Genomic DNA, 72,089 nt, shown 5'->3' with positions numbered 1-72,089 from the left:
CGGACTCACGCCGGGAGCTAGTCACGGGTGGGCCTTTCGGCCGCACCACGATCGTGCCAATCGGCCTCCCGCGTGGGATAGGGTTGTTCGCCAAATTCGAACTACCTAAGTACCCACGCGGAGGGTAGACCGGGCGATCGCACCTCGCCGCAGGTCGACTTCGGACACGGGCCACTTAAGCGACCCATTCCGTACTATCGGGATAACCGAGCGGTGTTATCGTCGGCCTCGACGGTTCCGATTAATTATCGGGCGTATTAAGCCCACGACCAACCCTTTACGTGAAGCAAGATGGAGATTCAATTACAGAAAAGACGAAGCGAAACGGGAAAAACAGTTCAACATAATGCACATTTATTCCGCGGCAAACGGAAAGCACACATATACAATTACAACAATTATGCACATATATCAAATGCTACAAAAGAAACGCAACAATGCAGAGATACTACCGACTACGCGAGCACACGGCAACACTTAAACAGTTTTACTTTACAGACGGCGCCGACAACACATTTACTCAAAAGCAAAAGAAAAGGGCCACCCTCAAAGACAAGGGGACAGACGGGGCCTGTGGGCCGCGAGACGGGGTGGATCCTACCCGTGTCTTGTGATGAGCCACAAATGTGGTGGCGCGGCGGTGCCCCGACTCCGCGCTCCTTCGCGGGTTTCGTTGGCACTGCTTGGAGTGGGGTGGGAACGGGGCCCCCCCTTTTCGCACTATCTCAGCGTGGGGGGGGGAAGGGGGAATTGTTGATGCTATGGGGAAAGAGGATAGCTGGCTTGCTTGGGTCCCGCGACGAGCGACTCCACTGCGAGCTTGTCGCCGACCGCCGTCTTCCTTGCCTCGGACCCGAGCTATCCGGTCTCCTCCGCAATTCTCCTCAGCCGACTGCAGCAAACCACCTGTACGCCCTCGCCTCCCGACTCACTCCGCCCTCCAACCCGACTCGACCGCACTCCAAGCTCCAGGCTTCCCCTCTCTGCAGCTCCCCGACAGACTCCGAACCCCGGACAGACTGCGAGCTCCACTCGGCTCTCCTCTCCAGACCCGACTTGACTCTTCTCAAACTTGCCTTGACTCTTCTCAAAACTGACTCGCTGCTGCCACACTCTGCCGCTGCCACACTCTGCTCTCCAAAACTGACTAAATTCGCCCCGCGCTCAGCGCTTTATAGTCCGCAGGAGAACCCATATGCAAATTTCTGGATCAGAACGAGCTCGGGGGTGGAGCCACGCTCGCCCATTGGACGGAGGAAAAAGGGGCGTGAGTCTCCCCTGATCCAAGAATTTGCATATCCCGATTCTACACCGACGCGCCTGGAGGCGGGGCCAAACCGCCCCGCGCTTGCTGATTGGACGGATCAGAAGTGGGCGTGTATCATTCCTGATCCGACTTCTCCTCGGAAAGGCCGCACTTTGCACCCGTGGCTCGGCGCGCGTCCCGCACGAGGCCAGGACAGCCTGACGCTCGGTGCCCACAAGCGGTGCGGGAATGGCCGCAGAAGGAGAGGCGAAGGTGGTGGAGGGTTTAAAGTGCTGGTCCATGGCCATGGTGACGTTTGGAATGGCGGTGATGCGATGTTTGCGGGAGCGAGTTGTGAAGGTAAAGGTCGTGGCTGTTGGCGTTGTTGTTGTTGTGAAGCGGCGTTGCGGTTGGTGGTTGTTGTGTGATGGCGGTTGAGACGTGGTTGGTTCAAAATAAAGATAGAACAGAAAAACGGCTATCGTAAAGGGTCGCAGCCCGAATGAATCAGATTTATTCCCTCTAAACAACAGGTTTGGGGCTAACTACACATGTACTTACAGAGATATCTCACCTACAGGACCTGAATGGTGGTTTGCGAATTTTCTCAACCGCAACAATATTCCTGAAAGATTTCTGTCAAATGTTCTGTGATTGCATTTGAAAAAAGAAAAAATTGGGAGCCCAGGTTCAAATCCTCTACACCACATGTTTGTCCAAATTGTTTAATATTGTTGTTGTAATTTGTGTAAAAATACATTGATGCTTACTCATTTGGAGGGATAGTTGGAGACTAATAAGGAAACTTTGTGTCATTGACCGGTTCTGCGATTCATGAACCAGTCTTTTGTGCTGCTTTTCAGGCTACATGAGAACATGAGGGTGTGCGTGGCAGATTTTGGCCTTTCCAAGAAGATCTACAGTGGTGATTATTACAGGCAAGGCCGCATTTCTAAGATGCCAGTGAAGTGGATTGCCATCGAAAGTCTGGCTGATCGGCTTTACACGACCAAGAGTGATGTGGTGAGTCTCCTGGTGTGAAGGGACTCCTTTGAAACGAGGAATTGAACCAGAAATGTACAGAACAGCCAGATTTTGATTTCGAAACTGAAATCCTTATTCATTTTATTTATCCTTTCCTCTCTTGGCTTCCACTTTTCCTGCTTCTGCCGCTATTATTGTCGTTCCGGCCATTTTCCGTGCGTCTGATCGAGCCCAAGAGCACGACTTGTTGCACAATTACAACCGGCACAAAAGTTTGGTAATCGTGATTGCGATTGCAATTCTCATCCACCCACAACTGGAAAGTACACTTTAATTTGCAGACCGGTTTTGGGTAATTAACCACAAATATGCATTTCATCAGACTTGAGAGCAATTTGTGCTTTTCCACATTTTGCCTTTTATAAAGCCTGTGAAAGCAAACGGCCAAACCAAATTAATTCCAGGCTGTATTGGAGAGCCGAAGGTCTGAAATGAAAAATTAACCAGGTTAAGTGATTGTCCATACATTTCATTTGATCAAAACGAACCCTTTGAACCCTGAGCTCCTTGGGCTTTCGACTCCCCCACCCTGGGCTCCCTGGAGAAAAATCTGGCCACCTGGGCATATGGAGGCTTGAATATCAGCCGGTAAAACGGCCGCTAGTGTTCAAAGGGTTAAAGTCAAACGGACCGAATACAGCATTGGAGCCATCAGGAGGAACCAAGCTGTTAGGGTTGGTGAAGGAACTAGGAGGAACTAGGTGAAGATGGAGTCACAAGGAGGAAACTGGAAAAGATTCGGGTTTTGGCTGCTCCTCCTCTGCCCTCAAACCCATGCAGGCGCAGCCAAGTGAACCTCACAAAAATAATCTGCGAGAGTTCACCTCTCCATAGATGCGTACACAAAGAAGGAAATTGAGAATGAAAGACCAAAACGCATAACAAAAACGCATGGATTTGTTTGTAAAAGTTTTGATTGTACACATCACTTGTTCCTCTCGTTCACTTACTGTACTTTGTTCCTTCTTTTCTGGCTGGCACCTTGGAGGTTGGCCATCTGCTGTTTGTTGAGCTACTGACAAGTTAAAAGTTTGTGAAAAGTTGGTGATTCTCACTCTTTCATGATTTAATTTTTATATTCATTTTATAACCTTTTGTTTGAATGCTAAGTTAGACACTTTCAATGGAGATATATTAAATGTTGAACACTCATCACTTTACCGTCATTCAACAATTTTCATGTTGTAATTCAGACCTAAATTCACTACGACTACTACTATGACTACGACGACTGTCCTTTAATGGCAACAATATACTCCCACCGTCTTTGTGGGGTCAGATAAGGAGGAGGTTTAGCCAAAGTCTTTCCAGATTGGGCAGGAATTTGTAATTTGTTCAGGTTGCCGGTGATAACTCATCTACTCTTCATGAAAGACGGTGATCTCCAACATCGACGAGCTAATGCCAGCAGATGGGTCACCCAGCTTAATGTCCATCACAAGGACAGTACACCTTGTGATTCAACACCCTCACCAATCCAACAGCTGTCATGTCAGGAATTGAACCCGCATTGAACAGCTCAAAAGTTAGTGTGGTACTTCTATCCCATCCTGTCGGACTACTCAGGCCAAAGTATACTTGCGTTAAATGGAGCACCATTTGATGTGATTCCATCCGAATGTAACCTGAAAACTGAACATCCAGTGGTTTTCTAGTTTAAAATCGATTGCAGTTATTATTTTGCTTATTGAAGCAAAACCTTTGGCATATAATTTTGATGAAAATATAATTTCCCAAAAACCACTTGGCGAGCTGCAGCGTCACCTACTGGTGTATTCGAGCAACGCAAGTTCAAATTTGAAGTTGTTTAAGTTCATGAGGATATTTTGTTGCAAGATATTTCTTATTAATGCAAGATCACAGTCTTTGCTTGTTTTTAGGAGCAAAAAGTGAAAACTCTTGCTGTTGGTTATGCTGTTTTGGAAAACAAAATGTAACACACAGTTCCCATTGATGGTGAACTATTTCAAATGTTGTGCATTGGACACGCATCTTCCTTCTCATTCACATGATTCCCGTTTGTGTCCTTTCGTTTAGTGCTCTGTGAGCAACTGCGTTTTACACCACGCTCGCACACCACTCCACTCCACGCCTTTGTCTTTGCATTCTCTCGGTAAATCCACATCACACACATCTGATATTCATACTGCAAGAGTATAAGCATTGCTCACTAATATATCTGCACCATTTATATCGTGCATGATCTCGTGATCCCATTGCATTCCCTGGTGGCACAATCGCATGCCCCCCCCCTGCAGTCCCTTTGCATGCCCCCCGCAGTCCCTTTGCACTACCCCCCTCCCCGGTCCCTTTGCACTCCCCCCTTCCACGGTCCCTTTGCACTCCCCCCTCCATGGTCCCTTTGCACTCCCCCGCCCTCCACGGTCCCATTGCACCCCCCGCGGTCTCGTTGCACCCCCCGCAGTCCCGTTGCACCCCCCGCGGTCCCGTTGCACCCCCCGCGGTCCCGTTGCACCCCCCCCGCGGTCCCGTTGCACCCTCCCCCACGGTCCCGTTGCACTCCCCCCACGGTCCCGTTGCACTCCCCCCACGGTCCCGTTGCACTCCCCCCACGGTCCCGTTGCACTCCCCCCACGGTCCCGTTGCACTCCCCCCACGGTCCCGTTGCACTCCCCCCACGGTCCCGTTGCACTCCCCCCCCCCCCACGGTCCCGTTGCACTCCCCCACGGTCCCTTTGCACTCCCCCGTGGTCCTGTTGCACTCCCCCCGCCGTCCCTTTGCACTCCCCCCTCCCGGTCCCTTTGCACTCCCCCCTCCCCGGTCCCTTTGCACTCCCCCTCCCCGGTCCCTTTGCACTCCCCCTCCCCGGTCCCTTTGCACTCCCCCTTCCACGGTCCCTTTGCACTCCCCCCTCCACGGTCCCTTTGCACTTCCCCCCTCCACGGTCCCTTTGCACCCCTCCCATGGTCGCTTTGCACTCCCCCGTGGTCCCGTTGCACTCCCCCCGCGGTCCCTTTGTACTCCCCTCACCCCCACGGTCCCTTTGCACTTCCCCCCCCCACCCCCACGGTCCCTTTGCACTCTCCTCGCGGTCCCTTTGCACTCTCCCCGCGGTCCCTTTGCACCCTCTTGTGGTGGATATGTATAACACAAATGGCCATGACATACATGTCGGTGTTCAATGTGTGCACTATTTGTCTGCATTTCTACACCGTGTTCATCTTTCGACATTTTGTTTTTCAGTCTGCACTATTTGGGGTTGTTAATCCGACTATTTTCTCGCACTTATTGGTGTTTTTTTATTTGCTCCCCTCTTTTGCACGATGCAAATCTCTCCCTGAAAGTATATCCTGATCTTGTGTACTCGCTCACTTCTTCCTTTTTCCATTTTTCCTTTCACACGTGAAGTTGTTTATCATTGTCTGTTAGTTTTTGCTTCACTTGTATGTGACACGGGTACATTTTTACTTCCTGCTTCAGAATGATTTGTGCACTTGATAAAGATAAGTTAAATTATTGGGGTTCCTCAAAGCTGCTTCACGGACCGCTTCAACGTTTTCTCATGATCTTACGCATCCTCGGACAACCAGGCTTTGAACAATTAAGATTTTGTATTGTCCTGTGAGACTTAAATGTCTTCATCAATCGAAAAAGAGCACACTTATCTGGGGCTTATCTGGTCTCAAACTTTTTTGTGAATCATGTTTGAGTCTGTTTGAATGACTTTGCGGCAAAGTAAGACACCACAATAAAGATCCTTTGTTCAATTGTCTGCCATCTTCAAAATTAAAAGTTTGACGCTGACGTTTGCAGTTTGTTTTTTTTCTGCCGCACGATGCTTCATCCAAACCTGCAAAAGAAAAATAATTGCATTAAAACATCAAAATTTCACATACGTAACTCTAATAGGGTTGCGTGTTGTTTTGAAACACCCCATACCTTGTTTAGAATCTGAGCTTTTGATTGATTCCATTATGTTGGTTACTATTTTATTCTCCATGTCCTCAATTTCTATGAAAATCGAACTGTATTTGCTGATTATTATCTATGGTGACCGTACCTTTTCAGTGGTCATTTGGTGTAACCATGTGGGAGATCGTGACGCGAGGTCAGATGCCCTATCCGGGAATCCAAAATCACGAGATCTACGATTACTTGCAGCAGGGTTACCGTCTCAAACAGCCATCTGATTGCCTCGATGACCTGTAAGCCGGCTTTTGCTACTGAGCGACATTTGTGCTCTGCACCTGTGAGATTGATCATAATCAGGATTGTTTTATTTTTATAAACTGGAAATCATATTTGGCCTCAATTGTAAATTTAAACCAGGGATCTGGATTGTAAGTTGGGATTTGGAGAAAGTGTCCCCACGTTGTGAGGCATGTTCAATTCCATCCATCCATTGGGACTATACTCTGCGCAGAGCGTTGGTGCTCCCAAAGCGGTCTCCTGGGCTATTGGGCACAATCCTGGACGGGTCGCCACTCCGACACACGATACCAGCAAGCTGGCACTCATTTTGCCGACCTCGGAAGGATGACAGGCTAAGTCAACCCCACCTGGTATTAATTCAACAGCCGAGTAGGATTTGAACTCAGGATCCTTGGATCCCAAGCCCACCACCATAACCATTAACCAATACCAGGCATATGTTCAATTGCCATGAAATTTCACCACCAGCAACATTTTAAAAACTAAATAATAAGGTTGTCTTCACTGTGCTGTTTTGAGATAAAAACGAAGATAATCCAGCTGACAACATGGAAGCCACCAAACATTGTTTGCTTGTTCATGATAAACGTGGCTAATGAGTTACAAAAGTACAAAGTTTGTCCAAACTTATGCCAAAGTTTCTTCGTTTTTTTTTTTTGCAAAGAAAAGACATATCTTTTGACAAATTATTTTTGTTCAACCGAATGATCATACAAAGATCATCATAATTTAAAATTTAAAATCTGATGATCGATCAATGGAGAGATCTCAAAAAGCCAAAATTATCTATTTTGCTCTATTACCCCGTGTGGGCGAATCAAAAAGTGGGGTTAATCAATTGATTCATTTTGTCTGTCTGTCTCTGCAATCGTCAGTTTACGATCGAGGAACAGCTACATTTCAATTGAATGTTATATTTTGAGCACTAATCACAACATTAATCAGAAAACGAACCTGAAGTTTAGCACTATATTGGCTCTGAATTTGGCAAATTGTACAGAATCTTGTCCTGAAAGTGCACCCGCACAGAGGAGGAAAGTGATTGTTTTTTTTTGTTGTTTTTTAAGTCTCTGTCTTGTATTCAAACCAAATTGGAAATCATTCCAAACAGGAAACTCAGTTTTTTAGGCATATCATAAACAACAAACAGGCAAGAATTATGTAACACGTTTTATTTATTTATTTATTTATTTGTATACCATGTCAAGGCTCATGTGAGAGCTAACACACAGAACATATCACAAGAGGGGTGGGAGAGAGGAGCACAAAATATTGGGGAACAAAGACATTCGGATATCTGTGGAAGGGTGACATGTGGCGGGGTACACGGGGGTAAACAAGATGGTACGACAGGGACTTTCAGGAAGGAACACAGGGAACTTGAATGAGGTGGGTTTGGGGTGGATTAACGGGGGTAGATGATATCAAGATTTTGGATGCGGAAAACTATGGGATGGTGGTGAACAGTTGTTTTGAAGACCTGGAGGGAAAAGTGGGATTGAAGAGAGTGTGGGAGTTTGTTCCTGAGGTGGGAATAAAGAGGAATGAAAGAGTGAAGGTGAGCAGTGATTCTTGATTTTGTCAGTTTCACCAGAAGGGGGGTTTTGGAACCAGAGGAACCTTGAGTGCCCTGTGGAAATATAGGGGGACAGAGTGGGGGGGGGGGCAAGGCCGGAGAGGAGAGACGGTCGAAGACAGAAAGACCACCGACCTGTCTCCGGTGAGAGAGTGAGAGACCTAAAGACTCGGCTTCATCGTGGGAGATACCAATGATCCTAAAAGCCTTGGTTTCCACAGCGTGAAGTTGAGCTAGTTGTGAGGCAGGAGCACCAGCCCAGAGGGGAGAGCAGTACTCAATCAGGCTGTGGCGGAAAGCTTTGTAAGTGGTTAGAAACTCATGTGTGCCAAGGAAGGACTTTGCACGACGTAAGATGCCCAGTCAGCGACTGGCTTTGGAGGCCAGCTTGGGGATGTGGCTTTCCCAGGAAAGATCGTGGAAGATGGAGAGACTCAAAAGTTATGCTAAAACTAGGTGGATGAGTTGGTTAGGTGGTGAGAACCAGCTGATTCGATTTAAATTCAGGTCCGCATCTAGATGCGGCCTATCGGTGGGACACAAAACGTAAAATGTTCAACCTGGCAGAGGTATGCGCTCTATCAAGTTTGTTTCACAGAATAACCATATTTTGCATTCATTCAGTGGCATTGATGTAAAAGTCCATCACATAATTTATATCATTTAGAGTTCTCTGAATTTTTATTGTGTTTATGAAATGCTCAAAAGACACCCAACTTTTGATGTTTCATATATATATATGTGTACACACACACACACACACACACACACACACACACACACACACACACACACACACACACACACACACACACACACACACACACACACACACACACACACACACACACACACACACACACACACACACACACACACACACACACACACACACACACACACACACACACACACACACACACACACACACCACAAAGATCCCGATTTTTTAACACTGTCATTCTTTGCGAAAACCCTCTTTAGATACGCCATTATGAGCAGCTGCTGGCACGTCAATCCCAGTGAGCGATCCTCGTTTGACAAGCTACGGCGACAGCTGGAAGACCTCCTGAAGTCGTTGCCTGAGATTATCTATGTCAACACCGAAGATATGCCTCCTGGAGCTGCCGGAGGGTTGCTGGACCCTTCAAAAGAAGCTGATCATGGATTAGAGAACGGGGCAAAACTTCCTGAAGATTGGATGGTCTTCGCTGATGTGCACTGTGGGGTAGACGAGCCTGAGAAGCGCTATGTTGTGCCACCATCTTCAGAGTTGCAGCACAACAAACGAGCCATCACATCTGATGAAGAATTTGTGTGAACGTTACCGAAGAGTTAAAAAGTTTGTTTTTCTTCCACTCGTGCTATTTCTCTTTCGTTCGGTGTCCTCTTCCCAAGTATTTGCTCGTGTTTCCACTGCACAGACTGTGCTAAAGAACCCATCAAATTGCAGCTCCTTTGTGTTATTTTGCACTTCGTCTCTTGTACTGTCACCCGCTTTTGGCGAGTCTTTATTTTGTGGACATTTGATATCGTCGAACTTCATGTTGATGTTGAGGCACAATATTGTCACTGTCTGTGGGATTTGGTCGAACATTCTCTTTTCTGAAGCCAGGATGGGCGTATGAAGTAAATCATCACTTCAAAGTGAAGGAACCACCAACTCGTATACCTGCCCATCAGGCGAGGCTCAGGTCCGACCTTTCGATCACCGAGTGGTCTTTGTTCGGGACTATGCAGGTATCATGTCGGGTGTTAGCTAACCCAAAAAGGGTTTGCACGCCTTACTGTGATTATGCAGATGGTGAGATATTTCCCCCTCCCTCATTTCCTTTTCGGAGGGTGCTTAATGTCTGGTGCACGGTTTCTGTGCAATCCCATGTCAAGACCACTTGGTCGAAACGCCTGACTTGAGCTTTGCCCTGCTGGGCAATGATGCATATTGTTAGTGGTGCCTTCATTTTTAAGCATGGATCTTTCGAATTACAACCATTTTTTTTTGATGTAAATAATTAAGTTTGAGTTCAAGGAAAAAGACGACTTTATTCCAACATCCAAACACAGTGACCTTCCTTCTGTTTAAAAAGAGAGCAAAAGCACAATTGTCAACTATTTATGTTGGTGTTGCAGATAACGACGAAGAGTACCAGTCCACTGTCACAACAGAGGTCATTGGTTCAAATTCAGCTGAATGCAGCAATAGCAAGAATTTAGATTCTGAGCTTCTGAAAAGTGAACTCGTTTCAGGAGAATTGCCATGTAGATATGAGATTATGAGTAAAACCCCAATCGGCTTGTGATTGGCCTTCACCAATGCTAATCTGCCTGCTCTGCCTTTTCTGATATACTTGTGGTGCTAATCCACATACTATGGTTTGCCTTTTCATTTCCTCGGGTTATCTGGGGGTCGGCACAAAAATGCTCCCCAAAAAATCAGTGCTGCCCAACGTCCCCCTTACAAACAAGGAAAACTGAATAAATGAATAAATAAAAAAGTTTGAACACTAGTGTAAATGCCGACATAATTTGGAGCTCAAATCAGGTCGCGTCATGACTCATTTTGGTAGTTAATGAGCCGTTTTTAAAATTGCTAATCTTCATTGCATTTTGATGCCTTTCTTAATAAGCCAGGTACTTGTAATATAATATATATATTCTCCTAGCAGCAAAAAGCTTCACTGTGCGAAAAGCAGACAGATTGTGCATCGCCTCCAGCCATGCTACGGTCTTGGGACCAATCTGCACGCGCGGCACCCTAAATCCAGATGAAGTGCCTTTTTCAGCACTTCCCCATAAACTCGTGTGCAGGGTTTTTCGTAATTCTGTATATATTTCTTACAATTACCGATCGTTTGGTCTTGCACCCAGGAAGTTTCCCCAGCACGTGCTGGTTGCGGCTTTAACCACTTGAATAGACTACATGTCAAAGTTTGTTCCTTTGAAACTTTCAACGCATGAAACCCCCGTCCCATGAATTTACAGCATTTCAAAAAAACCAGCATATTGTGTTCTCTTGTAAAAGTCGTTACATTACTGCGTGCACATTTACTTTTTAAACTTTCATTCCGCTGGATTTACTTGTACATGAGATTAAATGACGTATGTATTTTGTATATTTCGTCACGGTAACTGCCCATCCTATATGAATGTATTTTTGAAGGGATTTAAAATAAATAGATAAAAACACATAGATTGTACTAAAAACCAACTCCTGCTAAGGTTTTGTGAATAAAAGTTCGAAATTGAAATAAAATATTGATTATTCATTTGGTCTTCCAATGGTTTTGTCTGAATGGGACACGATGTATGAGAAAGGATCAGTAAGTTTGTGGCCGAATATTTTTTGAATAACATTTATAATATGGACTTTATATTTACCTCCGCTACTGAAAGTGGACGGAGGTTGTTTTCACAGCCCTGTCTGTGTCTGTTTGTCTGTGAACAGGATATCTCAAAAGGTTATCGACGGATTCGGGTGAAACTTGGTGGACAGGTTGGGTGTGTGACGAGGACGAAGTGATTCGATTTTGATGAAGATCCGAATCCAGATATGAGAATTTTGTTAAATGATTAAATTGAATTTTCACAATTGAGAGATGCAGCCAAATATGATTATATATAAACGATATCTCAAAAATTTAAGGACATATTAGAACAAAACGAGGTGGATGAGTGAGTTAAGTGACGTGAAGGAGCCGATTAGATGTTGGTTCAGGTCCGGATTCAAATCTGGATTATCAGTAGGATCCAAAGCGTAAACTGTTCAGCCGAGCAGAGGTAGGGTATGAGCTCTCGTGTGTCATTCGAGGTTTAATATCATTGTCTCACAGCAATTTTAACAGAATCGAATGTGTATTCACTGATTGATCCAGTGTGCGATGTAAACCATCAGAATAACATAAAACTGGATTCATATTGGGGATGGTTCGACTCAAATACTCAATTGGTCAAAGGTACCCCATACCCTGACCGTCAGTTTGTTACTATGCTGGGGGATTATTTATTAATTTATTTTTGGCTGAGGGGTGGTGGGTTGGCTTCCGTTCAAGGTCAAAGTTTGTGGAAGAGCAAGCAAGTGCACTGAACAGATCAAGAGAGAGAGAGAACGAGAGAACGAGAGAACGAGAGAACGAACAGTGGGGTTGAAGGATAAAATAGAGGGAGACTTGGACAAAGAATGGGTGTGGGGAGGAATGAGGGGTAGGGCAAGACTCATGGGGTGGATAAGATGGATCCAGAAGCAAATTCTCAGGAAGGAAAACCTGGAAATTTGGGAGGAGGAGGGGGAGGGGTTAACGGGGTTAAAAAAAATCATTATTTTGGTTGAGGAGGTGATCTGAGATGGTGGTGAACAGTTGTCATGAGGACTTGGAGGGAAGAATGTGATGGAAGAAAATGTTAAAGTTGATTCCACAGGCAGGAAAAAAAGATGAATGAATGAGTGGAGGTGAGCAGTGATTGGGAATTTTGGGAATTTCACCAGAAGGGAGTACATGACGGCCCAAGTGCACCCTGCGGACACCTGGGGGCGGAGGGGGAGATAAAGCACAGGAAAACCACTGACCTGTCTGTGATGGGAAAGGCCTTGGCTTCCATGGTGGGGGGTCGGGAGTGGGGCACAAGATTTGGAAGCAAACGCAGAATTGAGACATCTGGCCTTCTCATGAATGGAGTCGTCGGCTGTGGTGACGTGTGAAAAGAGAAGGGATGGAAGGGGAGCATACTCCAGTGGCAGACTTAACAAGGCATCACCAGGTTTTAGAGGAGGAGGCAAGTTTGAAGGTTCATTCTTGAGGTTGGGCAGATGTTGTTTTCTGAATATCCCGAGAGTGGACATACACTTGTTGTGGACTCTTTCAAATGCACTGAGATTGCCTATGATTTGAGTTTGCTTTGCAGAAAGAGAAGGCAAGTTGTTTCAGAGCAACTGCTTCACCACAAGGCTCAGTGCACCGTGGGTGGGAAGAAGGGAAGGATAATTGAGATGAAATGGGATGAATCTGTGCATGAGAGAGAGAGAGAGAGAGAGCAGCTTTCTGTGGAAGAATTCCCAGGCCGAGTTAACATCACGGAGCAGTAGATATGGAGACCATTCCTGAAGAGAGATGGCTGCTCAAGTGAACTGCCACACTCGCCACCATTATAGCAGTTCTCGGAAAATAGCCCGAGAGATGACTTTTACAAGCGCAAGATCAGACGAACCAATTGGAGCATAGGAAGAGCAGGAGACATTTGCAGGAAAGCGAGTTATCACCAAGTCCAGAAGGGAGTATTTGCCATTTGGAGAAATCTGGGTGGGAAAGTTCACAGATTGAGTCAATCCTGTGGAGTCAAAGATGTCCTTTGCTGAAGTGCCAAGGTGAGTGAGAGAGAGGTACCAACACCCAGCCAAGTTTCATGGTGACAATTGAAGTCACCAATTGTCCAGCTGAATGAAATAGTCTGATTGAGGAAGATGGAGTTGGGATGAGTGGTTAAAAGTTTGTCAATGTTGTCTGAGTGTAATGTAAATGGAGTCATCACTGTTAGGAGGACGGTACAACACAGTCAAACAAGAGGTGGGAGTGTAGGGGATGTCAAAGCCAGAAGTTCTCCTGGGGGATGGGAGGTGAAAGGTCAGTACAAGGACAGTGAGAAAATGGGTTATTGATGTAAAGTGCAACTTTGCCACTGTGGTGTGGTTCAGGCCTATCAAATCGGAGGACACAATAATTTGGGAGAGACACTAAGGAGTCAGGGATGTCCTGTGGGAGGAAGGATTTTGTTAAACAGATGTCTGGTTTGTCAGCAGCATCCTGGATTGAGAGATATCAGTTTGGAGCAGAGACCTTGGATGTTTAAGGTCCACACAGATGGAGATGGGGGTGTGGGAAAAGGATTGAGTGTGTGGGGTGAGGTGGAAGCATGGAGAGCATGGGGTGAGAAGGGATGCAGAAAGAGACATGAAGCTTTGAGGGGTGGGGTGGATGCTTATTCTGATTCCAAATTCCCAACTTTGACAGAGATAAGCACAATGGGAAGGGAGATGAGGTATTTTGTTGAAAGCATGGAGAAATGTGGAGCGATACGTGTCGGAGGACGGTTGGTGAACCTTGTGGAGCGAGCGCTGAGCTGACAAATAGTTTTGGAAAAGCTTTGTGAAGAAGAAGAAGAGCACTGTAGCATTTATAAAGAAGATATCAGGGTTGAAAGGCATTTAAAAAAAAGCTTTTAAAGGAAGAAAGGCAGTTATATTTAATGAAGATTCAGGTTGGAGATGTTGAGAAAAGAGGGTGGGAGGGAAATGTAGAACCAGGAGAACGGGAAGAAATAAATTGAAGTAGAATATTGAGATTGTGTGATGTTTTAAGATAGTAGTTATTTGTTGTTGTTTGTTTTGATTATTTATTATTATTTTTTTTTTTGAAGTGAGGATGGGAAATAGGATGAGGTTGAGGTGGTAGAAGCAAGAATAGTGTGAAGAAAGAAACAAAACAAGCCAGTAGGCGACGTGGGTGGTCGCTACATAATTGCATACTAGTCATACAGTTTTGACGGATCGGGCTGAAAATTTTTTGACAGAGGTTGATTGTAGTGCGCATAAAAGCGCAGAAGCCGATTTTTGATTTTCGAATTTTTTGTTTTTTAGGACTTTTCAAAAATTTCAAAGTCCCGTTGCCAGGCAATGGTGTCGTCCATAGCAACGGTGCTCAAAAGCATAGAACTCGATCCTGGTATGAACCTACCTGTCAAGTTTCATCAAATTTGGTTGACTCTTCTGGCCTCCAGAGCTGTCCATTACAAACAAACATACAGAAAAAGTGAAAATAAGGGTACTCGAGCGACCACCCAATATACATACAGACAGACGGATAACCTGACAATAATGGTACTCAACCGACTACCCAATAAGGAACACTGAGACAAATAATTTTCACACTTTCTAATCCGAGGAAAGGCCGTGTCAGGTATTGCACAAAGTGAAACGAACAGCACAAACAAATTAACATGAAATATTGCATGGGATACAGCAGCAATACCTAAATGAATGACGCAACATAAAACACGACGAATGTGGTTCAGAAAACCCAAGTTTAGTGAGGTGGGAACGAGCAACTCAGATTTCCAAGTGTATAAAAAACCCCGAACCGGAAATCTGTTGGAGCACAAGAATTCTGAAAATAATTCTTGAAAATCTGACTCAACTCCAAGAAGGGTCAGGAACCATCACCAACATACATGCTTAGTTAACCGAAGGGGCAATTTTTGTTTATCTTTCCTTAAGTTTGTTTCGTTAACGCCATCATTCCTTCCCAAAGTTAGGGAAAGTTTGACTGCTTTGGTTACTTTTCCCAAAGTTTGGGAAAGGAAGTTACTCTGCCCATTTCCCCTTCCTGGGTCGGGGAGGGCTCGTAGGTGAGGCTGCTTTGATGTGGCTGCAGTTCCTCTTGAGCGACTAACCCGTAAACATGTTTTCTTTTGTGTACGGTACCTCCGGAGAGTGAGGTTAATGTAGAAGACGTTGTTTTTGTTGCAGCCGGTCGTGTTGTTGGGCTCGACAAGGGAGTTGCCATTTTATGGATAAATAAATAAAAAAAAATTGCTTTTTTTATTTTTTTTATTTTTTGTCCAACAACACTTGTGTTTGTTGAACAAGGTTTGACTGTCAAATCCGATTTTATTTCTTATGATTTCGGCACTTGATAGCCCAGCAATCAAAATTGTAATCTCGAATTTCCCCCCATTTGTATCCAATGATATACTCATTGAAGAGCTGTCTCGTTATGGGACTGTCGTGTCGTGTATTTCGAGGATCCCCTTTGGATCGTGAAATAACGATTTAAAACATGTAGTTTCCATCTGACGCTACATGTTTATGATCCTAAAAGATTCCCGGAAAGATATGGACCTCATAATAAAATTAAAACACCAAGAAGTTGAATACACAGTCACCTTCTGTGAAGTGGTGGACACAAACTGAAGTTGTTTTCACCCCTTTCTGTCTGTTTGTTTGTGTACAGGATATGTCAAAAAGTTGTGCACAGATCTGGATGAAATTTTGTGGACAAATTTGGTGTGTGATGAGGACGAACTGATTAGATTTTGGTGAAGATCCGGATCTGGATCCGACTACTAGAATTTTAAAAGTGATTCTTCACCATTGAGAGATAGGGCTAAACTGATATACAGCACTATATCTCAAAAAGTTGTGCACGGACTCGGATAAAACTTGGTCGATACATTGGGTGTGTGGCAAGGACGAATTGATAATGCTGCAAGTGCAGACGTTTCAGAGGTTGATTGATGATGTCATCCGTGGTCTCCCTTTCATCGATGCTTACTTCTACGATCTGCTCTTAGCAAGTTCTACAGAGGAAGAGCGTGACGCACACCTCTGATTAGTTTTTGAGCACCTTGCTAAGTATGGCGTTGTCACCAATCCCAACAAGTGCCAGTTTGGAGTGCCATCACTCACCTTTCTCGGCCACATTGTAGACAAACGTGGTATCTGCCCACTGGAGGAGAAAGTGAAGACCATTCAAGCCTTTCCTGCACCCACATCACTGCACAAGTGGAGGGAGTTCCTTGGCATTGTGAATTTTTACAGGTGTTTCATCCCTAACTGTGCAGACGTATCTCAGCCATTGATGGACATACTATGTATCAAGAATAGGAAAAATAATGGCAATACCCCTGGGCGCTCACCTGGTATCGGCTGGATAAGACAACCAGGGAACAACTGGAAGGTGTGGACGACCCACAAAATACGTCATGGACAAAAAGTAAATACCTCTGGATTTCTTTTTATAATGCCATGAACAAACTTTGGTACATCACGGGTGATGAAGGTTGTGGTCAAGTATCATCGAAATCACGTGTGTAGTTTCTGAGAAAAGAGCACATTCCCATTTTGGGGGGGGCCTCCTGTGGACCTCCTGAGACATCATTTTTTTGATTTTTTTTTTTTTTTTTAAACGTCGTGAACAAACTTTGGTACATCACGGGTGATGAAGTTTGTGGTCAAGTTTCATCGGAATTGTGTGTATGATTTCAGACAAGAAGTTGCAAGTGTTTGTGGACGGACGGATGACGTGCCATTCCATTAGCTTTCTGGAACTACGTTCCGGGTGAGCAAAAACTCAGCCTGTCACCCTCAGTGAAAAATAATTGTCTGCCTTCGAAGAGGTGAAAGTGAGGTTTGCTGAGGCCACATTTCTTGTTCATCCCAAGGCTGAAGCACCACGATGCCTCTTAGTCGATGCATCTTATGTGGGAGTAGGAGAAGTTTTGCAGAAAAATGTAGATGACATCTGGCAACCGCTCTCCTTTTTCTCAAAGCGTTTTCAACCTGCGGAGACCAGAGAGAGCACGTTTGGGAGAGAACTTCTGGCAGCCGACCTGGGTGTCAAACACTTTTGGCATATGCAAGAAGGAAGGACATTCTCTTTCTATATGGACCACAAGCCATTGACCACTGTTCCCGTCAGGATCTGGTCATCACTCTCCAAGAGAAGCATGACATCTTGATTTCATCTCCAAGTTGAAGACAGACTTGGATGCACATCAGTGGCAAAAACAACTCTGCATCAGATGCATTCCCCCGAGTTGACGTAAATTCTCTTGATGCCTTGAACATCATCAATTTCACTACTATAGCTGAAGCACAACAACATCCATCCATCCATCCATCCATCCATCCATCCATCCATTGGGAACATACTCTGTGCAGAGGGTTGGTGCTGCCTAAGCTGTCTCCTTGGCTGTTGAACACAATCCTGGACGGGTCACCACTCCGACGCAGTATACCAGCAAGCTGGCACTCGTTTTACAGACCTCGGAAGGATGACAGGCAGAGTCAACCCCACCTGGTATTAACTCAACAGCCCAATGGGATTTCAACTCGGGATCCGAGGATCCCAAGCCCACCAACCCAACCATTAAGCCAACACCAGGCATATGCAAGAACATCTGCATGAATTGCCAAATGCAAGAACAGAACTATCCAAATGTTTATGTACACTATCTCAATGTATGCCTTTGTACACTATCTCAATGTATGCCTTTGTACACCATCTCAATGTATGTCTATGTACACTATCTCAATGTATGTCTATGTACACTATCTCAATGTATGTCTTTGTACACCATCTCAATGTATGCCTATGTACACCATCTCAATGTATGCCTATGTACATTATCTCAATGTATGTCTTTGTACACCATCTCAATGTATGCCTATGTACACCATCTCAATGTATGTCTATGTACACTATCTCAATGTATGCCTATGTACACTATCTCAATGTATGTCTTTGTACACTATCTCAATGTATGTCTTTGTACACCATCTCAATGTATGTCTTTGTACACTATCTCAATGTATGCCTATGTACACTATCTCAATGTATGCCTATGTACACTATCTCAATGTATGTCTTTGTACACCATCTCAATGTATGCCTATGTACACCATCTCAATGTATGTCTATGTACACTATCTCAATGTATGTCTTTGTACACCATCTCAATGTATGCCTATGTACACCATCTCAATGTATGTCTATGTACACTATCTCAATGTATGTCTTTGTACACCATCTCAATGTATGCCTATGTACACCATCTCAATGTATGCCTATGTACACCATCTCAATGTATGCCTATGTACACCATCTCAATGTATGCCTATGTACACCATCTCAATGTATGCCTATGTACACCATCTCAATGTATGTCTATGTACACCATCTCAATGTATGCCTATGTACACCATCTCAATGTATGCCTCTGTACATGATATAAATGTCTCTGTACACTATCTCAATGTAGGCCTATGTACACTATCTAAATGTATGTCTTTGTACACCATCTCAATGTATGTCTATGTACACTATCTCAATGTATGTCTTTGTACACCATCTCAATGTATGTCTATGTACACTATCTCAATGTATGCCTATGTACACTATCTCAATGTATGTCTTTGTACACCATCTCAATGTATGTCTATGTACACTATCTCAATGTATGCCTATGTACACTATCTCAATTTATGCCTATGTACACCATCTCAATGTATGTCTATGTACACTATCTCAATGTATGCCTATGTACACTATCTCAATGTATGTCTTTGTACACCATCTCAATGTATGCCTATGTACACTATCTCAATGTATGTCTTTGTACACTATCTCAATGTATGTCTTTGTACACCATCTCAATGTATGTCTTTGTACACTATCTCAATGTATGCCTATGTACACTATCTCAATGTATGCCTATGTACACTATCTCAATGTATGTCTTTGTACACAATCTCAATGTATGCCTATGTACACCATCTCAATGTATGTCTATGTACACTATCTCAATGTATGTCTTTGTACACCATCTCAATGTATGCCTATGTACACCATCTCAATGTATGTCTATGTACACTATCTCAATGTATGTCTTTGTACACCATCTCAATGTATGCCTATGTACACCATCTCAATGTATGCCTATGTACACCATCTCAATGTATGCCTATGTACACCATCTCAATGTATGCCTATGTACACCATCTCAATGTATGCCTATGTACACCATCTCAATGTATGTCTATGTACACCATCTCAATGTATGCCTATGTACACCATCTCAATGTATGCCTCTGTACATGATATAAATGTCTCTGTACACTATCTCAATGTAGGCCTATGTACACTATCTAAATGTATGTCCATGTACACGAAGTAAATGTATGTCTATGTACACTATCTCAATGTAGGCCGATGTACACAATCTCAATGTATGTCCATGTACACGAAGTAAATGTATGTCTATGTACACGATCTCAATGTAGGCCGATGTACACGATCTCAATGTATGTCCATGTACACGAAGTAAATGTATGTCTATGTACACGATCTCAATGTATGCCAATGTATACTATATAAATGTCTATATACACTATCTCAATGTATGCCTATGTACACTATCTCAATGAATGTCTATGTACACTATCTCAATGTATGCCTATGTACACTATTTCAATGTATGCCTATGTACACTATCTCAATGTATGCCTATGTACACTATTTCAATGTATGCCTATGTACACGATCTCAATGAATGCCTATGTACACTATATAAATATCTATGTACACGATCTCAATGAATGCCTATGTACACTATATAAATATCTATGTACACTATCTCAATGTATGCCGATGTACACTATCTCAATGTATGCCTATGAACACGATATAAATGTCTATGTACACTATCTCAATGTATGCCTATGAACACGATATAAATGTCTATGTACACTATCTCAATGTATGCCTATGAACACGATATAAATATCTATGTACACTATCTCAATGTATGCCGATGTACACTATCTCAATGTATGTCTATGAACACGATATAAATGTCTATGTACACTATCTCAATGTATGCCTATGAACACGATATAAATGTCTATGTACACTATCTCAATGTACATGTACACTAAGTCAATGTATGTCTATGTACACGATCTCAATGAATGCCTATCTACACTATATAAATATCTATGTACACGATCTCAATGAATGCCTATGTACACTATATAAATATCTATGTACACTATCTCAATGTATGCCTATGTACACTATCTCAATGTATGCCGATGTACACTATCTCAATGTATGCCTATGAACACGATATAAATGTCTATGTACACTATCTCAATGTACATGTACACTAAGTCAATGTATGTCTATGTACACTATCTCAATGTATGCCTATGTACACTATCTCAATGTATGTCTATGTACACTATCTCAATGTATGCCTATGTACACTATCTCAATGTATGTCTATGAACACTATCTAAAAGTATGCCTATGTACATGATATAAATGTCTATGTACACAATCTCAATGTATGCCTATGTACATGATATAAATGTCTATGTACACTATCTCAATGTATGCCTATGTACACTATATAAATGTATGCCTATGTACACTATCTCAATGTCTATGTACACTATCTCAATGTCTATGTAAACTATCTAGATGTCGATCTATGAACAGTAACACGATGTAGATGTCGATCTATGGATGTTTATTGTTTATATCTGAAGTAAATTTGAAAGTTCAGTTGAAACGAGCGCGAGGGGTTCGTGAACACGTCATATCCGTTAAACTGGACCCAGACCGCTGGTCACGTGTTGTTTTGCAGTGACGTCATAAACTGACTATATAAACAAGGAAGAAGAGCTGAAGCGAGAGTTTTGTCCGATGTTCAGGATGTTCAGGATGGGTTTGTTAGTTCTCGTCGCGCTTTCCCTGCTGGTGACCCTGACTTTGGGCTCGGGTGTTCCTATTGGTGTTCCAATGCCTGGAGCACCAGTCACGGCCGATGTGAACGACCCGACGTTTAAACAGATGGTGAGGAAGGCCGTCTTGAACTTCAATGGAGGCATCAACGACATGTACCTGTACAAGCTCAACGACATCGTGTCTGCCGAGACTCAGGTACACTGATTGTCATTTGTATTTTAAAATCCTTCCTTTATTGTGCGACATGACAAAGCTCTGAGATAAATTTGTTTTCCGATATAAGATCGAGGCTCATGTAAAAAACGAGGTAAATCACCGATAAGGGGGACAAAGTAATCAAAGGAATGAACAGAAAGAGATGGGGAAGGGAGGGGGGCGGAGGTGTTTGTGTGTACGTGTGTGTGTGTGTGTGTGTGTACACGTGTGTGTGTGTACGTGTGTGTGTGTGTCCGTGTGTGTGTACGTGTGTGTGTGTGTGTACGCGTGTATGTGCGCGTGTATGTACGTGTGTGCGTGTCCGTGTGTGCGTGTACGTGTCGGTGTGTGTATGTGTACGTGTGTGTGAACGTGTGTGTGTCTACGTGTGTGTGTGTCTACGTGAGTGTGTGTGTGTGTGTGTGTGTGTGTGTGTACGTGTGTGTGTGTGTGTGTGTGTGTGTGTGTGTGTGTGTGTGTGTGTGTGTGTGTGTGTGTGTGTGTGTGTGTGTACGTGTGTGTGTGTCTGTACGTGTGTCTGTGTGTATGTGTACGTGTGTGTGTGTACGTGTGTACGCGTGTGTGTACATGTGTGTGTGTGTGTGTGTACGTGTGTGTGCGTGTGTACGTGTGTGTGTGTACGTGTGTGTGTACGTGTGTGTGTACGTGTGTGTGTGTACGTGTGTGTACGTGTGTGTACGTGTGTGTACGTGTGTGTACGTGTGTGTACGTGTGTGTACGTGTGCGTGTACGTGTGTGTGTACGTGTGTGTACGTGTGCGTGTACGTGTGTGTGTGTGTGTGTGTGTGTGTCTACGTGTGTGTGTACGTGTGTGTACGTGCGCGTGCGTGTGCGTGTACGTGTGCGTGTGTGTGTACACGTACTGACGGATTCCAACCCTCACCATTTTGTTGGAGTGTTTAAGCCACTCGGCGAGCATTCTACAATATTCGCACTGTCACTGAATACTCGCCTGTGATGGCCCCGTGTTGTTCTGCGGTCACTTTGGCATCGATGAACAAAAAAAAAAACTCAACGTTTCGTTAATATCACTGCAGGATAGCCGAGAGGTGTGCATGCTCACTCGAAGCTGTCTCGCCTGTGTTTGAATCCCGACACAACTATAAACTGTCATCCCGGTGTTTCACAGGCAAGGGTGATTCATCAATGTGTGTACCCTAAAACTGGACAAACCCTTAAACTGGGCAAACCCTTAAACTGGGCAAACCCTTAAACTGGACAAACCCTTAAACTGGGCAAACCCTTAAACTGGACAAACCCTTAAACTGGGCAAACCCTTAAACTGGACAAACCCTGAAACTGGGCAAACCCTGAAACTGGGCAAACCCTTAAACTGGGCAAACCCTTAAACTGGGCAAACCCTTAAACTGGGCAAACCCTTAAACTGGGCAAACCCTGAAACTGGACAAACCCTGAAACTGGGCAAACCCTTAAACTGGGCAAACCCTTAAACTGGGCAAACCCTTAAACTGGACAAACCCTGAAACTGGACAAACCCTGAAACTGGGCAAACCCTTAAACTGGACAAACCCTTAAACTGGACAAACCCTAAAACTGGACAAACCCTTAAACTGGACAAACCCTTAAACTGGGCAAACCCTTAAACTGGGCAAACCCTTAAACTGGGCAAACCCTTAAACTGGGCAAACCCTTGAACTGGGCAAACCCTTGAACTGGACAAGCCCTTGAACTGGACAAACCCTTAAACTGGACAAACCCTTAAACTGTATCTGGACAGTGGTTATTCCCAGACGGTGGTTATCTCAGCACTTGTCCAGATGGTGGTTGTGTCCTCGCGTGTCCGGATGACAGTTGTGTCCAGATTGCAGTTGTATCCGGATGTCTCTGGGCGGTGGTGATGTCCGGACCGGCCCTCCCCTCTCACCCCCTCCTTCCTATCCCTTCCTCTGCCTTCCTCCTCTCTCCCTCTTCTCTCCCTCACCTCCTTCCTATCCCCCCCCCACACCCACACTTAATATTTCCATCAGCAAAGTGACGTGAATATCGATTAATGTAAACGAGTTATTTTTGTGGGAATATTTGTTTTTTTTCATTCAGTTCATTCTTGTGAATAATTTATTCTCCACGAAATATTGTCCTGGAGGAGGGGGTGCACTCTGTGCTTTGCTGCCCCCTCTCGGCTTATAATGATCATTGAACGAGATCCTCACTTCCTGCGACGAGCTGATCATAGAACTCACGAGACGTCTGATTACGGTGAAGATTTGTATTCCTGGTAAATGGAGTGATCAAAGTGTGCCTGAGCTGAGAGCAGCAGACCTTGTACTTTGACGTCATTTTGTGGTTTGCTATTTAAAGGGTGAACACAGCTTCACAGAATATGAGAGGTAATAACCTCTGAAACTCCATTCCCCCCCCCTGCCCCAACCCAGATTTCAGGTTATGGAATGTGTACCCCTGTATTTTAATGTACATTAATTGATTACCGTACACCATTGTCCTTGTAATTCACCGTGAAGTGCACTCAGGTCTTTCACCTTTTTGTGACCTCATAGGTGCCCTCTTTATGACGTCATAATTGCATATGTGGAACGCCACATCCGATCAGTATGAAAAATTTTGAGGGTCATCTTGGGGTAAAATGGTCCACAGAAAAAAAATTCATGATGTCATCGGTCACGTGATTTGGCAGCCCTATTCGATTTATGCTAAAACCTCTAAAATATTCTCCAGAACAGCTGGAAAATCGATGGGAAACTTTACACAAGTGTTCCCCAAGCCATAGGTTTACAAGTGGCACAAAACAAGTACTCCTCAAGGGGAATGAGTGTGCTATTTTAATGACGTCATAGGTGCCTTTGCTACGATGTCATAATTGCATATGGAGAACGCTACATCCGAATCGGTATAAAAATGTTTGAGGGTCATCTCGAGATAAAATGGTCCGCAAAAATGTTTTTGATGATGTCATCGGTCACGTTATTCGACAGCCATGTTGTTTAAAAAAAAAAATCTCTGAAATGGCTGAAAACATCGAGGTGAAACTTAACACATGACTGCCTATCCATGAGAAACAAAAGGGTCACACATATGACATCATCGGTCACATGGTTTGGCAGCCATATTGCCAATGAATGATTTGCCCTTGAACCTATAAAATACACCACTCCAAAAAAGTCCTGGTGAGGGTTTGCAATCTCTGATTTCTCGTTTTCTTGTTGATGACTGTACTGTACACCATTTTATGTTGTTCTTTTGTTTTTCATAGGTCGTAGCAGGAATTCTTTACAAAATGGACTTGAAGCTTGGAAAGACCTCTTGTAGGAAGTCCCAACATGATCTGGATGATGAAAATTGCAGCTTTCTGAGTGGCCCAGAGCAGAAAGTGAGTATTATGTTGACCGTTTCAGATCAAGTATTTTAAGTCTTCATAATTTTGTGCCTCCTTCATTTCCGTTTTGCACTTTCTTCCAAGAAAGTAGAATCAAGGATTCCCATTCACAGTTTTTCAGTTAAAATGATGTTTGCGCTTTAAGCTGGAAGATCCAATTTTTTCTGGTGCAATATGAATAATTTTTAAAAGATGTGAAAACCTCAGGTCTTTTTCCACCACCCCCCCTCCAACCCCCCTCTCACCACCCCCCTCCACCCTCCCTTCCCATACATGAACAGCGAAGGGTTCGGCAACAAACCTGGAAGCTTTGCACTGACTAATGTAACCAAAATGGACAGGTTTTTAAACTTCTCATTGAAGCTTCGAAAATAATTTGCAAATTCCTTTGCGTTTGAGAAATCGCAGGGATTATAAATATACTCGTATAAAAGCCCATCAAAAAATGACTGGTTGGAATTATTTTATTTGAAATATTCAAAGACTGGAAGATATGATGTTTTCTCGCAAGAAAATGCATTATTTTAATACATGACATGTCCAAATGTTACCAAATTTTTTTTATCTTCTGGGACTTTTCATTTTGAAGGTACTGTCTCGTGAGCGTGCCAAAGCCTGAAGCCTCGGCCTTACGTCAGGTGTGCTTATTAGACGTCGCACGTATGTAAATGAACATGCGTGTTGCACATCACGTGCAGCGAATTTCATCTCCCATTTGTTGTTTTTTCAATGCTTCTGTACAACGCCATTGAGGCCAGGTTGCCAGTCACCGTCTACATTTCCAAAGGAAGAGACATAATTACTCTTTATTGGAAAATGTTTTTCGAGTTTTTTTATCCTAAAAAATAGCCCATAGTGAATACACAGTCGTGTTAAAAGATTGGCCTTTAAAACTCTTCTTAAATCGTCCTTTTGAAGGATACATATTTATTTATATATATTGTTGCGGCCACGGGTACCGAGACACCAACTTGTCACTTGGTGATTAATCCCCTTGTCACTTGGCGTCAATCCCCTTGTCAACTTGTCACTTGGTGATTAATCCCAGGGCAGGGTAGTGGAGTAGCGGCCGGTTGTCCTCGGTAGAGCCGGACCTGGGGCCACCGCTCACAATTAACGTTGCGGTACGGTGGGTTGTTTTAAAACCACGAACGCCACCCAGTCAACCACGAGTTCCAGTGTCCACCGTCAAATTATTCTGTTTAACTGGAGGTCACGTGGTTACCTGAGCAGGGAGCATGCCCTCGGCAAAGCACCAATGTTGTCTGATTAGATTTTAATTCGGGCGGCCGAGCGTTTTAACCGCTGGTGCGTGCCGACGATTTTTGATCAAATCTGTGGTAATTACCTCCCAGTCTATCTCGGTTCGGACAATGCTCAACCAATAGAAGGAAAGGACAAACGCGGACGGGTTGGAAATGGACAAATAATTTATTATTAATAAAATAAATAAATAAAAAGAACTTTTTCTTTTCTGAGGTAAATAAAGAATGAATTTCAAAGCAAAATCAATCAAAATGCCAGGAAAGAGACAAAGAGCAAATGCTTATCGGGGGTTGACTTGCAGCTAAACACAGACATGGGTACTCAACAGATCATTCAGGGGGAGGGGGGGAGGAGGGGGAAGAATCGTCTCGCTCACCAGAAAGTGTCCATGAAGCGAAAGAATCCTGAAATCCGTGTGTGCGTGTCACGTCCGTCGCCAGCACTCAGCTTTGCCGTGCACCCTCTCACGGGGCAGCCTTGAACGCCACTCGAAGTCTAGAGGGCACAGAGATCGTCCGTCACAGGTTTAGACCCTGGTGTTGTTGGTGACCGACCCGTGCCTCACTTGTTGGTGGCCCTGCTCACACCCACACGCGCACCACACGCTCGCTTGCCGAAGTACAAGGAAGGACGAATTGTCTTGTTGGCGCTGGTCAGACACCCGCTTTCTTCTCGCCTCTCTCGCCCTTTGCTTTTTCCTCTTTCGCTTTTCTCTCCTCACGCTTTACTCTCCTCACGCTTTACTCTCCTCACGCTTTACTCTCCTCACGCTTTACACTCCTCACGCTTTACTCTCCTCACTCTTTACTCTCCTCACGCTTTACTCTCACGCTTTACTCTCCTCACGCTTTACTCTCCTCACGCTTTACTCTCCTCACGCTTTACTCTCCTCACGCTTTACTCTCCTCACTCTTTACTCTCCTCACGCTTTACTCTCCTCACGCTTTACTCTCCTCACGCTTTACTCTCCTCACGCTTTACTCTCCTCACACTTTTTCACTTCAGAACGTACCTCTCGCTCGTTTTTATATCCCCGGGCCGTCTCTGAGGGGTGCCGTCCGCCCCAAGTTCACCCCGCCCAACTGGTGCACGGTTACCATGATGACCCATGCGCTCCCAAAAAAGCCGGACGTCGGAGCTCACGAAAGATTGCCACTGAGGAAGAATGGGGGCGGGCTTCAGAGCTCATGAAAAATGTGTGTGAACGTGTCTGTCGTAAAGGAAAAAGCTTCCCATAAGAGAGGGATCTACCCTTTACCCTTCTCAACGCATCACATTTAAGATTCCATTAGACATGTGGATGGGGCTAATCTGAACATGCATTAAAGGAAATAACTGTCTGATGACCTGCATGTGTATATGCATTCTGAAATCCGTAAATATATATATATATATATATATATATATATATATATATATATATATATATATATATATATATATATATATATATATATATATATATACATACATACATACATACATACATACATACATACATACATACATACATATATGTACACACTCATGAGCCAAAACATTAAGACCACCTGCCGTATATGCTGTTGGTCCTCTGTGTGCCACCAAAACAGCGCCGACCCACCGAGGCATGGACTCTACAAGTCACCTGAAGGTGTCCTGTGCTATCTGGCACCAAAACATTCGCAGGAGATTCTTAAAGTCCTGTAAGTTGTGAGGTGGAGCTGCCATGGATCAGACTTGTCGGTCCAGCACATCCCACAGATGCTCAATCAGATTGAGATCTTGAGAATTTGGAGGCCAGGGCAACACCGTGAACACTTCATCATGTTCCTCAAACCATTCCCGAACAATGTGTGCAGTGTGGCAGGGCGCATTATCCTGCTGAAAGAGGCCACTGCCATCAGGGAATATCATTGCCATGAAGGGGTGTACCTGGTCTGCAACGATATTTCGGTCGGTGACACGTGTCAAATTGACATCCACATGAATGGCCAGACCCATGGTTTCCCAGCAAAACATTGCCCAGAGCATCACACTCCCTCCACCGGCTTGTTGTCTTCCCACAGTGCATCCTGGTGCCATCACTTCCCCAGATAAACGGCGCACACGTACACGGACATCCACGAGATCTAAATGAAAATGGGACTCATCGGATCAGGCGACCTTCTCCCACTGCTCCAAGGTTCAGTTCCGACGCTCGAGTGCCCATTGGAGGGACTTTTGACGGCGGACAGGGGTCATCATGGGCACTCTGACCGGTCTGTGGCTACGCAGCCCCATACGCATTGAGGTGTGATGCACTGGGGATTGTGACACATTCCTCCCATGACCACCATTAACATTTTCTGTGACTTTTGCCACAGTAGACTTTCTGTCAGTTCGGACCAGACGGGATAGCTTCGTTGTCCTCGCGCATCGATGAGCCTTGAGTCCCCAACACCCTATCGCCGGTTTGTGGTTTGTCCCTCCTCGGACTACTGTCAGTAGGTACTCACCACTGCTGACTAGGAGCACCCCACAAGCCTTGCCGTTTCAGAGATGCTCTGACCCAGTTGTCTGGCCTTAACGATTTGACCCTTGTCAAAGTCGCTCAGGTCTTTACTCATGCCCATTTCTCCTGCCCATTTCTCCTGCATCCAACACATCAACTTCAAGAACTGACTGTTCACTTGCTGCCTAAATATCCCACCTCATCACAGGTGCCATTGTAACAAGATTATCAATGTTATGCACTTCACCTGTCAGTGGTCATATTGTTTTGGCTCATCAGTGTATATTGTTGTGTTTGTGGGGTGAATGGATGAATTTCATCGGAAAGACAGGATCGTATACAGTTGCTTGGCCCCGTGGACGTGTCTGAGACATCTCGATGTAAACTAAGTGGGGAAACTGTGAGCTTGTGTTGTCACCACACAGGGGTGGTGCAGTGCTAATTAGATAGGGATGAAGGATAATTCTCCCAGTATGTTATCGCCCCCCTCTGACTTTTCCCTATGTTTTTGTAATGGCAATGGCCATTACAACCGAGCCGCATGACCAAGTAAGAAGAAGCCCCGCCTCCAAGGGTGATGGCGGGTGAGGTCACGCCCCAGAGGCTGTTGATTGATGGGCGTGACGAGAGCAGGTCGGAGGCAGGCGATCAGAGAGGACGGGAAAGGAGCTCCTAGCAAGAAGCGAACGCACAAGTGGAATTTGGTGTGAGGGAGGTGATCAGAGAAACCACAGTGCATCTCGGCAAGAGAACGGAGAGGGTTGGATCGGCAAGCACGGTTGACGAAGAAGCAACACCACGGTTTGGGAGCCCTAAAATCGAATATTGCCTTAAAAATTGCTCGGCAGCATTTTTGAGGCGCGGTTACCCGCACGCTGACAATACAGTTCATCAAGTCCTACAAGATCGCCTGGAATCGGCTAAGTGAAGGAACAAAAAGGGATTTCTTTATTTTCTTTATTTTATATGACCCCATGTCTCTCTGTGTGTGTCTGCGTGCGGAGGCGCCTCAAATTTGATTTGGATTACCTCAAGTTTTTCTTTCATTATAATTCGAATTATTGTCATTGTACATGTTTGATTACTGTCATTAAATTATCCATTTAATTTAATTTCATTTGATCGTGTCCGTGTGTTTGTTGTGGGTTCGAGAGTAAAACTCTTGTGGTGTGCTACCGCCCTGGTGAAGCGTTTAGCATTTCCTTTCCGCGCGCGCATTAATCTTCGGGAGTCTCGGCTGTGGACCTCCAAGGGAGAACTGTTTGGCCATCCCTCCAGGTCGGGGCAAAATCGCTGGACGTGACATTTGTTGATCAGGAGTGGGATATGAACCCCCCTGACTCCCTTGGTAGTGCAGGATTCGAACTTCAATAATTGGTGTTGGGAGAAAAGAACGCTTGGAAATTTAACGGAATTTTTTTTTAATTTTTTGAGGAGACGAGACGCATGCACGAAATGGCGGACGAGCATGAGATGGCGATGATTGTACTCGATAGGCCGAAGTCACATTTGCTCTACAGCGAGGATACGGCGGCTGTACGCCCTCTGAATTGACAGAAACGTGCGGCGGCCGCAGAGTTTCTGAGGTGACCTCAGGGTGGCCCTACACCGTTTGGCTATATTTTACAGGTCGTAAGGTCGCCGTGGAATTATAACGCGGAGTTATAACTTTTTTCATTTCTATGTTCGCCGTAGCAATTCGACAAGCCGAAACAAAAAAAAACTGGGAAGAAAAAAAAGAACCCACTCGTTACCGTCCGTCTGGCCGCACGTTCGCCTTAGGGCCCCCCTGAGGTCGCCTTGAGGCTACCTTGCGTCTGCCATGAAAATTCTAAGGCCGCCACAGCGACGCCCTAAGGTCACCATGCGACATCAAATAAAAGACCGTATGGCACCCCCACGTTTTCGGTCTCCACAATTTATAAATATGACGTGCGGCTACCCGAAAAATAAAAACATATGTGACTGCTACATTGTGTGACCGTGGAAATACTGCGGCCGCCGTATAATTGCTCGTGGCCGTAGATTTTGAAGACCCCACAGCCGTCGTGGCAAATGTGACTTCGGCCATAGTGACCCACCGGAAGGAAGCGAGTCGGGGGGGGGAAGGAGAGTTGAGTGATGCTGGAGTAGGAGCATCCCCCTCCCCATGTGTTAGTCCCTCCTCCACCACAGTGGTGGAGGATGAGTCGCAAGGAGTGGGTGCGATGTCCAACCCAAAACTTGTTTTTTTCTATTAATGGAACAAAATTTACAAAGGGATGAAAAATTGAGGAGACAAAATGAAGAAAGCGATGAACAAATTGATGAACAAAGGAATGGAATAGAAAACAAAATTGAGAAACAAATGAGGGAAATAATGAATAAACAAAGTGAACAAATTAAAAGAATGACAATTAAACAAACGAATAAAATGAAGGACACACTGGGAGGATTCGACCTGGAGGGCTATCCCATTTGGGTGGATACCATAATGCAACAGCAGGTGGAGGAATTGGGATCTCGTCAGCACCAGGGCGGCGGCTTCGTGCAAAAGTTGGAAAATCGTGTCACAGAACAAGAGTGGTTGTTGGCTGATAAAGGCTTGTGGGAGCCACAAATTGACTGGGGAAAGGATGGATGAGATATTACAAGGAGCAGCTGAACACTTGGGACAATACCATCAAGGGAGAAATGATTAGAACTAAAAGTTTCTGTTCGCCTCAATGGTGACGATGGTTCTGTTGAGACCACGCTCGGGCTGACTGACTCGTATGAAGTTGGGTTGGACTTGCATCACTTTGACATTGGGGATGTTACTGAACAGGGTCGAGAAGGTTTGGCAGAGCCAATGTCTGAATCACTTGCAGGACATGTATTGGAGGAGAGTTGCAGTGACGGTAGCTTCCTGTTGGATGAGCGGGAGGCTCATCTTGAATGAGACCAGAGTGAGTCAAGTACAGGCTTTGAAGAGAAACAGGTCCGCATTTACATCTTGCGCACCCACCGAGAACAAGGTGCCAACACCTTCTGGAATGTCGCAGGTACTTTCTTCCTTTCCAGCAACTCTATTTTCAGCTGGAAGTTCTGCGGTTGCTCCACAAACTTTTGTGCGGTGGGCATCGCAATGTTCTGCATGATTCCTCACTTCAAGTTGCTCGGCTGCGGATGCTTGGTCGCATCTGGAACCACCATCATGACCGTTGTGGTTGGCTTGTGGCCATCTACATCATGTTGATCATAAGGAAAGTCAACTTCCACATTGGGTCGTCAATTTTTCCACCTGGCTTGACAATGAACGACGGGGAGCTTGGCGTTGCGGGAGAGTGGCATTGGTGCCGTTTTTTCTGCTGACAGTGGAGTTGTTTGCATATATGGACAGTGAGCTCAGCCCTTTTGAAGCAGGTTTTGCATCTTTGGATCTCCCGTGCACTATCTGAATGGCATAGGCTGGACAGTGTCGTCTGGCAACTCTCACCTGGGTCATGCCAAATCCGAGTTTCCGAGTCTCCCATCTTACAGATGAGTAACTGTGATGCGATGGGGAGCAGGGGCCGGAGATGAGGGCATCTGCGTTGGCAAGGCATTTCAGTCCAGTAGTTGTGATTCCAGGAGAGGAAGAATCAGAACTTGAACTGGAACCAGAACCACAGCCTTTGCTGATTCCGGAACCCAACATGACAGAACCCAATGAAAAAGATATGATGGAGAGCTTATGCCAGGAGATCAGAGTGTTGCGTACTGAACTGCAGTCCTCCAAGCGCGAAGCCCAGAAGGTGATGAAGAGACGTCGATGGGAACAAAGTCGGAGCTGGAAAAATTGCAAACAGAATGAAAAAAACTTTCAATGCAACCACAACCCCTCCTTTCATGCACTCCAGGCAGCGACAAGGGCCCCCGCTCCCTCTCTTGCACGCAAGCCTTCACTCTACATTGTGCACCATTTCATGCATGCAAGATGTGCCACACTTCATTACAAACTAGCAAAAACCACCCGTCACTTCACTGACGGGAATACCAAGACAGAGACTGATGGGGGACAGGGTGTGCGGGGAAAGTGAGGAGGTGGAGGGGGAAAGAGAGAGTGGAGTGAGGGAGCATGAGGAGGGATGGGGGAGCGAGGAGGGAGGGAGAGTCAGGAGAGGTGGGGGGAAGGGAAGACAGTGTGAGGTGAGAGGAAAGGAAGGTAGACATGCAGTGGAGTGTTAATTACGATTCATCCTGTCTCGTCAAAATGATTCTGCATTGAAGAACAGTGAAGATGGAAACAAAGTAATGTCTGAAATCCATTTTTTGCCGGTCATACTATAAATATTGCCCAGAGCCAAACACCGCCTGGACATGTCCAGAGACAAACTCCCAGGTCAGGTCAGGTATGGGAGCATGTGCTGGAGCAGTGTGTCGCTGCGTCCACTTTCCGCCGGTACTCCAGGGGCCTCCGTCTGACCATCCCTCAGGCAGATGCCTGGCCCATCCCCATCTCCTTGAGATGCCAATCAACCTGCTGCAACCACGAGGCACGTGGTCAGCCCATTGGCCTCCTCCAATCAGGAGACTCCCTCACTGAGAGAAGCTGTTGAGCGGGATCAGCGTCAGGAAAACGAGCCACATGCCCATACAGCCGCAGCTGACGCTCACGGACTATGCAGGTAACAAATCTCATTTCAGTCTCTCTCAGGAACCGCTCGTTGGACACAAAGTCGGACCAGCGATTGCCAAGGATTCTCCGAAGAGACCTGGTACCAAAGGAATTAAGTCTCCATTTCAGATCCCTGGTCAGATTCCATCTCACATCTGTAGAGCAAGACTGGAAGCACCAAGGACCTGAAGACTTGGACTTTCGTCCTCCCGCACAGGTACCGACAGTGCCACACCCCATGATCCAGTGAATTCATGACTCCCCAGGCTCGACTCAGAAGTCGATTGACCTCTGGCTCACAGCCAGCAGAGACATAAATATCACTGCCAAGGTAAGTGATTCTCTCCATGACCTCAACATCCTCACCACAAACAGGTACAGACAGGATAGCAGCATCCAATATGTTAGTGAAAGCCTGGATCTTAGTTTCGACTCTGGGAAACCCGTAGTCCTCGCGGCTCTAACTCCAAATTCAGCACATCAAGGGCTCCCAAAAGGATATCTCGAGTCTCCGCAAAGATGACTGCATCATCTGCGAAATCAAGGTCAGAGATCTCGACATTCCCATACATGCTGTCTGGAATCCGACATCCTCCCTAGAATCCAGTCCAATCAAGTGCTGAAAATTGTGGGGGCCAGCACACACCCCTGACGAACTCCAGTAACAACTGGAAATAAGTCAGAGATGGTACCACCACATCTCACTGAACTGTGTATACTTATTCTGGAACTGAGAGTGCTGACATCAGATTGATCAGTTTTCGTGGCACCCCACAAAGACCAAGAATCCTCCAGAGGGCTTCCCGATTCACTGAATCATACGCTTTGCAGAGATCAACATTGGCTGCAAACAGCACCTGCCGAAACTCTCATCTGAGGGAGACACAGAGAGACTTTGAATTTTATGTCCTTTTGTTACAACAACATGCCATCATGTGTAAAAATGTACAAAACCAGCAATTAAAAAAAACCAAGGGAAGTAGGGGCAAAGGATATTTAAAAAATAAAAACATCAAGTGCAGTGAATTCACTCCAGGACTAAACAGCCATCATTTATGTGGAAAAGTACATTTGTTCTTGCCCATGTTTCCTCAAAGGAACGTATTTTGTTCGTAAACTTGTAAAAAATAATATTCTAGCTTAATTCTGACCTCAACGTCGGCCCACAAACATGGCCAGAAGGTTGTCTGCACAACCCTGAGGATTTTCGAGTTTCATTTTCCTTGGACGGTATGTGGATTTTTTTTTGCTAAAGCAAGGAGAAAATTATCCAGAGAGAGTTTCCATTCACGGGTAATCGAGGAACACAACCAAAAATAAATGATTTAAGGCTGAATTTTGAAGAAAGCTTTGAACACCATTCGTAAAGTAAAGCGAACAGGGGGAATCAAACATTCACACTCAGCATATGCATGAGGCAAGGTCTCCATGGTATCACAGAAAGGACACTTATCAGAATTTGAAGAACAAAAAAAATGTAAAAGATGATTTGTGGGGAGCACCCACTGCTCCAGCTTCCAAGACAAATCACCAGTTTTCTTCGGTACCAATTTCTGATGAAAGGTTTTCCATTTTGGTTGAAAGGGAGATTATAAAGGCAAACAATCGTGCCACTTGTTGGATTGCCACTTTCTGAGAGAATGCCAAATTATCGACACACAAGTTTTATACAAGTTATGCTGTTCATTCGCACCAAATGAAGAGCCAAATGTAATCTCAGGCAAATGTTTGCATGCTGAACCCGAGACCGTCACCACGGGGGTGAATATTTGGTTTGGGAAAGCATTTGAGACATCGACGGTGCCAGGAGATCTTTCCCAGTGCACATTCATTTTTGGTGCACGTTAAGTACATCATGTCGTAGTTCTGATGTCAAATAGATGGAATGCATCCCAACCTTGGCTGCAAGTGCTGCAGCGCTCATCCATTGGGTATTTCCAATCATTAGATCAGCAACCTTTAAGATATCATTTTTTACAAAGCAATCAATGATTAAGCGATCTGTCCTTATTTTACAAAATAATTGTGGAAGAGAGGCTCTTTTAACAACATGTTTCTGCGATAAGAGGAAAGGTCCCGCTTTACCATGAAAGCCTGCCAAGCATTCATCAGCTGATTGCAGAAGGGCGGGAGCAACGACAGATCCACACCTCTCGTGTCCATTGGAAACAGTTCAGGTGAGTAATTTAGTTTTCCAGCCTGTTGAAGGAGACGAAAGGCGGTGTACCTCCACGTCAGGGTGGAACGGACCATCCAGGAGCATCCAGAGTGAAGCAATGTCAAAGGTCATCGTTCCACACAGAACATCGGTGAGACCTTGGCCACTTTCCTCCAGGGGAAGGTTCAAAATCTTCAGGCATAACCAGTTTCCCCACTCCAAAATAAATTGATCAGGATCTTTTGTATTTTGGATAGCTCCAGCTGAGGAGGAGGTTATGACCTTCATCTTGTGGCTTAATAAGGAAGCTGCTCAGTTGTTAAAAACGGTGCTCTTCCTCGATACGAAAGCGGCGTCGGTGAACGTTTCCATTTCTGGACCTTTCTCTCAAGGGCATCATCCAAGCCCTCCCAGTTTTTCCCTTGTGCTGTGGCTTCACCGATAAGACATCAAGGTATTTCAACCTGTCCAAAGACCACGCAAGTTGGTTGCGAAGTGTGACAAGGAAATCTTACAGGTGGAAGACATTCAGCCCATCATTCCTGCGTGAACACCACACTAATTTATCTACACAAGATCCAAGGAAGAAAATGCAAAAAAACCCAAAAATGTATTATTATTATTATTATTATTATTATTATTATTATTATTATTTTTATTTTATTATTTTTAAAAAAGCTTTTGTAGTTTTGGTATTTTCTTTCTTTTTTTTGTTTTATATTTTTTTCTTTCCCTCAGAGGAGGGGATATGGGCTTGGTAAAAAACACACATCAACCACACAACAACTCTTGATGAGTCCCCCACCAAGAGCACTCTGTACACATGCACACAATCACCCATCAATGTTCAAACTACCTAAAAGTCTGCCAACATCCCCATTCTCCTCCACCTCCATAACTTCCAGGTACCGATCCAATTCCAATTTCAACTTATCTACTGTTTCTGCTGCCACTACTTTTCCAGGGAGACCATTCCATGCATTAACTACTCTCTGAGTGATAGACCCCTCCCTGCCTTGCTACCATCTTAACTCTCTTCTTTTTTAATCTCAGGCTATGGCCCCTGGTCCTATCACTGTCTACTCTGTTGAATAATTCATCTGCACTTATTTTATCTTTTCCTTTCATTGTCTTAAACATCTCCATCATATCTCCTCGTAACAACCTCCTTTCTACTGTATAAAGCCCCGTCTCCTTCAGCCGCTCCTCATAGCTGAGTCGAGCTTGGCCCGGGATCTATCTCGTAGCCCTGTGCTGAACCCTCTTGATGGCATCGATGTCCTTCCGGAACTGTGGTGACCAAAACTGCACACAATATTCTAGATGTGGCCCTCACTAAATTCCTGAACAATGTTAACACCACCTCTTTTGATTTACAAATGATCCCCCTCCGAATACAACCTAAAACCCGATTTGCTTTATCTATAGCTGCCTGGCACTGTGCTGTCTGCTTTCCTCCCATATCTATGACCACCCCCAGATCCTTCTCCTGTGTGACACGCTCGAAAATTACCCCTTGCATCCTGGAATCTCTATTTTAATTGTTCTTTCCCATCCCCAACACTTTACAGGTTAAATCGCTCAGGTTAAATTCCATCTGCCAATTTTTTGCCCAATCTATGCAAGGATCAATACTTTCCTGAATCTGATCGCTACCCACTCTGCTATCCACCTCACCTCCAAACTTTGTGTCATCTACAAATTTGGAAAGCCTACTCTTCACTCCACTATCCAAATCATTGATGTAAATAATGAATCGTAATGGTACGAGTTCTGATCCCTGAGGTATCCCACCACTTACATCCTCCCAGCAAGACATCCTCCCACCCACAGCCACTCTTTGCTTCCTATCACAAAGCCAGTTTTCAATCCAATTAGCAACCTGACCAGGCACTCCACAAGCCCTCACTTTGGCTAACAACCTCCGATGTGGTACCTTATCAAATACCTTCTTAAAGTCTCAATATACTATACTATGTTCACTGCCTTTCCCTCATCTACCCAATCAGACATTGCTTCATCGAACTCTAAAAGATTTGTTGAACAGGAACTACCTTTTGTAAACCCATACTGACTACCTATAATTAGTTTGTATTTGTTTAAATGGTTCCTCATCTGGTCCTTAATTAATGTCTCCAACACCTTCCCCACAACTGGAGTCAAACTAACAGGTCTATAGTTTCCCAATTATTCTCTGGATCCTTTCTTGAGTAATGGTGTTACATTTGTTCCTCTCCAAGCCTCCTGTACCTGTGCTGACTTCAGTGAGCTTTTGAAAATATCCGTTAACATCTTGCTTATCTGCTCAGCCGCTTCCATCAATACTCTCGGGTGCATATTATCTGGCCCCAGAGCCTTATCTACTCTTAGATGACCGAGCTGTTTCTTTACTTCCTCCACTCCAACCTGGATCTTCTGTAAAAGCCCTTCCTCACCTCCACGATAGATACTCTCAGCTATTGGCAATTCTCCTGACTGTTCCTGTGTAAAAGTTGAAGAAAAATACTTGTTTAATAAGCCTGCCATCTCACTTTAATCACTAACCACTCTCCCGGTGCTCTTCCTCAATGTGCCCACACTGGTCCTCACCTGTTCTTTTCCCCTGATATACTTAAAGAAAGCCTTGCGATTATGTTTAATATTCTTAGCTGTGTCCTTCTCGCACTCTCTTTTGGCTTGCCGAGTTATTTTCTTGACTTGCCTCTGTTTACTCCGATAGTGATATACATCTAACTCCAGTCCTGTTATTTTATACCTGATATATGCCTTTTGCTTCTCCTTAATAACATTCCTTTTCTCACTGATCAACCACCCTGGTCTCTTTCTGCTTCTCGTTTGACACCTCATTGGAATGTACTTACTCTGCACTCCACACATTTGGTCCTTAAAGGTTTCCCATTTCTCTGATGCTGATTGTCCTGTTGTTAGGGTCTCCTAATCTCCATCACCCAATTCTCTCCTCATGCCCTCAATGTTTGCCTTCCTGAAATCTAATCGCCTTACCCTACTATCCTGAACTCGAACCCTCAACAGAGTCTTTGTACACACAATGTTATGGTCACCTGCTCCAAAATGCTCCCCAACCTCCACCTCCTCCACCATATTGGGATCGTTACTAAAAAGGAGGTTGAACACTGCACTCCCCCTCGTGGGCTTATCTACAAACTGGGTTAAAAAGCAATCCTGGACTTAAACGAGGAAATCCTCATCTGCTCTGCCCTTTCCCTGTTCCTGGACCCAATCTATCCCTGGCAAGTTAAAATCCCCCATAATCAATACTCTTCCCTGACCACATGTCCTTTTGGATTCTTCATGTACTCCTCCTTCCTCCTCTTCCTTCACACCCAGAGTCTTATAAAAGCATCCCACCAGAAACTTACTGTTTTTACAATCTCTAATCTCAACCCACACAGAAACCTCAACATTAATTCCTTCCTTAATGTCACCTCTTTCTCTTGATGCAATGCTGTCCTTTACCCAGATTGCGACTCGTCCTCCTCCTATTCTCTCCTTCCTATCACACCGATAAACCTTGCAGCCTTCTAATCCTGTCCTCCAGTTACTCTCCTCCTTAAACCATATCTCACTCACTGCAACTATATCGTCCTCCTCGCTATCCACTTTGGCTTCAAGCTCTTCCATTTTATTATTTAAACTCCAGGCATTGTTATAGAAGATATTTAACTTTTCCCTTCCTGAAATTCTGTTTTCTTGCCTGGCCTTACTAATCACAATTATATCATCTGTTCCTTCCTTTATAGCTTCTCCACCCTCCACTGACCTTAAAAAAAAGCCTGAATTCCTTCCTCAATTCCCACTGCAAACCTTGCTGCCCCCTTTCTATTTAACAAACGGCCATCATTGTCCCTTTGTCCCCTAAATGATTCCCACTACTTCTAAAATGTAAAACCTTCCTCTCTTCACCATTCTTCCAGCCAGTCGTTGACGTCGATTGCTCTGCCCATAATTTCTATATCATTTCCTAATTCTGGAAGAATCACAGAAAACATGACCTTACAACTTTGCTTTCAGCCGCTTTCTCAATATCCTGTATCAATTTTTCAAAACCTCTCAGTAAACTTTCCCTTCATCATTCGCACCCAGGTGCACCACAACCAACTTCTTCCTGCCATGACCCGATGCAATATCGTTTACCCTTCCTTCAATGTCCCTAACTCCCACTCCTTCAAAACTGCACAGAATTCTATGTCCACAATCCTTCCTGCAGAATGAAGAATCTACATTTTTTTTTTTAATCATCTCATCACCCACAAAAACTGTCTCCCACACCTCATTTCTACCAATCTCTATTGCTGCACCTCCACCACTCCCTGTACCCACTGTACCTCTTTGTTGGCAAAGAGGCAGGACATGAGCCCATCCACTCTGCTTGACATTTATGCCAGTTTACTTTAGACGAGGGGGCTCTGTCAAAGTGGTTGGAACAATTCACCAGTTTTTGTATTTCTACAGTATTGTGTACAACCACGCATATACATCATCAGCATATGCAGAGACATTTGCTTGGTTGTAAACCAGGTCGTTGAGAATGGACTTTTTTCCAGTAGTGACGTCTCGATGTTCGGTGTGGAAGCATTTGCTAAATCCGACTTTCGACTTAAGATTTATTTTTCTAAAATCATCCTTTCCCTCAAACATATCCGGTTTATCAGCAACAGCCGAGATTGAAAGAGACATGGCAGGTTGGAGTGGAGACTTCGGATGTTTGAGATCCACAGTGAGGGATTAGAGAGAGGTCGTTTGGGGGGGTGGGAGTGGAGGGAGGCTGCGAGGATGAGGAAGAAGAATTGATGGTTGGGGAGAGGAAGCTTTGAGGGGGAGGTGTGAGGCAGAAGCTTTAAGGGGCTGAGTGAGGGGGAATCTTGAAGCTGGTGGGTTTGTTGGGGGGGGGGGTGCAGAAAGAGGGGACATGAATGGGAGGTATGCTGAAAGGGGGACGTAAATAAGCGGTGGGGTTGGAAGGACGTGGACTTGGACATGTGGAGGATTGTACTGACACAGGGCGTTGACACTGTAAAAGATGGTGAAGGGGATTTGATTGTTGGGCACATACACCCTCTGCAAGTTGAACTTCAAAATATTCCCAAATTGACCATGTGTGATTAAAATATTATTTCTTGTATGTGCTGTTTGCTTATTTGCTAATAACTATGAGTAGAGGGCCCATACTCTTTACAAAGCTTTCCAGCGTAGCGCATCTTTTGTCAGGGTTAGAAGAGATCCTGGACAAGTCACCGCTTCATCATGGAATTCCACTAAAAGTGCAGGAATTTGTTCATGGTACCAGTGATAACTTGCAAAGTCTTCACAAAAAAATCACTGTATGACCTTTAACGTCCTCCAACGAATGAAAGCAGATGGGACTTCCAGTTGAATGTTCGTTCGAAGGACGGTACATACATTTTTGCCTCACCCTGCCTGCGTAACACCAGGATGGAAGTTTATGACTGTGTCAGGATTAAAACCCAAGTTAAACAGCTAAAAGTGACTTGTTGCATTTATAACGTGTTTATCTTTCTTATCTTGGGATTCCATTAATATTTATTTCTTCATTTTGTGTTTCAGACCCATTTGTGCCATTTCGCGATTTTGAGTCAAGTCTGGCGAAATCGTGTTGAAGTTGATGAGAAACATTGCCGTGAGGTTTCAAAATGAATGCTGCTCATAATGTTTCAAATGTATCACTGGTTATGATTTATGTGGGATATACTCAACTGCAAAAAGCATGTAACACGCATGGCATCTTTTGAGTGAAAATAATTTGTTGCGTCTCGACGTTTGTTTTCACTTCATTTTGCTTCTCATGACATCATTTTGTTTCACAGCTAGCCATCTCACACATTCGATAAAGATGATGGTTTTCAGTGTAATCGCAATTAAATAAAAGCATGATTTGAACTTTTGTCTTCAGAATTGCTCTGATGTGAGTGAGATGTAAAAATGTGATTTAAAAATGGCATTTGCAGAGAAAAATAATTATTTTGAAATTGGGTTCAAAATTCGAATTACAGTCACAGGTTTCTCTCCAGACTCTTTCCAGGGCTCATGTTCAACCTTAATTTGAGGGTGTCGTGGAAGAACTCGATGTCCACCCAGGGTCGGCACATCAAAGGAGAATCTTTAATCACGTACGTGGAGGAAGAATGGAATAGCATTCAATGAACTTCTCCAACAAGGATCCCAAATTATTCCCTTTTATATTAGAGCAAGGATGGGTCGAGGGAATAGGTGGGAGAAATACAGGATAGAAGATAAATAATTGCCGACAGCCTTTAACTTTCCCATTGAGATTGAATTTAATAAAGCTGAGTGTGGCTCGTTCCCAACGAAGCAGGAAGGGGTTCCCATCAAAACTGGATGGGAGGGGAACATATCAGGTGGTCAGGCAAGTGAGGCCTGGAGTTCACCGGAGCTCAACCAACTGGAATAGAGCACAAACAACTCTCCAAGGTTGCAAAAGGAGGTACATGAGTTATGTTCAGGCAGTTGCCAAAAGAACAAGGGAAAGCGATCACTGGCATGTCTGTCATCACTCTGGCATGCTTCCCAGACTTGGTAAAGCAAACAGCCTTCTTGCAGTCTTGCTACACACATTATCCGCAGGACATGTTCATTTTGATTACAAACTGAATCGAAGTCGAATGAATTTGTAATTTCAGGTAACAATTAATATTTTTAATTGATATAATTAAGGCTGACTGGAGCTCATACAGTGTCTCCAAGTCATAGGGTTTAATTACTTTCACAAATTCATGTTAAATCAATAGCAAAGACATTGTTTAATAGGAACAGTAATATAGAAAGATATTGTTCCAGTTGTGGAAATTCGCATTAAACCACTAAGATGTCCTCAGGTGAGATATCTTGATAAGTCCATGTGTAGTTCACCCAAACCCGTTGTATAGAGGGAACATGTGTGATTCATCCGGGCTGCGACGCTTTGAGTTCACCATTTTTTCTTTCTCTATTGTTATTTTCGACCATTAAGCCGCCAACAACGCAAACAGCCACTAGCTTTACCTTCACAACTCCATCCCGCAAACATCGCTTTACCGCCATTCCCAAACAACACCATAACCATCTAACCACCAGAGAAAACCCTCCACCACCTTCGCCTTTCTCCTTCACAACCAACAACCGCACCACCTGTGAACACTGAATGTCGGGCTGTCTCGAGCCCGTTCTGCGATTGGTGCCAAACTCGCCGAGCCGCGAGCGCGAATGGCGGCCTTTCCGAGGGAGAAATTCGGATCCAAAATGATTCACGCCCACTTCCCCTCCGTCCAATGGGCGAGCGCGAGGCGGCTTGGCCCCGCCTCCAAGCACGTGTATGTGAAGTCCGTTTCTGCAAATATGCGGATCAAGGGAGGTTCACGCCCCTTTTTGCCCGACCAATGGCTGAACAGAGGGTGGCGTGGCCCCACCTCCAATCGCGTTTTGATCCGCATATTTGCGTATCGGCACCTCCTGAGTCCTATAAAGATGCGAGCGCAAGGCGACTCGGGCGAGGGTGAGTTGAGCTGGGAGGAGTTCGAGAAGAGTTTTTTAGAAGTTACGGAGGAGTTGCAGGGAAGACGGCGGATGGCGACGAGGTTGCGGTGTGGGGATCGCTCGACTCGTCGCGGATCCAGGCCAGCCAGCCATTCCCCTCTCCCTGAGCATCAACGATTTCCACCCCCCCCACATTTGCGCTGAGATAGTGCCGAGGGGGCCCCCGTTCCTCCCCCACCCTAAAGGTGGTGCCAACCGGACCGCTCGCGCGGAGCACGCTGGAGAGGACTCGCCGACCACGCCAGGGCACGGAGTCGGGGCGCAGCATCACGAGAACGCGGGTAAAACTTCCCCGGTCTCGTGGACCTGGCCGATCCTCCAGGATCCACGTATATTTGGTCTACGGACCTGTCTGCCTCCTCGCCTATGAGGGTGGCTTTCTTTTCCTTTGCTTTTTGTGTCAATGCTTGTGGTGGCGCCGTCTGTTAAGTAAAACTGTGTAAGTGTTGCTGTGTGTCGGTCTTAGTCGGTAGTATCTCTCTTTTACTGTTTCTTTCTGTGCTTGAATACGTGCCTTTTATTATTATTACTGTGACTGAATACGTGCCTTCTGTGCTGTATGCGTGTGTAAAATAAATGTGCTTGTTCAATTGTTCCTGCTTTGCTTCATCTCCTTCCTTTTGTTGACTCTCCATCCTGCATCGCGTAAGGGATTGGTAGTGGGTGTAAGTTCCCGGTAACTCATCTGAACCGTCGAGGTCGACGATAACTCCGCTCGGTTATCTCTGCAGTACGGAACGAACCGCTTAAGCGGTTCGTGTCCGAAGTCGACCTGCGGCGAGGTACGATCGCCCGATGAACCATCCGTGTTGGGAGTTAGGTAGGTCGAGTTTGGCGAACAACCCTATCCTACGCGGTTGGCGGATTGGCACGATTGTGGTGTGGTCGAAAGACCCACCCGTGACTAGTTCCCGGTGTTGTTCCGAGAGGGTCACGACTGAATTGTCCGTCCGGTGGGCGACGTGCCACGATTCGAGTTACGTGGCCGATCGCACGCCGGCGGGCGCGAATTCGCAACAATACGATTATATTTCTTATGGGTTCTCTTTTCGCCATTATATGAGTTCTATTAACATGAGTTGTATGAATATGAGTTCAATTAATATTGAGTGGATAATGAGATTTCAGTTCTTATTAGTGCCTGCATTACAAAATTACTAAAAGAGGAAATCCACATCTACAGTTTATGCCAGTTGAGTGTATTCCTTTCAAAACTTTTGGTCCAATGTCTTTCTCGTTCCAGGGAAGCCTAATTGGCTGCTGAACCATGCAAGCACACATTATCCACGCTTGTTGACCCCTCTGATAAACTGCCCCAAAAAACTTTCACCCAAAGATTTTGGTTATTGAAGTCTCTCTGACCTTATCCCCTACCTTTTCAGTTTGCCAGCAAGCCCTGATTGCCAAGCTGTCTACCATTGGCATCCAGGCTTTGTTTTCCACCTGGTTGGATGTTCTTCACGTGCACTGTCAATCTCAAAAGCATACAAGCTCAGCAATGTTGCTTTCATTTGAGGCAGTCTTTTATTTTAAAAGTATCTTTCAATGGTACTGAGGAAACTAGTTTGTTCTTTTGTGCAACTTCTCTCTGCTGTTGAATGGAGTTATGAGCTTGGGGGGCTGCATCACGAAGAATGCTGAATTATTCTGAGGTGTCGAAAGTAGGAATTTTATTTTTTATCATCGCAAAACCATAGTATGCCCAAAGAGTTAACTCTACTCTCTAATGTTTTGTCAAACTTTTGAAAAACCCCAAAATACTCGAGTGTATGTCCTAAAAGGCATCCTCAGATCTTGAATCGAGTTCCCATCCATGAGAGCCAAAATCTCATTTTTTGGGGCGTTTTCACAAGGTTGAAGATGTGTAAACAGCTCTAACTCAGACAACTGTGCATGTGGACAAGTGGCCTGAGATTTAAACCATAAGGCAACCTGTAAAAATAATCTGAAAATAGATAAATGTTTGTAAATTAATGCTGAAAAAAACAACAAAACACAGTATTCACTCGATAATACTGCAAGTGCCAGATCATAATTCATCATATGGTGACATCATTGCTGGTCTTTTTTTGATGGGGTTTTGGATCTGTGTTGCAAAGAAAGCAAGAAAAAGAGCAATCAGAGATTGCGGACCCTCGCCAGGACTTCTTTTGAGTGGTGTACTTTTTTATACGTTTTAGGGTAAATCCAATATGGCTGCCAAACCATGTAACCTATGATGATATATTGGTGAACCTTTTGTTCCTCATGGACAGGTGGTCATACGTGTAAAATTTCACCTCGATTTGTTCAACCACTTCAGAGAAGATTTTTGAAGGTTTATAAAAACAAAAAAACAACAATATGGCTTCCGAATCACGTGACTGATGAGGTCATGATTTTTTATTTCTGAAGACCACTTTATCCTTAGATGACCCTCAAGATTTTTCATACTGATGGGATGTGGCATTCCACATATGCAATTATGACGTCATAACGAGGGCACTTATGATGTCATGAAATCACACTCATTCCGCATGAGGAGTACTTGCTATGTGCCAAGTTTCAATTTTTTCCTTGGTGCGGTTTCAGAGATACAGAGGTCCAAAGTTTTTTTTTCTGTTTTTCCAATATGGCTGCCACACCACATGACCTACGACGTCATAATTATCATTAAGACTTTCTTGATGAGTCGGCACACCAATGGTGAAAATTTCGTCTCGATCCGACAAGCGGTTGCAGAGAAAAACACTAAAGTTCTGTGCAGACAAAGACAAATAAACACAAACAAACAGACAAATGGACCGAAATGCAATATCCTCTCCTCTGGCGAGGATAACGAGAACGGCACTCAGAAGAGCACATACCTCCGCCAAGCTGAACAGTTTACGTTTTGTATCCCACTCGATATGGATCTGCATCCGCAGGTCGACCAAATCTATTCTTGTCACCAACCCAACTCATCCAGCTCGTTTTGTCATAACTCGTCCAGAACTTTTTGAGACAGCATGCTATAAACAGTTTGGTCGGGTTGTCGGCGAATAAACTGACACCACTCACCGGCTTTCCTTCTGGGGAGGGTGACTGTGACACCCTGCCAGGAATAAAAGCAACACCTGACAAAGGGTGGATGAGTGCCCTTTGGGAGCCAATGGCCATCCAGTCCGAAAAAAACGTCCAAGAGGGTAAGAAAATGTATTCTTCCTCCTGGCTGAGTTAGCCCCTCCTGCACAGTGGTCCTGTGAAGAGCTTTTCTTGTTTCAGGAGAAACTTGTAGGTTTTGCCAGTTTTTCTTCGTTTTCTCTCGAATTCTCACATTTTGTGGTTCTCAAGGTTGTTCCAGGTGAATTTTAATTTAAAAAAAAAAAATCTCTCAACGGTGAAGAATCACTTAAAAAATTGCATATCTGGATCTGGCTCTTCACCAAAATCTATTCAATTTGTCTTTGTCACACATGCAACCTGTCCACAAAATTTCGTCTGAATCTGTACAAAACTTTTTTGAGATATCCTACTCGGTCGAACAGACGGGTGAAAACATAACCTCCATTCGACTTTGGTGTCGGCGGTAAACATGATCACCCAAAACAATATAGTACTGATTGGAGAACAAACACCTAATTGTACAAGTAAAGTGCCGATTACAGTTATGGTCTCCTTTTGCTTTATATTCATTGTTACAACACTCATCCGCGTGATATTAGCTTTGATAGGCATTTGATAAAGAGGGTTCATAAAACAAGGTGTGAATTTCGATAAAATAATGCAAAACTGAAGTATATTTTAAAAATCCAACACATATAGTACATACCATTGTTACACAGCTGTTTCAAATTGTCAGTTGAAACCTATATGTTGTGGTATTTGTGAGTAAGCATTCGTAAATGCCTGTAAATTGACGATTAAAATTGATGGTTCCATATTTTAAGTTTATTTTAGCACGGATCGGGAAATTGTATTATGAACTGCTTGATGTAATGAGCTAATTTTGACGATTCATGAAGATGCTGGAACATTCTCAGATGAAACTTCCAGCATGGACTACAATTTCATTTGCTGGAAGGCACGGAATTGTTCTGTGATGCTATATAAACTCGTGAGAGGGATGTGTGGAGAGACGGATGACATGTGATGAGCCGTGTGTTTCGATCGTCCCCATGCTCAATTTAACTCTGAGTGAACGATGTGTTGACGTCTAGAGTGGTTGTTAACGTGTGGAGCTGATGATAATCAGGTTGATTTTAAACTCATTAAGATTGTGTATCGGGAGAGCATTCCTTTGAGCTCTTTAAACCAATCTTGTGGACGGCCATCGTACGAGAGAGAACATCGCGACAAGACTCAATCGTTCAACAGTCATGGTGGACGAGGTGAACACATGTGAGTTGTGCCGGCAGGACTATGACACTGGGCGGCAGAAACAACTTGACGCGGGAATCGGATTTGGACGTTGCATGTAATGATGAACTTCCTCATTTGACTTTGTATCTGTTTATTTGAAATACAAGTTTCAAAAATGTTACACTGTTGTGATCACAGCAACACCACTCTGAAGTTACAGACCCAAATTGACAAAGATCCATTAGATTCGTAGCCGGCAGATTCGTTCAGACTCGTGAATCTCAAAGCTTGGAGTACAGCCGTTTCAGGGCGAGCTGTTCAGTACCATTAACAGCATACGTACAATGAGGGGAAGGAAACACCAAGGTGTGTGTCGCTTGCTCCCGAGCAACATGAAAATACTCGTCCAACAGCTCGTCGAGCAGGCCGCTGTACAGTGTCGCAAAGATTCCTAACCACTTCACAGACCAGTCAGTCAAAGCTTCCGACAGCCTGAGAAGATGTATACGCCCCAATAGAGATGTAACCCTCTCATGGTATCTCCTCAAAGATGCTAAAATGGCACTCGAGGGGCCATGTAAAGAACCTGTCTGTCTGTCTGTCTGAAGCTCAAAGTCTCGATCCTTCTACTGCCAGCAGTCATGCTTCTTCCTCTTGTGGTTGTTTTTACCCACACTCAACAGTATCATTCCTCTCATGGTATTAACATAACAAAAGATAACATTTTGTGTGCACTTTCCAATATTTACTTATTTTTGAAAGAGAAACGTCACTATTTTCTGAGGTTGGAAGGTCTGTCTATAAATGGTGTTTGTGCTTGAAATTATGCTCAATTAAACATGAAACATGGAATTTTTTCTTGAAAGGAAGAGAGTTGACGGTGAAAGAAACATTTTGTAGCTCAATTTAAAGACTAGGTTTTCTTGTAAAATGTGAAGTGAAAAGCCACCGACACTCCCACCAGTTCTGAAACACACCTGTCTAATTGTAACAAAAGCTGCTCGGGTGAGAGCCCATGGGATGTACTGATTTGATCAGAGACACAGGTCATGTATGTAATGGAACAAGGTAGTTGTTGAAGAGGTTTGGCTGAGGTGGGGCTTGAGGTTAAAGTCCAACCTTTTTGAGACAGAGTGAAACAAATACATCTTCCAGCTCGATGTAAGTGGTATTCAGTGCAATGTTGATCTTTGAAGCCAAATCGGTTGAAAAGAAGGATCCTATTCCAGACTAAATGGTGGGTGTAGTTTTAGTGCACACACATACGACTACAAAGGAAGTTTACGAGATTCCTAGAGGGATGAGAATACATGTTGAGGTGGGGATAATTACTACCTGAGCGGTCATGGATTAGTTTTGCCGGTGATGTTATTTTGATTGTCATTGACGTGTGAAGATAATTGATGGTTGTACTTATGGTGTTTTTATACTCTGCATGTTGCAGGGTTCTTTTTCCATTCATTTGTTTGGTCTAAAATTGAATAAAATCCCTTCAGATAATATCTGGTGCCAGGCCTACTAAATTGTTGTCAACCTGAGCACCCCACGACAAATGGCGATGGGATGATGGGATTTGCCTGAGCTTCCTCATTTTGACCTGAGAACCCTGAAGTTGTCGAGCCCAGAGGACGCCAAGGCTATATTTTACTGGACAGAACGGTGTGTTCTGGCGAGCCAGCCGACATAAAAGGCGTCTGCATCGGCTGTGCGAGTGACACGTTGCTAAAAGCCAGTGAGGCTTATCAAGTGGAATCAGTGTTGCTGTAATTAGTGTTGATAGTGATAATTTGTTAAAGAATGCAAAGCTTTACAGCTTGCACTCTTTGATTGTGTTGTCTTTTTTTTTTTCTTGTAAAGATTTCCCCTGTCCTTGGCCTAGCCCAGGTGTCACCATTTCGAATCCCGCCCCGGACCAGCAATCCATGAGTGACATGCTCTCAGCACTGGCAGGTGTCCTGCAGGGATTGAGTGTCCAACAGCTGCCCCCAGCGGTGAAGTTGTTGAAGATAATGGGGACCGCCCAGAGCCATGGGGGAGCTATCTTTGACCGTGGCTTGACGACTTCTCAACTTAATCGAGCCATTAAAAGTTGGATGGTAGGGCCAAGGCCCAGGCTATCATTGATCAACTTGGTGGAGCAGCCGAAGAAGAGGTGCTCTGCAGGGATGTCGATGTTTGGGAGGACTATGGAAGGCTGGTGGAAGTCTTGAAGTCACTCTTCGGCACTGTGGAGTCCATTCCTGCCCCTTCGCATTGCATTCCACGACCATGTTCAATTGGAAGCCGAGTCTCTTGCTGAGGTTGTATGCTTGCATGGAGAGTACAGCACACTCATTGGCGGAGAAGAATGCATTCAGCCACTTGAAAGATGGCATGCTCAAGGAACGGTTTGCAAGAGGAGTGAGGGAGCAGTGGATGCAGCGGGAGCTCTGATGTATAGAGATGTCACTGGGTGGGAGGACTTTCCTGGACATGTGGGAGGAGGTTCCACTGTTCTTCAGAGACCATGAGCCAAAGAGGAAAGTTCACGTCAATGAGGTGGTTTTGATGGATGGACCAAGAGGGGTTTCCCAGTCACTTTCTGTCAATGCTCCCCACGCAGAGGTGTGCATGGTAGATGCTCAAACACAGTTATCTCATCAGGAAGGCAAGCAACTACTGACTCAGCTCATCGCCAAGAGTCCTACTTCAAAGGTGAAGGTGGGTGGCGTCGAGCTGGGCTGCATCCAGGATACTGGAGCGGAGACTTCGATCATGCCGTCATTTCTGCACCATCGTAAACTTAAGGGGAAGCTTGGTCAGTTGAGCGAGGCCCCTGGAGTGTTCTTGAATGTGAGAGGTGTTTGAGGGATTGAGATTCCCATTGAACGTTATGTGGAAGTGCCTATCAAAGTGAAGAGCCAGGATCTGAGAGGAAGTTTCTCGTAGCTGCTGACAAGGTATGCTGTACTCTTTGTCTGGGTATCCAGTTCTACTGGGCTGCAACATCCTTCGTTAGTTGAAGAGTCAGAACAGCAGTGATGAGCTCGAATTTGTCCTTGGTAACCAGTGAGGTGAAGCCCTATTTCTTTCCAAGGTTGGTGGAGTGAAAACTATTCCAGTTTGTACGGAAGGAGAGGAAATTCTACCACCATTCACAGTTCAGGGGATTGTTGGCCACTGCGACTCAGTTGTGCATTTGCTGGATGGCAACAGTGATGTGCAGGTGTGGCAGACTATTCTTCCGATGGAATTTCCGAGTGTAAAGGCTTATGAAGGATACGAGCAAATGAAGAACAGTGGTGTTCAATTGTTATTGGTGAACCATACTGAGATGGAAGTGTGAATTGGGGCAGGTACTCCAGTAGCAGAGGCTCTCATTGTTACGAGGAGACCAGAAGTTCTTTTTGAGTTGGAAGATGATCATTTCCTCATTTCAATTCATGAAGCGCTTATTAAAGAGAATGAGGGACCAAAAGCTGCACATCCTCAGTTATGTAGAGGGATTTTTGCCTCATCAGACATCTTCACTCCCAGCAGGGGTCATCCTTGAAGGTCTGCCTTCCAAAGAGAAGGAAGTTTTGGTTAAATTGATGACCAAGCATGAAAGGGTCTTCTCCAAAGGGAGTGTTGACTTGGGAGAATGTGACATCGTCCCCCCAGGAGATTAAGATAACAGGTGGGCCACCATTCGTTTGCCGCACAGACATGTTCCATCTATGGTGATAGGCGAAGTGAAACAAATGCTTCAGGAGATGTTGGAGCAAGGAATAATACTGCAGCATCGATGGCTCAACTTACGTCGAGCTCATCACGGCAGGTTAAAGTCCCACGACGTCCCAAGCGGCTCAACTCCTGAGGAAACGTGCCGGGTTAATAGCGGACAACGTGTGCGCAGGTCGTGAGGAGAGACAGGAAAACCTCAAAAAAAAAAATTCTTCCATCAACGGGTTTATTTCCCCGATGTGGGAGAAGATAATTATATTAATGTACTCTCAATTATAATTGTTGCTGGTGTTTTATAAATATAATTTTTATGCTATAATGTCAGTTATGCTTCCTTTTAGCCAAGTCTTTTGACCTAAATGTTGATAAAAGGAATGTCTTGCGATGGAACAAGGTGACCTGGTTGATAACGCTGCAACTTTTGCCATGATTACATCATTGGCTTTTCACCCAGTAGACACGTATTGCAGTTGGAGTTATTTTGCCTCAGGCTTATCAGCCCCCTCCACTCACCCAAAAGCATGTAAATGCCAGAAAATGTAATCTTAGTTTAGTGCAATTCATTGTGGATGTATACCATCTCAGTGGGTTGTACTCCATAGTACTATGTTGATAAAATTATCTGATGTAATGTACTTTCCGTTGTGGACAGTGAATTAATTGTGGCTTTCATTTGAGTAACAGGATTTACCTCGAGTCGGTTAAAACGTATACTACAAAATTCTACAACAATTGGTGCCGTGACTCGGATGTACGAAATCTCTGGAGGCAGTCCATGGTCTGGAGGGACGGCGAATGCCAACGAGATGCCATCCCTGACGGCGGGGCTGTTCTTAGCGGGTAACGTACTTCGAACAAAGGAAAGTACATGTCAGATAATTTTATTGGAGGCCTGGGAGGATCCTACAGTCTGGGACCGCTTCAGCCTGGGGCTGAACAGAGATCAGGGATCTCTTGATGGGAAGCTGGAGTCTTCGCCATACCTTGAGTGAGTTTGTTACTCGGCTCATGGTGCTGTACTGGGTACAGTAGAGGCATTGGGGAAAATCCAATCCCCTCTGGCCAAAGGGAGGTTGGAATACCACCTCTGCGAGGGGTTTGAGACCCAGCTCGCTGTGTCAGTGTGTGTGTGAGAGTAAAATGTGATTGTGTGTGAGGGTTATGTGGTTCGAAGAAACAGTACTATACAGTTGCTTTATTACAGTGCTGGCCAGCATTTATTGTATTTTGAGCATTTCTTGTATTTTTGCAACATTGAAGTGCATACTATATGGTATTTGTGACCTGTTAACGGTTGGAAAGAGTGATGAGATTGTGTATACCGAGGCAACATTTCCCAGGCCACGGAGAGGGACATGCGTGAGATATATGTTCGATAAATGCGGACCTGATTCTGTGAGAGACGTTGCAAATTGGTGCGTTTGGTCGATGAACAGTAAATTGCCTTTTCCTGAGAATGGTACGTTTGATCGGGATTGTTTGAGTCACCTGAGGAAAGTTCTGGAGGGAAATGAAGAGGTTCAACGAGGAGCCAGAGGAGTACTTAAATAGGAAATAAGGAAAGCATGGAGAGAAGGGAGTGCAGACACAACGCAGAGATAGGGCTCCTCTTGGTGACAGGGTCAGAGTGCAGACCCGATCCAGAAAGGCCACGTTGAAGGCTGCGTTCAGCTCGCAGTCTCTCCGGAGGCGAGCAAGCAATATATCGAGGAGCGTCATGCTGAGACTGAGTTCCGGCCAAGGTAAACGAGCAAGGAGAATGGTTAAGTGGGAAATGAATAAGTGTTATGAATGTTTGTTGAGTTACCTGTTTGTGTTTCTGTTTGTTCATTGCACTCACTGGAGGTTTTCTTGCTGTGAAGTTGTTGCATGGTATTGTGTGGAGGTGTTACGGATTTGTTAATGCTTTGTGATTGGAAAGGTTGTGTTTTGTGTTGAGAACGCATGTTGAGTGTTCCAACCTGGAACTCTTGCATGTTTGTATTCATCTCTGATTTGTCTGCACAGTGATTTGCATTGATCTGCATGTGGTGCTGAGTGAGTGTTGAAATGGAGCGTGTGCGAGTCCAATAGATTTCACCGGAATAAAACGTGCTCTATTGTGTATTGTGACCTGTGAAGCTTGTGGAAGTGCACATGTGACGGAAAATGGAGATAAAGGTTGGTCGTCACCGTAGACTGTGAAGACTTTGGTTGAGGTGAGGTGCACACACTGATTCCAGAGGAAACGATGGTGACCGATTCTGCACGTGTTGTTAATTCATTGTGCGGGGCAAATGTTGTTGAGTGTTTTTATCGGATCGAGAGGTGTGTGTGTGTGTGTGTGTGTGTGTGTGTGTGTGTGTATTCAATCTTGATGAAAATCTAAATTGGAAATGATATTGTAACAACGAAAGAAAGAAGAAATGATATTGTAACAAAACCAAAATTTACCAGGGGGATCACTTTTACGGTGGCCCGCTTCTCAGTTTCTGGTGGTCATGCTGGACCGTGGTGTGGACGCAACTGTCCCTGGATCTGCGTCGGACGAGCTGGCCTTGCTCTCGTCAGGGGGGCAGGAGAAACCGTGGTGCTGTCGACCTCCTGGTCTTGGCCCAAGTCCGCTCACAGCCGCCAGGGAACCAGTTCTAATCACTCTACCGCAAACGGGACGAGGAAGGTGGCACGAGTCACTTTTCACTGAGTTGATGATGTTTATTCGTTTTTACTATTAACCAGAAATAACAAGACTCGGCAAGAAGAGGGATCCGGGGCGATTCGACGGGATGGTGTGGGATCGGGCGTGGGGAAAAACAGACAATTCCAATGAATATAGAGATCTCAAACCCTCTAAGGCGCCAAGCACACGCGCGCACACACACACACACACACACACACACACACACACACACACACACACAAAACGTAGCTATTTCTGGTGGTCATGCTGGACCGTGGTGTGGACGCAACTGTCCCTGGATCTGCGTCGGACGAGCTGGCCTTGCTCTCGTCAGGGGGCAGGAGAAACCGTGGTGCTGTCGACCTCCTGGTCTTGGCCCAAGTCCGCTCACAGCCGCCAGGGAACCAGTTCTGGCGCCAAGTTGCGAGCAGGAGAGGGAGGCAGGTCCGCCCGCCGTTCGACCCCGTACTCCGAGTCAGCAGAACCCCAGAGCCAACCAAGGTGAGGCACAAGGCTCAGCAAGGCTCCAAGACACGATGAAGAACACGATCGACTCAGCACAACAACAAGGACGCTCTCCGCGCAACAGCCTCCACACCAAAAAAACACGATCGTTTTGTCCCGATCTTCTTCCTCTTCCTTTTCGACCCCGAACAGAACCTTTTTATCCTCCTGCCCTCGTCACCTCCAATCGAGCCGTTTATTGGCCCACCGCCGTCGCCTTCTGCCAATCGTGATCACGGGGCGGAGCCATCCGCAGCCCTGTCCTGTGACGTCACGGCCAGTCTCCAGAGAATACCAAAAGGGGTTTACGCAGACACACTTACCCTATCCCGTGTCCCTATCTAATTACGTGACAATTATCATTTCCCCCCTCAAAGAAATGAACATTTACTAGACAACTTATCACCAGTGAATTGCTACTTATTACATCGAGATCCTGGTAAACTCGAACAGCATGGCATACCTAATTAAACATCCTAATTACCCTTTGAATGCATACCCCCCCCTCAAACGTAACACTGCCCCCTCCTCTGGTACCACAGCTCCTGCAAGGTATATCACAGGCGCTACCGTACCAGCCTTAACACTTACTGACTCGCACCTAATTAACCTAACGAAATAAAGTAGGAGGGGCAATGGGCAGCGAGTCGCAGCTAACTTACCTATCCTGCTTAATGTACTACCCCCTTATGGCCTTATCCTCGCCAAAACAATCATTCGTTTTTATTTTTATTATTTTTATTTTATTTTATCACATGAGAGCACTGAGCGAAGTTGCACTCCATCTTCTGGATCATCGCTCTTGCCCAGCACTCTTCCAGTGATCTGGGGAGGGGAAACAAAAGGTTCCACAAAAACACAACACTTATACTTTACATTCCTACTCTAAGCCTTAACGACACTATTCACAGGATATTTACACTTGACCACCTCCCCCAGTGGATGCTAAAATAGACCCAGCGTTACCTGGGGAGCCAATTTTCAAATTTGCTTGCCCCAAAATTACGCGGACATCATGCCCTTGCTGCACCTGTCAAGTTGTGCGGGATCGAGTGGGACTCACACATCTTCACAACACTCACACCGTGGTCATCATCACATTTCTAGGTCATGGTCCTCACTTTAATCATGCAGGCTGAATCCCGTCATGGCCGTGGGGTGGGTTACCACAAGATGATGGGGGCATCTCAGGTGCAACCATGCCCACAGGTAAGCTTTAGTCCAACCCGGACGTTTCTCCGCCCCGCTCCCTTTGATTCCCTCCCCCCTGGTAGCCATCAGCTCTAATCCCGTACAACACTCTGGAAGGGGTCTCACTGGCTCCTCTGGCCTTCCTGGGTCGCCAAGGTCCTACCCGCCTTGGTCGGCCAACCAGACCCTCTCCCAGTTGCCTCCAGACACTGTCACCATTAGCCACCAGGTGGTGAATCTCCTTGAAGGGGGTCGCAATTCCCGCTCACCGTGAGCTTCAGCAATCCCTGTGGACAAGCACATCCTCCCCACCCACAAAACCCACATGACTCCCCCACCCCATCGGCCTTACATGTGACACCTGCATTTCTAACACTTCACCGACCATGACCTTCCCTGTTACCACACCATGTCCAATAAAAAATCATCGTGTGTACCATACATTTCACTTCTTAACTTGAAACAACTCACACAGCACTTCTCACCCGATCCACGCACCAGCCATTGGACAGCCACTCGTGCCTGCTTTGTTACCAATTACCCACTGTCCCGATTGTCACTCTAAAACCCAGCAGAACTTACAAACCCATGCCAATTTTCCCACAATTCATTTTTTTCCACCAAAGGAGGGCACTTCGCCACAATCTCAGCAGCCGAGCATGGCCCTATATGCTCAGCCCAATCTAGTCTCCCCGACCCCCGACAGTGATCTCCGGACCGACCTATGAAAGGGCATCTCGGATAGACCTGGCGGTTCAGCAGGAGGATTCACCCTCTCCGAGTCTAAAAGTCTATTGGAGGGTCCCTCCATCGCCAGGTACCGGCAATATCGTTGCATGTGTCCTCTTCGCCCGCACCGGAAACAACTCCCCATAAAAGGCCCCCGTGAGTATCGGTGAAATGTCTGTTCCGGTTCCGGACCTCCTCGGCCATAATCGAATTGCTCTATTGGCTGGGCAGGACCCCGCCGCTTTGGCGCACTAACTACCGGATTACCCTTTATCAAACTTGACAGTTTCTGGCAAATTTCCTGAAACATTTGGGTAATGCCAATTTCTCCCAGCCCCCCTCCCTGATCCTGGATCTCCGCCTGTCGGATCGTCACCGATGGCCTCTCTGGAACCCGACCTGGCCGACTCGAGGCCAGCCTGGCCGCGCACTCGGCCGCTCGGTGAACGGTGGGTGGATCCTGCAACTCCACTAGCGCTCGGATCTCAGGGTCAGGAAGAGCAGCTAAAAATTTCTCTAGTGCCAGTCTGTCCCATGCCTCCACTGTAAGGTCCCGATACGCGATCCTGACTGATTGGTAAATGTCCTGTGCCAGCTCCTGCACTGTCTCACCCGGCTTTAATCTGCGGTGCTGGAGCTGGGCCTGCACCAGATCACAGTTTGCTGCAAACCCAAACCGACGGCTCAACGCCTCGCAAATGTGGGAGCTGGTCAACATCCCCTCCGCGATCACGTTTAACACATCTGCGGCTGGTCCCCGCAACGTTGCCACCAAATTCCCTGTACGTTCCCGCTCATTCCACCCGTTTAGTCGGGAAATGCACTCAAATTGCGTCAGAAAAGCTTCAACGCTCCCTGACCCGTCAAAATTTACCAGGGGGATCACTTTTACGGTGGCCCGCTTCTCAGTTTCTCCCTTGTCCGAATCCAGCCCAGGGATCAAACACCCTTGTGGCTACGTATCCAATTTCGGAGCCCACTGTGGCCAAAAATGTTTTGTGGTGAGGGTCTCATGGGTCAATTTTGCCTCCTGTTCCAAACGTTGAATGGACCGATTCACCTCTTCCCGCAGGATCTTCTGGGCCCGCACAACCTCCTCCAAGGCTCCGTCGCGAGTTTGTAGCTGCTCCTCAACCAACCCGGACACTCTACTTACAAAAGACGGCTCTACCAGGCCTTTATCCAAGACTTCATCTTGGCTCATAATTTTATCTTGTTCGTCCAAACGAGCCTCCAATCCTTTTACCTCCTCCGCCAAATTCATCCCTTGCTTCCTCAGCTCTCCCCACTCTTCAACCTGCAGCTGCATACGAGCATCCACACAGGCACGATGACGTTTCAGGCTTTCATCCACTTTATCAACCCGAATGTTCGTTGCATCAATTTTATCTACCAATTTTTTTCGTATATTTTCCCCCTCCAATGTAATTTCTACCTTTGTTTCCTCCAATTTACTTTGTATTTCTCCCAATTTAACATCCACACACTCCTGCATCTCAGTTTTCATTATCTCCATCTTTTCCCCCAATTCATCCCTCATTAAATCAATCCGTGCACCCAACTGTTCCCCCATTACCCCCAATCGATCCGCCATCTCTGCCCCCTGTGCCGTCATTTCTGCCCTCTGTGTCACGAATTGATTTTCCATTTGTGCCGTCATTTCTGTCATTTGTGCCCCCTGTGCCGTCATTTTTGCCCCGTGTGCTGTAATTGCACTCATTAAACGTTCCAACATTGTCCAGATCGTCATCGTGCAGGTTTCCGGCGCTGCCGGCTCCGTTACGGGCGATGAAGCACGGTCCACGCTAGGGATGGGGGAGGTTCCAATCCTACCCCCGTCTCTCCCTTCTTCCCCCAACTCGCTGCCAGACGCGTGGCCTTCCTCCTCAAACATCTGCACATCCGCCATGGTGCAGAAGTCCCGTTTGCCGCCAATTAATTTAAATTTGAAAAATCCTGCCAAAATTTTCCCGCGCTCGCGCACTTTTCTGTAGTAATTTTATATTCCAATTCGTGGCGAGATTTTAATCTTGGTATATTCTCCCGAAACCAAATATAATTTAGAGGGGTTCGAACATCCAACACCCTGACACCAATATGACGTCCACGGGACTTGAACAGTCCCGCCAACGTAGAATGAGCCGAAACGATGGAGGCAGTTTATTTATTTATAACCCAAACATGGCGGTTCTAATCGCTCTACCGCAAACGGGATGAGGAAGGGTGGCACGAGTCACTTCACTGAGTTGATGATGTTTATTCGTTTTTACTATTAACCAGAAATAACAAGACTCGGCAAGAAGAGGGATCCGGGGCGATTCGACGGGATGGTGTGGGATCGGGCGTGGGGAAAAACACAGACAATTCCAATGAATATAGAGATCTCAAACCCTCTAAGGCGCCAAGCACACACACACACACACACACACACACACACACACACACACACACACACACACACACACACACACACACACACACACACACACACACACACACACACACACACACACACACACACACACACACACACACACACACACACACACACACACACACACACACACACACACACACACACACACACACACCGTAGCTATTTCTGGTGGTCAGGCTGGACCGTGGTGTGGACGCAACTGTCCCTGGATCGGCGTCGGACGAGCTGGCCTTGCTCTCGTCAGGGGGGGCAGGAGAAACCGTGGTGCTGTCGACCTCCTGGTCTTGGCCCAAGTCCGCTCACATCCGCCAGGGAACTAGTTCTGGTGCCAAGTTGCGAGCAGGAGAGGGAGGCAGGTCCGCCCGCCATTCGACACCATACTCCGAGTCAGCAGAACCCCAGAGCCAACCAAGGTGAGGCACGAGGCTCAGCAAGGCTCCAAGACACGATGAAGAACACGATCGAATCAGCACAACAACAAGTATGCTTCCCGCGCAACAGCCTCCACACCAAAAAAACACGATCTTTTTGTCCCGATCTTCTTCCTCTTCCTTTTCGACCCCGAACAGAACCTTTTTATCCTCCTGTCCTCGTCACTTCCAATCGAGCCGTTTACTGGCCCACCGCCGTCGCCTTCTGCCAATCGTGATCACGGGGCGGAGCCATCTGCTGCACTGTCCTGTGACGTCACGGCCAGTCTCCAGAGAATACCAAAAGGGGTTTACGCAGACACACTTACCCTATCCCGTGTCCCTATCTAATTACGTGACAATTATCATTTCCCCCCTTGAAGAAATGAACATTTACTAGACAACTTATCACCACTGAATTGCTACTTATTACATCGAGATCCTGGTAAACTCGAACAGCATGGCATACCTAATTAAACATCCTAATTACCCTTTGAATGCATACCCCCCTCAAACGTAACAATATATATACATAAATATATACATATATATATATATATATATATACATACATATATATATACACATAAATATATACACATATATATATATATATATATATATATATATATATATATATATATATATATATATATATATATATATATATGTGTATACCGAGCAAGAACCTGCAGAATATCCATGCAATTTCGGAGGAGGAGATTGGGACCAGACTCTGTGCAGAGCGTTGGTGCTGCTTAAGCATTCTCCTTGGCTATTGGGCACAATCCTGGACGGGTCGCCACTCCAACACAGGATATCAGCATGCAGGTACATATTTGCCGACCTCGGAAGGATAACAGACCGAGTTAACTCCACCTGGTATTAATTCAACAGCTCAGCGGGATTTGAACTCAGGACCCTAGGATCGAAGGCCTGCCACCCTAACCATTAAGCCAACACCAGGCTTACGCAATGTGGAATGTCACCTCAAGTTCTCAACTACCACACCCTAAATTAACCTACCCCTCCCAAACCTCAATTCCTCAACACCCCTGCCACCAATCCACCATCCACCCACCACTACTCCTCATCCTCCCCCATAACCACCCCCACTCTTCAGCCTCCTGCCCCACAGAACACAGAAACCACAATCCATCCATCAATTGGGACTATACTCTGCAGAGCGTTGGTGCTGCCTCAACAGTCTCCTTGGATATTGGGCACAATCCTGGACGGGTCGCCACTCCGACACAGGATACAAGCAAGCTGGCACTCATTTTGCCGACCTCGGAAAGATGACAGGCAGAGTCAACCCCACCTGGTATTAATTAAAGCTGATTTAAATTTGGTTGATCGAAAAGGTCTCCAAAGGCCGAAAGGCCAATTTGAGCCAGATTTTCTAAAATTCTCAAATTCCATCTGATTGACTTGAAATTTGAATAGGATTTGCATATCAGGTCAGTAAAATTAACCACCTCTGACTTTTGAGGTTACTTTCAGTCAAAAGGTCAACCCAAAATAGGCCAAATTTTAAAATTGTTTCTGAAATTGTCAATTTACATTCGATTGACTTAAAATTTGAAGATCATTTGCACATCAGGTCGCTGAATCCAACCACCGATTACATTTTGAGATCAATATTGGCTAAAAGGCCAATTTGGGCCAAATTTTCTAAAATCCTCAATTTTCATCCAATTGGCTTGAAATTTGAAGACCATTTGCATATGAGGTCGCTGAACTAAACCACTGACTAATTTTGAGGTCACCAGAGATGAAACGGTCAACATCAGCCAAATTTCTAAAATCCTCAGTTTTAATCCAATTAACTTGAAATTTGAAGAGCATTTGCAAATTAGGTCACTGAACTCAACCACCTATTAATTTTGAGGTCACCATCGACCAAAAGGTCAACAGACCAAAAGGTCAACATCAGCCAAATTTCTAAAATTCTCAATTTTAATCCAATTAACTTGAAATTTGAAGAGCATTTGTATATGTCACTGAACTCAACCACCTATTAATTTTGAGGTCACCATAGACCAAAAGGTCATCAGCTAAATTTATAGGCCAAATGTTAGGTCACTGAATTCAACCACCTATTAATCCTGAGGTAAGCATCGACCAAAAGGTCAACATAGACCAAATTTCTAAAATCCTCAATTTTAATCCAATTAACTTGAAATTTGAAGAGCATTTGCAAATTGGTTCACTGAACTCAACCACCTATTAATTTTGAGGTCACCATAGACCAAAAGGTCAACAGACCAAAAGGTCAACATCAGCCAAATTTCTAAAATGCTCAATTTTAATTCAATTAACTTGAAATTTGAAGAGCATTTGTATATGTCACTGAACTCAACCACCTATTAATTTTGAGGTCAACATCGGCTAAATTTATAGGCCAAATGTCAGGTCACTGAATTCAACCACCTATTAATCCTGAGGTAAACATCGACGAAAAGGTCAACATCGGCCAAATTTCTAAAATCTTCAATTTTAATCCGATTGACTTGAAATTTGAAGAGCATTTGCAAATTAGGTCACTGAACTCAACCACCTATTAATTTTGAGGTCACCATAGGCCAAAACGTCAAAATAGGCCAAAAGGCCAATTTGGGCCAAATTTTCTAAATCCTCAATTTTCATCCGATTGAGTTGAAATTCGAAAAGGATGTACATGTCATGTCACTGAATTCAACCACCTATTAATTTTGAGGTAAACATAGGTCAAAAGGTTAAGATAGGCCAATTTGGGCCAAATTTTCTAAAATCCTTAATTTTCATCCGATTGACTTGAAATTTGAAGAGCATTTTTATGTCAGGTCGCTGAATTCAACTACCAATTAATTTTAAGGTCAAAAGGTCAACACAGGCCTCATTTCTTAAATTGATAGATACGGCCAAAAACTAAATATATCACTGTATCTGAAAAAGTTATGAACGAGTTATGACAAAACAAGCTGGATGAGTTGAATAGGTGACGAGAACAAGCGGATTGGATTTTGGTTCGGATCCAGCCCATCAGTGGGATACAAAACGTGAACTGTTCCACCTGGCTGAGGTATGCGCTCGCCAGTGCCATTCTATTTTGTGCTGTTTTGCCAAGTTGTTATTCCATGAGTGATTTTTCATTTGTTTGTTTATCTGTCTGTCTGTTTGTCTGCACAGAACTTTCATGTTTTTCTCTCCAACCGCTTGTTGGATTGAGACAAAATTTTCACCATTGGTGCAACCACTCACGTAGAATGTTTTATTGATAATTATGACATCACATGTCATGTGGTGTGGTAGCCATATTGGAAAAATGGAAAAACTTTTGACCTCTCTATCTCTGAAACCGCACCAAGGAGAAAATTGAAACTTGGCACATAGCAAGTACTTTTCATGGGGAATGAGTTTGATTTTTTTTTATAACATCATAGGTGCCCTCATTATGACATCATAATTGCATATGTGGAACACCACATCCGATCAGTATGAAAATTTTTGATCGTCATCGAGGGATAAAATGGTCCACAGAAAAAAAAATTCATTACATCACTGGTCACGTGATTTGGCAGCCATATTGTTTAAAAAAAAATCTTCAAAAATCTTTCTCTCTGAAGTGGCTGAACAAATCGAGGCAAAACTTTACACGTATGACTGCTTGTCCATAAGGAACAAAAGGTTCATACATGTGTTATCATAGGTCACAGGGTTAGCAGCCATATTGGATTTATCCGAAAACCCATAAAAATACACCACTCAAAAGAAGTCCTGGCGAGGGTGAGCAATCTCTGCTCTTTGTCTTGTTTCTTATGTGTATCTTATCACTTTTACTTTTGTTGATCTTATGTATTTCTTTACACTTATACTTTATCTTCATCTTTCTACAGACCTGTCAACCCCAAATTATGAAAAAGCGTGAGAATGTAAACTGTGTCCAGTGATGTCATGAACTGACCGAGAATTGAGGGCGTGAAGTGCCTGGAAAATATAGTGGGGTTTGGGGTATGTCTCCAAGAAAATGTTTGCTTTCTGGTGTGTCTTCGATACAATTTCCTGCATTCTAGTGCCAAATTCATCCATTTTTTTTTTCAGTCTGAAGATAGGTTTTTATGTCATTTTGTTACTGTTTAGTCCACTGTATGGACCAAAAGAAATGAACCAACAACATGAAGAAACAAGCCATACATTTTATTTTCACCAACAGATCAAATGCTATACAGGAATTAGAACACTCATCATACTTGTAATAAAGATGTATTATTTCAGCATATTGATCGTATTTCCCAGTATTTTGCAGCGATTTCATGCGAAAAATGAACCCCCCCAGGAACAAGACATTTCAGTCGATCAGGATGGTCGTCGATAATTGACCAATCATACTCCGTCTCTCATATAGGCTGTGCAGAATGAGGCGAAGCAATCAGATTTCAGTCGGTATTCAAGGTTATAACATCAGTTAAACCAGTCACAATGCAATAATGTTGGAAATATTTTTTGTTGCCATGAAATTTTTTAAAAGTGAGAGAATTTATCGCGAGGACGTGAGAACGTTACTTTCAACAGAAAATCATGAGTCTCATGGCAAAAACGTGAGAGTTGACAGGTGTGACATATCCATAAGGGAGGCTGTCAATCCTATTTTCCAAAAGAAACCTTTTATCATCAAAAGCCCCCAATGCCTTCTTATTTACCTCCTCTGTAAATAGATTATGTTTATAACTTCTTATTGTATTCATTTTTCTATAATCTTCTTTCTTGAAGGCTAAACAGTTGTAATAATCTTCAAAATTTATTGTTTCTTTGATTACATTTTTCTTTATCCCCTTTAACTTTTTATCACTCTTTTCAATTTTATTATCAACATATTTACAGGCATAAGCCTTTGCTCTCAATCTCACAAACTCACTCATTATCTTTCCACCCAACTCATCTTTAAACTTTCCAATAACCTTTTAAATCTTTGGAGAGAATAGTTTGTTATCTGATTTATAATTGCTTGTATCATAAATATCAACATCCTGAGACATATCCTAATAAATATCTTCTGTATTGATTTTCAATTAGATATTGATTTTTTTGAGAAGAGAAGAGATAACAATGTTTTGTAAAACTCTTTCATAATGATTTTCATGAACTCATTCGAGTTTTCCACAAGGTAAAGACTGAGACGTAGCCCATCCATACAAATTGTTGGCATTGTAATATATCAAGTAAGAACTATTTTTATAGCATCGTAGTTCAGAAGATATTTGTTGTTTGCTTTGGCATATCTCTTTAAACAGACTTGTGATATTCCATCTCTTTTAGCTTTCTCTATCATCTGGTTGTTTTGTCATTTTTAATATTGCACTCCAAGCCAATCCTGGGGCTGTGTGTAATAGTGAGCGGGATCTAATCCGTCAGAATTTTTATTATGACAGACTCTTCTAAAAGTCTCAAATACATCAGCCAATAAAAGAACATCAGTTTTATGATAAAAATCATGATATTTTCCAAGGGTCTTTATATTAAACTTCTTCCAAACATTTTGTGCTTGTGTATCAACTTCATCAGTAATGTGGCTTTTATTTAACTCATAGAAACTTTGCTTTGAGGGAAGTTGTGTTTTTTAAACCTCTCAAATGAGTTCATATAATCATAAGGATATACAGTACTCCCTTTTGTGTTAAGAGTTCGATCCCTTCTTGATTTGAGAAATCTGATTGGAGAATTGGAAAGATTTTAATCCATTCATCCATCCATCGGGACCAGACTCTGTGCAGAGCGTTGGTGCTGCCGAAGCAGTCTCCTTCGTTATTGGACACAATCCTGGACGTGTTGCCACTCCGACACAGGATACCAGCAAGCTGGCACTCATTTTGCTGACCTCAGAAGGATGACAGGCAGAGTCCAGGCAGAGTCAACTCCACCTGGTATTAATTCAACAGCAAAGTGGGATTTGAACTCAGGATCCTTGGATTCCAAGCCCACCACCCTAACCATTAAGCCAACACTCAGCATAAAGTTTTTAATATTTGATGCCAAGTCAGATAATGGACTTGACATAAACTTGAATGTGTCAAAAAATCTGATATGAGTTGTGGGAGATGTAGCGATTGTTTTTGTGACTGAGAAATATTTCTGGTTAATTTCAGAAATGGTTGAAATGTCTCCTGAGGTTTTACTCATTTCTTTGATAAATAGATGTGTGTCATAGTGAGTGTTGTTGTGAAGAAAGACTGGAATGAAGGAGGGAAGTTTAAAATTGAGATTACAACTCTGATGAGGTGGACCTCGATATTTACCATCGAGATGACAATGGTCTCTTACCTTTAAACCTTCACTAATTTCCTCCTCACAAATGTGACAGATATTGTTTTTCAGAAATCTCCTTTTCTCTTCTCTTGTTAAATTCATTGGCTTATAGGTTTTTTTCCCATTATCTTAGATAATTGAAAATAGTCTTTTTCTCGTTGTTTTTCAAACTCATGAGAGGCTGTGAAGTTCTAAGTTGTATTCATCACCAAAAAATGATATAATATCATAATAGAAACCACAAGGAGTATGTTTTTGGTATGCATTTGTGTACGAGCAAATACAACCCATCGCTTCACTGACGGTGATCTAAAGGGGGGGGCGGGAACAGGGGTTGGGGAGAGAGAGCAGGGAAGGAGGGAGGGAGGGGAGAGAGAGGAGGGAAGGAGGGAGGGGAGAGAGAGGAGGGAAGGAGGGAGGGGAGAGAGAGGAGGGGGAGGGAGGAGGGAGAGGAGAGAGAGAGGAGGAGGGAGGGGAGAGAGAGGAGGAGGGAGGGGAGAGAGAGGAGGAGGGAGGGGAGAGAGAGGGGGAGGGGAGAGGGGAGAGAGGAGGACGGAGGAGGGAGGGGAGAGAGAGGGGAGAGAGAGGAGGAGGGAGGGGAGAGAGAGGGGAGAGAGAGGAGGAGGGAGGGGAGAGGGGAGAGAGGAGGAGGGAGGGGAGAGAGAGGGGAGAGAGAGGAGGAGAGAGGGGAGAGAGGAGGAGGGAGGGGAGAGAGAGGAGGAGAGAGGAGGAGGGAGGGGAGAGAGGGGAGAGAGAGGAGGGAGGGGAGAGAGAGGAGGGAGGAGAGAGAGAGGAGGGGGGAGACGTAAGAGGAAGGAAGAGGAGAGTGAAGAGCTGGAGGGAGGGGCGAAAGAGGATGTCGGGAGGGGAGAGAGAGAGAGAGGAGGGAAGGAGGGAGGGCAGAGAGAGGAGAGAAGGAAGGAGGGAGGGAGGGGAGGGAAGGAGGGAGGGAGGGGAGAGAGAGAGAGGAGTGGCCCAATACATTCGTGGCTCTTCGCCTTGTGTCAGGCGAATTTCAAGAATAAAAAAGAACAATCCATCAAATGTAGTTGTTATCCTCGGGTTCAAACTAATTTATGTGATACAAACATAAAAGTAAATTCATAAAGTGAGAATTTAGAAATTTCAAACAGAATGTTTGTGTTTTAAAGTGATTTAATGATCCAACATGCTCAAGACTTTCATGACGAATTAACTTTCAAAATAAATATTTCGCATAAGTTTGAAATTTCTCTTGTCTGAATGATTTTTATCATTCAAGTAGTCTAAAATGCTGTCTTTTTAATGACTTGCATAATTACAAGTGTCTACTATTGTCTCCATCACCAGATGGCATGTGAAAATTTGGAAACTGCTCACAACAATCCTTATGAAGATTCTCTTGAAATTAGATACTCCTTGCATTAAACCGAGGAGGTCAATATCTTAATGAAAAGTACTGTAATCAAGGTAACAAAGGAGGACAAGAAGGTGAATGGTAACATTTTTCAAAGGAACTCCCATATGGAATCATACGGTATAAACACATGAACAGCTTCTTCTCATCTTAATTATCTCCTGGAAGACTTATTACAATTGGTATCCAGTTTTCCCTCCTAAGAGTTTACTTCTGTCTCCATCTTGTCCACCCCATGCATCCTCTCCTGCCCACACCCATTCTTTGTCCAAGTCTGCCTTTATATTGTCCTTCAACTCTGCTGCTGGTGTTTCCCCTCTTTCTCAACTGTTCCTTTTATCCTGTTGTATATTGATCCTTCAGTGTACTAATTCTAGCTCTTTCATGAACCTCGACTATGTGTACAAAAAAAAGAAAAGCCAGTCACTGACTGGGCATCCTCCATTGTGCAAAGTCCTTCCTTGGCATCTCTGAACTCCGATCCACCTCCAAGGCCTTCATCTACAGCTTCATGGAGTGCTGCTCTCCCCTCTGGGCTGGTGCCCCTGCCTCACACCTTGCAGAGCATGACGTCAGGAAACCAAGGTCTTGAAGATCATTGTAATCTTCCACGATGAAGCCGAGTATGTGCCTTTCACTTTCCCATCGTAAACAGGTCATTGGTATATCTGTCATTTACCACCTCTTTCCTGGTCTTACACCCTCTGCTCTTTCTGTTCCCTGTCCTCCACCCCCCCCCCCCAACTTTCTGCAAGGTGCACATGGTCCTCCAGCATCCTCCTCCTTATGAAACAGCCTAAATCCAGAACCACTGCTCACCTCCACTCATTTCTTCCTCTTTTTTTTTTCCCAACCTGTGGAAACTCTCTTCAATCACATTCTTCCCTACAGGTTTTCAAGACAACTGTTTACCACTATCTCAAATGAAAACCATGACCTTTTTTACACCCATTAAACCACCACCATCTCTCCCAAAATTTTGCCAATGCATCCATATTCTACACTCTTTGCATTCTCCCCAAACTCCTCATCGTTACCTGCATCCCATGTTTTTTCCGTCTCCGTCTATTTTCTCCTTCTGCCCTGTTGTTTGCGTTTCCCCCTTCTACTGCTGTCCCTTTTGTTATGTTGTGTCCCGATACATTCTGTGTTCTCACCCTTCCACGAGCTTTGACTATGTGTGCAAAAATAAAACAACTGGCAACTTTATTTCCCCGGTGAAGGTGAGTCTCACAAGAATTGTCCAGGTCCATAAAGGTCTGCAAACCCAAAAACATCTATGAATATGTAATTAGCTCTGAATTCACTCCAGTCAAATATAAACATGTGTGGAAATTTGTGTTGCTGCAGACAAATGTCGAGGTCAATGTGAAGACCGAGTTTTCTCAAACAAAACATCAAAAGAAAAGCCACTAACACTCCAACAAGTTCTGAAACACACCTGTCCAGTATAACAAAAGCTGATTGGGCGAGAGCCCATGGGATGTTACGATTTGATGATAGGCACAAGGTGTGTATGGCACAAGGAAGTTGTTGAAAAGTTTTGGCTGAGGTGGGGCTTGAGGTTCGATTCCAATCTTTTTTAAACAGAGTGAAACAAACACATCTTCCAGCTCGATGTAAGTGACATTCGGTGCAATGTCGATGATTTTTGAAGTGAGATCAGTTGAAAAGAAGTATCCTGTTCCAGAACAAAATGGTGGGTATACTTTTGGTGCATACACATCTTCAGAAACATACCATTTGGAACGACGGTCACGAACAGGAGCAAAGTTTTCCATGTAATAACCCGTCAAGTAGTTGTGACGACGAGGGAGTTCTGGTCGTAAAACCTTTCTTACAAGGTTTTGAACATTCAAGAAAACATCGCTGTCGACTTTCATAGCATATCTAGGAGTGTGATGAGAAAAAATAAAATAAAATAAGCATTTTCACAACAAACGTTTTTCTCAAATTAACAAAAGTAACTTGGACACATATCAAGTATGAACAAATTATATAAGGTTGAGATACAGGAATGCCAAAGATACATTGGCGTGATGGGCGATTCACCCGTAATCCTTGCAAAATTGCCGCCGAAAACCGACATATATATATATATATAAAAACGAAAAGCACGGTCTGTCCGTCCGTGAAGCCGTGAGTCAGTCCATGAAGCTGTGTGACTATATGCTTATTAATTACGTACTGTTTGAATCGTTGGTTGCAGATTGCATGTATGTCTATGAATTAGGTACTCTTGGAATGTTCATTTCATGGTGAAGCAGTGTGACTATTAGTGCCTTCCATAAGTATTGGATCAGTTAAATTAAATTTGTTATCATTGTTAAACTAGCAAATACCACCCATCACTTTGCTGATGGTAATACTAAAGGGGGGAGAGAGAAAAAGAGGGGAGAAGAGTGGGAGAGTGAAGAGGTGGAGGGAAAGGAAAGAGGAGGGGTGGAGGAGCGAGGTGGGGTGAAGGAGCGAGGTGGGGTGGAGGAGCGAGGTGGGGTGGAGGAGCGAGGTGGGGTGGAGGAGCGAGGTGGGGTGGAGGAGCGAGGAGGGATGGGGGAAGGGAAGACAGTGTGAGGTGAGTGGAAGGGAAGGCAGACATGCGGTTGAGCATTAATTATGAATCGTACTGTTTCATCAAAATGATTCTGCATAGAATAGCAGTGAAGATGGAAACAAAATGTCTGAAATCCATTTTCTACTAGACATACAATAAATACCGCCCAGAGACAAACTCTCGTCTGGAGACAAACTCCTGTCCAGCCATAAATACCACCTGGACACGTTGAGAGCCAAGCTGCCCGGAGACAAAAACTTTAAAACAGGCCTGCCGTACCGTGCCTAAACCGTGGGTCGCTGGAGAGGGGACATCGAGGGTCCCCCTAGCGAGTCACCACGAGGGTAAAGGTAACCAGCCCGACCTCTCGGAGCCTTTGTGGTCTACACAGCTCCGTGCTCATAAAGACCCCAAGAGGTCCAGTCTACCCCCTTGTCTTTGATGGGGTTTTTCCTTTGTTTCTTTGCATGAATGATGTGGCGCCGTGTCCACTAAGTAGTAAAAACTGTTAAGTGATTGTGTAGGACGGTTGTAGTTCTCCTGTCATGCGTGTTTGCCTTGTATAATTGCAGAAGTGTTTTGCCTTGTTTAATTGCATTCGTGCATGCCTGCATACGTGCTTTATTATAATAATTGTCCTTGTGTGAATGTTAACCTGTTCGTCGCGTCCTTTTCCTTCATTGAACTGCCATATTGCGTTCGGAATAATAGCTGGCTTTTTAATAGCGGATAAAGTGATCGGTTCCAACGGGCTGCGCGATAAAACCCTGCTCGATTATCCCAAAACGAAGCGAGCTGCTTAAGCGCTCGTTTCCAAGCGGCCCCGTTGAGGTACAGTCTCTCGGTAGTCTGCCCGCGCGATTAATTAGGTATATCGACAATTCGGCGATTGACTCTGTAGCGTGCGGGTAGAGTGTTGACGAGGCTGTGGTGTGCATTAAAAACACACCCGTAGCGGGATTTCGGCGTTGTTCCAAAAGCTGCGACGAGATTGTCCGTTCGGTGGGTGAGAGCGGCCGCCATTGGCTCGAAGCGGTCGTCCGCATGCCGCCGGGCGAAAATCTACAACAATATATATGCATGTGTGTGTGGTGTGTGTGTATATATATATATATATATATATATATATATATATATATATATATATATATATATATATATATATATATATATATATATATATATATATATATATTTTGTTACGGATTCGCGCCCGCCGGCGTGCTGACGGCCACGTAACTCGAATCGCGGCACGTTGCCCACCGGACGGACAATCCAGTCGTGACCCTCTCGGACTAACGCCGGGAACCAGTCACGGGTGGACCTTTCGGTCTCACCGCGATCGAGCCAATCAGCCCCCGCGTGGGATAGGGTTGCTCGCCAAATTCGACCTACCTAAGTACCCACACGGAGGGTAGACCGGGCGATCGCACCTCGCCGCAGGTCGACTTCGGACACGGGCCACTTAAGCGACCCGTTCCGTACTATCGGGATAACCGAGCGGTGTTATCGTCGGCCTCGACGGTTCGATTAATTATCGGGCGTATTCAGCCCACTACCAACCCTTTACGTGAAGCAAGATGAGGATTCAATGAAAGAAATGACGAAGCGAAGCGGGAAACAGTTCAACACAAAGCACATTTATTCGCGATGAACGGAAAGCACACATATTCAATTCCACCAAAAGCACATAGAAAAGAAGAAGAAACACAATGCAATTTTACACAAAAAGCAAATGCGACAATGCAGATCTAATACCGATTACGCGAGCACACGGCAACACTTATACAATTTTACTTCACAGACGGCGCCGACAACACATATCCAAAACCAAGAAAAAGAAAAGAGAACCCTCAAGGATGAGGCGGGCCTGAGGCCGAGACCGGGTCGGGCCTACCCGTCTGGTGATGAGACGCGGAGCGGCGATGGTGCCTCAACTCCGCGGGCCTCGCGGACAGTGTCTGGTAGGGGGTGGGAAAGGGGCCCCCTTGGTCGCACTATCTCAGCGCGGGGGGAAACAGGAGGGGGTTGCTGATGCTCGGGGGAAAGGAGGATTTCTACTCTGCCTCGAGTCCCGCGACGAGCGTCTCCACCTCGACTAGGTCGCGCCGTCGGCCTCCCTGGTGTGCAGCTCCCGGCACGACGCGAGCACCCCCTCGTCTGCCCTCGCCGCCTCTCCACAGCTCCGTCCCCTTCGCTCCGACTCCAATGCACACGACGACGACCAACTCCTTCTTGCTTCTTCTTCCCAACTCCACCGACTGCGAAGTCTTAACTCACTCTCTTCTACTGACGAACGCGGTCGCTTATATAAGCCCCGTGGCTTCGCTCTCTCATCTTTGACCCCCTGCCTTCGACCTTTCACCTCGCTCCCCATTGGCCCGAGAAAAAGTGGGCGTGAATGCATTTTGATCCATAAATTTGCATATAGCGATCGCCCTCCAACGCCCTGGAGGCGGGGCCAAATCGCCCCTCGCTCACCGATTGGACGGAACAAAAGTGGGCGTGTGTCGTTTTTGATCCGTTTTTGAAGCGGAAAATCCGTGGTTTTGTACACGCTGTTCGGCGCGCGCCCTGCACGAGTCCAACACCGGTACCCACAAGCGGCGCAAGAACGGTGACGATGCGACGGTTGCGAGGTGTGACGTGAAGCGGCGCCGCGGTGGGTGGTTGATGTTGTGGTTGGTGGTGGTAACAATGGCGGTTGGTCCAAAATAAAGATAGTAAAAGAAAAACGGCTATCCTGAAGAGTCGCAGCACGCATAAATGACATGTATTCCCACTAGACAACGGGTTTGGGCCTAACTACACATATACTTACCGAGATAGCTCACCTAAGGGACCTGAATGGTGGTTTGCGAATTTGGTAACCACAACAATATATATATATATATATATATATATAT

General features: G+C 44.8%; 3 protein-coding genes across 12 annotated transcripts in view; 2 read left to right on the top strand and 1 right to left on the bottom strand.

Annotated features, from left to right (window-relative positions):
- The window catches only part of LOC147014725 (tyrosine-protein kinase receptor UFO-like), a 72,637-nt gene extending 61,331 nt beyond the window's left edge, over nt 1–11,306 (top strand). For both annotated transcript variants that reach the window (XM_085852898.1, XM_085852897.1), the window contains 3 exons: nt 2,110–2,269; nt 6,321–6,457; nt 9,025–11,306. In XM_085852898.1, the coding sequence (XP_085709024.1) occupies nt 2,110–2,269; nt 6,321–6,457; nt 9,025–9,361 (634 nt within the window). In that variant the 3' untranslated portion in view covers nt 9,362–11,306. The remainder of the gene's footprint in view (nt 1–2,109; nt 2,270–6,320; nt 6,458–9,024) is intronic.
- Nucleotides 11,307–21,240: 9,934 nt separating this feature from the next.
- Nucleotides 21,241–41,340, top strand: LOC147014724 (cystatin-like). The gene is made up of 3 exons (XM_085852896.1): nt 21,241–21,533; nt 24,784–24,900; nt 41,008–41,340. Exons 1-3 carry the CDS (start codon nt 21,297–21,299, stop codon nt 41,095–41,097), a joined length of 444 nt encoding a protein of 147 aa, XP_085709022.1. The 5' UTR covers nt 21,241–21,296; the 3' UTR covers nt 41,098–41,340.
- Nucleotides 41,341–63,110: 21,770 nt separating this feature from the next.
- The window catches only part of LOC147014723 (beta-1,3-galactosyltransferase 2-like), a 50,931-nt gene continuing 41,952 nt past the window's right edge, over nt 63,111–72,089 (bottom strand). For all 9 annotated transcript variants that reach the window (XM_085852887.1, XM_085852894.1, XM_085852891.1 and 6 more), the window contains one exon: nt 63,111–68,519. In XM_085852887.1, coding sequence (XP_085709013.1) covers nt 68,042–68,519 — 478 coding nt within the window. In that variant the 3' untranslated portion in view covers nt 63,111–68,041. The remainder of the gene's footprint in view (nt 68,520–72,089) is intronic.

This window comes from Eptatretus burgeri, chromosome 13, assembly GCF_056783735.1.
Source record: "Eptatretus burgeri isolate ZD-2024b chromosome 13, Ebu_testis_v1, whole genome shotgun sequence".
NCBI lineage: Eukaryota > Metazoa > Chordata > Myxini > Myxiniformes > Myxinidae > Eptatretus > Eptatretus burgeri.
This window is presented reverse-complemented; position numbering and strand designations above follow the sequence as displayed.

Excerpts from the sequence above, each read along its gene's own strand:
- LOC147014724 (XM_085852896.1), top strand. The coding sequence starts at position 21,297 with ATGTTCAGGATGTTCAGGATGGGTTTGTTAGTTCTCGTCGCGCTTTCC. Across the intron at positions 21,534-24,783 it reads TCGTGTCTGCCGAGACTCAG|GTCGTAGCAGGAATTCTTTA; the intron begins GTACACTGATTG and ends TGTTTTTCATAG. Across the intron at positions 24,901-41,007 it reads TGAGTGGCCCAGAGCAGAAA|ACCCATTTGTGCCATTTCGC; the intron begins GTGAGTATTATG and ends TTTGTGTTTCAG.